Source organism: Populus nigra, chromosome 1 (genome assembly GCF_951802175.1).
Source record: "Populus nigra chromosome 1, ddPopNigr1.1, whole genome shotgun sequence".
In the NCBI taxonomy this organism is placed as follows: Eukaryota; Viridiplantae; Streptophyta; class Magnoliopsida; order Malpighiales; family Salicaceae; genus Populus; species Populus nigra.
The window spans coordinates 37023465-37087625 of NC_084852.1; the positions used below are offsets into that span (position 1 = coordinate 37023465).

A 64161-nucleotide genomic window follows, 5' to 3' on the forward strand; every position below is an offset into this window, starting at 1 on the left:
CGAAGATGTTGGTGGCATAAGAATGCTAGTCTTGGGAAAATCATGTAGCAGAAAACTAATCAACAGCATGAATTTTATCAGACAACATTTGCAGTTAACGAGTTTTGTTTGAATACTCTGTGCTTACTTCTTGTCTCCTTGAAGGAAAAGTCTCAATTTCGGACTTGAACTCCTATGAAATAGAAAAACGAAATTTAATGTGTATTTATGGAAGAAAAATGAGTATGAGAAAAACTATGTTTGGTTTTATATGTTCCAAAATTATTGGGGGAGACTCTGTACCTATATATATATATATATATATATATATATATATATATATATATACATGACGCATTCAAGCATAACCTCTAATGACGTACATAAGTTTGAGAATAGTGCTTCTCTATAATATTATTCAAGTTAGTAAAGAAACAAAATAGCTGCGAAAACGTAACTCATGCTTCTTAATTAACAAGACAAGACAGTGGAGAGTTCCCATTTTCCTTCCGTTCATGAAACTATACATTAATTTGCATGGTTTTTTGTTTGTACCTCAATATTTCTTCCTTCTTTTGATTGATGAAATATACATGCTGCTAGGGACCAAAGCCAATATCCTTACTTTCAAAATTTAATCTTACATTCTTTGAGAAACCACCAGGTAATTTATAAATTTAACTACAACATATTTGATAAAGGGATGTATTTTGACTCTTACGATTAGAGGTAGTTAGGATTACAGGAAGTGTTAGGTAAAAATTTATAAAATCTATCTGTTTTTGTATTTTGAAAGTTTAAAAAAAAATTAAAAAAAGATTTATTTTTCATTTGTTTCAATTTTTTTTTTGTTTTTATATTGCTTTGATGTTTTAATATTAAAAATAAATATAAGAAATAATCAAAAAAAAATTACTTGAAGAGTAAGGAAGGTGTAGAAGATAAAATATTACACAGCAGGTCTTCTGTCCGTGCAATTTTTAATTGCAAGGTAGATGAGAAAGGAAGACGTAGAAGATAAAATATTACACAGCAGGTCTTCTGTCTGTACAACGTTGTTTCATACTTGGTACATCAAATGTCATTTCGATAGATGATGAAGATTTCCATGACAAATTTTTTACACAGTAAATCCATAATTGGACTCCCAGTTGTTGAGTTAAAAGGGAATTAGGGCCGATCTATAAAAAGGAGACAAAAAAAAAAAAATTCTTTCGTTTTGCTGATTAGTTGCTTGTCCGATCATCGGTTAAGAAATAAAAATGAGAATTATTTTAAATTATATATACTATTTTTTTTATTTTAATTCAATTATAAAGTATGATTAATGCTGTCGCTACAAATGTTCCTCGTGTTCTCGTTAATATCATTTTGTTATTAATTATGAATATTGTTTTTTGTTTTCGTGTGTTCTTATAAAGTTGACAGAGAAGATCATGCCTTTTAAGTTTAAATTTTTAAATAAAAATTACTTTTAGAAAATAATAACTACCACGTTTACAAACACTGCCTTCGACCTTCAACGATTCTGACTTTTTGCTTCAAATAATATATTTAACTCAAACGCGTAGCTCTCCTCGTTTATTTATGGGAGATGGGGTCCATAATTTTTTTAACTCTTTTACAATCATACCCCTCAATCTAAGCATAGAGTTCTGATATTATTTGTTGTCAACAATAAGGTTCTGTGATGTAGTTAATTAAATACTAATAGTCGGAGGAGGGGCATTTAGATAGCCATGACTATATATATATGTAGCTAGCTCCATTGATCTCTTCAATACCACTAGGTTCAAGTAGCAGTACATATTCCTAATCGACTCTCTCTCCCCCTCTCCCTACCTCTATCTCTGTCTCTCTATGGCCATGCAGATCAGCTCAACAGTTCCAGCCCAAAATCTCGATCTCTTTCAGGCCAGACGTGCCAGCTTCAAATGCCAGCAATCTACATTAAAATCCGCTTCAACTGTAAGTCATTCTTTAAAATCTGTTGGTACCGAGCTAACTAAAAAACACCTCGCAAATCTTGAAAAACTCCTCCAAAAGCAAGTCCCCGAACCAACTAACCAAACTGTCTCGCAACCGACTCACGGAGTTTCTAATAAGGGGTCGTTGGCCAATAATAGACGAAAGAATTTATTAGAAGATCTTAATTTGGCTAGAATATGGTCTGAAACGAGAGCAGCTGAGGAAATGTCACCTAGACATCTAAACAGGCTACAACGTTTGTTATCCAAGACGGAGGAGTATTCTCCGAGGAACCATCTTGGTTCTCGGTGGCGAGAGTATCACGGAAGCAATGATTGGGACGGGCTTCTTGATCCACTTGATGAGAATCTCCGGCGAGAGGTGGTGAGATATGGAGAGTTTGTTCAGGCAGCTTATCATGCTTTTCATTCTAATCCCGCCATGTCGGCAGGGAAACCCCCGTCACCCCAGCAGGTTTCACTTCCCGATAGGTCCTACAGGGTGACGAAGAGTCTTTACGGGACTTCCTCGGTTGGATTACCAAAGTGGGTGGACGATGTGGCACCGGATCTAGGGTGGATGACCCAACAGTCTAGTTGGATCGGTTATGTTGCGGTGTGCGAGGACCGGAGGGAAATCCAACGGATGGGAAGGAGGGATATTGTTATCGCATTGCGTGGGACTTCTACATGTCTTGAATGGGCTGAGAATATGAGGGCCCAATTAGTTGAAATGCCCGGAGACCATGACCCGACTGAAATCCAACCCAAAGTGGAATGCGGGTTCTTGAGCTTGTATAAAACTTGTGGGGCTAATGTGCCCAGTCTAGCCGAGTCGGTGGTTGAAGAGGTGAAAAGGCTAATAGAGCTCTACAAGGGTGAGGACTTGAGCATTACAGTCACGGGACACAGCCTCGGCGCAGCCTTGGCTCTATTAGTAGGTGATGAGTTAAGTACATGTGCACCACAGGTGCCACCAATCGCAGTCTTCTCCTTCGGCGGACCCCGTGTGGGCAACAAAGGTTTTGCAAACCAAATTAATGCCAAAAAAGTTAAGGTCTTAAGAATTGTGAATAACCAAGATCTTATCACCAGGGTCCCTGGGATACCCATGGTAGAAGAGCTGAACGACAACATGCCACTGGCCTATGCACACGTTGGCACAGAGCTACGTGTGGACACAAAGATGTCACCGTATCTAAAGCCCAATGCCGACGTGGCATGCTGCCATGACCTGGAGGCATACCTGCACTTGGTCGATGGGTTCAGGGCTTCGAACTGTCCGTTCAGAGCAAATGCAAAGAGGAGTTTAGTTAGGTTGCTAAATGAACAGGGATCAAATGTGAAGAGATTGTACACAAGTAAGGCACAAGCCTTGAGTTTGAATTTTGAAAGGCAAGGACTGGCAGCTTCTGGCTGTTTGCCTAGTCCATCTTGACAGACTCACCCACGGCTGCATGTAACCTTGTTCATAAGGAAATGTAAAGTCATTTTTTAAAAAGCAAAATTGGGAAGGCATACACTTTTGGTCCGTATTTAATGTTTGGACAAAATACTTCAAGATATTGTTCTCTGGATTTATTTTTTTTTTTTTCTTTTGAACTGATTTGCCCAGCATGATTGAAAATCTCTTGTGCTTTAGCACCAAAGACAACAATTTCATATGCTTTAACTATTTTCTTTATCCATCACTGTTTCTTTTTTCACCTACTAGTTCTCCCACGTGCTTCTTAATCATTCTAAATCATCTCTCTGTTAGATAACAGCACTTTGTGTTTATAAAAATAGATTTAATTAAGATCAATATTTAGTTTTCATTCAATTGCTTTTTTTTTTATTATTTTTAACTGTAGGTGTCCGGACTAGTCTATATACACCTTGACCAATCCTCTTATGTATGCTTTTAAATTAATAACTAGGACCGGATCAGCCTCCAATAACCCCAAAATTTATGATACTTGAATTAGTGATTCTGGAAAGCAAATCCAGAAGCAAATGAGTTAAACTATACTTTCTAGAATTCATTTAATTGCTTTGTTAATTGGATTTGATATGATGATTAAACAAGTTTCAAATAATAAGAAGATTTAATCCATGCAAAAAAAAAATTAAAAATACCACTGAAATCTTAAAATACTCGAATGTTAATCACCTGGCCAACATACTCATTCTCTTCATACAATATAATGAGACATAGAATGTCTATTCTAAATCTTAAATATTCTTGATGTTTTTCCCAAAACAATTATAAATTAATCTTAGTCAAATCGTGAAACAACTCGAGCTACTTTGGATGTAAGAATAAGATTTACAAGATAGAAAGTGCTATTAAATAAATTTAAAATAATCTAGGCAAATACAAGGAAGGAGCAGATAATATATTTGAGAATACTTTTCGCATGCCCAAATGTGGCAAAAACGTTTTAAACTGCCGGAGCCTTTGAGGGAAGAGTCATCAACGGTAGATGGGAGGATGATGCAACACATCAAACCAAACCGCGGATTTGTTAGATGTGGAGATACCACTTGTCCATTTCGTATTCGACTGTACACACGAGCAGAGGAAAAAGCATAGCCCTTCCTCGTCATGCGGCTTTCGAAGAAAAAACACAATGTCAAAGCCTTCAACACCTATTAAACACAACCGACCGTTTTAACTACTAGTTCGGGGGATCAGTTTATTTTTATCTTCGACGAGAATACAAGAAAGAGAGAGAGAAAATGAGAGTTGGTTTTACATCTGCCGACCAAATTGTCTTCCTTCTGGTTTGACAGGGCAGTGTTGGGTTGTTTTTAAAAATATTATTTTTATTTGAAAATGTATTAGAATAATAATATTTTATTTTTTAAAAATTATTTTTAATATCAACAAATCAAAAGAATTTAAAAAATAAAAAAGTATTATTTTAATACTTTTGAAAATTACACAAAAACCAAAAGGGAACGCTATTTCACAGAAGAAATTACGATTTAGAAATAATATCTGGGATTTTGGCTATTTTGAAAAGGTGATTTGGGAATTACGTATAGAATTTTGGCTATTTTAAATACAGTGGCAATGGCAATTTTATAATTATTATTGTACTATCAACGAAACGTTTTTTTTCTCTCGCTACGGATGACACACTGTGATTTTGAGAGAGATTAGTTGAAAAGGCAAACTATGACTCCAGGGAAGGCTTCAAATGGCATTTTTATCATCGAGTCTATGTTTCGTTTTTTTGTTTTCTTCCTTGGAGTCATAAACATAGACTATATGGTAAAATTATAAAAAATCCATTTGAAGCCTTCCTGGGAGTCATAGAAGATAGACTATATGATAAAATTATAAAAATGCCATTTGAAGTCAATCATAGATTCCCTGCTTCCTAGTCCTTTTGGAAATTATTATTATACATATCCTAAAACAAAACAAAATAAAACCGTGTTTTTCTACAGAAATGACAAAATTATAGATTTTACTAACTTTTTTATTAAATCAATAACAAAACTATAATTTTTGTATTTTGTTTTCATAAAGAAAACAAGTTTCATTGTAACAATTGCAACATTATTTTATTATTATGCTACATTAAAAATTAACTTAAGATCTTACATGTTTTTATTAATCTATATATTTTTTATTATATTTTATTATATGTAAATATTGAATTTTTGATTTATGGTTATACTTATTACTTGATATAAAAAAAAAACATGTTGATAACACCTACACAATTACTCTTTTGCTTTAAAAAAAAACAGTTGTTCAACCTGCAAAGAGGCGAGTTGAATAGACGTGTTAACACTTTATTTTTTGTATTTATTGACACAAATAGTTTCTGATGTATTTAATTAAATGCATGTATATAAGCCTTTTGGTTTATAATTAGATTTAAAAAAAAACATATAAAAAGCTGGCATGTTTATTTATTTATTTATTAAAAAAATTATCCGACCTTTAAAATTCAGATTAAGTAACTACTGAAAATGTAATTAGTGTTGCTTTCTATATGTTATTTATTTTCTACCTCTAAACCGTCTACACCTTTATGCATTCTTGGATTATAAATTTAAAATATATTAAATAATATAACGATAAGATTAATATCCATAAAACCTCGACTTTTAAAATGACAAAAAAAAAAACTAAAAATTACAAAAAAGAAAAGCAATAAAAATAGAATGGGTGAAGTAGTTGAAATGGCCATTAAAACAGGGAATCAGGCTTGAGTTGATAAGCCTAAAAGCTGAAGAGGCTTAACCCAATTTAAGCAGCCAAGATTTTGGGCCACTCTATTTGCTAGATGGACCGGACCTACTTTATGCGAAATTATGGATCAGTTAAACTAAGAACCATGCTAAAATAACGAAGGAAACTCGTTCAACAAATTCTCCACAGAGACGGTGACAGCTTGTTACGAACAAGGACGAAGAACCATGCTAGATACAAACCCATTAATTTTCCTGAATTGCTATCAGAAATTATTTGTTGGGTTTATCTATTCGGGTCCGTGGGCTCTTAGACATACAGTTTGTTTTTTACCGTGGAAAAGTGTTTTTTAAAAAAATTAATTTTTTTTTTAAATAATTTTTTTATACCTTTAAATCGTTTATCATTTTAATGTCTTAGTATCAATTAAATCGTTTATCATTTTAATGTGCTAGTATCAAAAATAAATTTTATAAAATAAATATATAATATTATTTTAATACATTTCTAAGTGAAATGTACTTTGAAAAATAATTACTACCATAATTTCAAATGAACCCTTAATATCTCAGTCCTCCCAATGCTTCAAGTATTTTTAGGTCTTCATGTTCAAAGTTGAAACCATAACTTCAAAAGTTATATTTTCCACTTATATAAAACTGAATAGTTTTATTCTTCTTGTTTTTTCCCCATTATTCTCAAGAAAATAAAAAGAAAAATAATTCTTGGCAATCAAAAAGTGGATCTACTGAACACTCTTTGATATAAATGTTAATTTATTTTATTAACGATAAGGGATAAGACTTTGGGTTCATTATAATATCTATTATATTATATCAGATACTTCTACATGACCTATTAAAAACATTTCTGGACTAGCCATTTGTTCCCTCGTAATGGTCATACCTTGAATTAACCTTACAACCACACATAACGAGATTTAGATGCGCACGTCCCCCTCTTCAATGGACTAGCCACATGTTTCTATTGGATTAACCTCGCAACCTCTCACAATAAGACATGACAGCAGGCGTTGAAAGTTTAGGTAAATCTAAAAGGAGGTGAATTAGGTTGCCAATTAAAAACTTTTTCTTAACTTAAAAGCAAATTATAATACAACCTAATGATCAATCCAAATAACAACTTAAATATCAATAGAGACAAATTTAAATAAGCATCAGTACAATCAACGCTCCAAGACGATCACAAAAAAATATAAGAGATAGTTAAAAGAATATGTACCGAGATTTTTATAGAGGCTTGGAAAATCGCCTACTCCTCTTCTTAAACCATCATTTAAGAGTTTCACTAACACTAACTTGATCTACTTCACGGATAAGATCAAATTTTTACACAATCTTTTTCACATGTCAAGTAATGAAACCTTTCTTAATCCTTTTATAGGCTCAAGATTAAACCAAATCCTTTTACAGGCTAAGGATCGAACCTAACACCTAATCTTTTGATTAGCAACCCATTTCTCACCAATACTTGTAAATTGAAAAGTATCAAACAACTTTAATAGCCTTTATAAAACTTTCTCAAGTGCTTTAGTGTCATTTACACTTTCTAAAATATTACTCTCTTAATAGAGTTGAATGGAATACAAACAAAGCACTAGAAAGAATGTTGCCAATAACAACCCAACCTTTGTTTTATGAAAAATCAAGAGTAAAACTATGGTTGCAAGAGGTTGTTAAGAGTGAGAGTATGATCAAAACTTTGTCTTGGATGTTCTACTTCATTTTGCCGAAGAGTATTTATAGGGCTAAAAATCAAACTAGTCGTTGGTCATAACTTTTAAAATATTTATGTCCATTAGAGAATCAAATATACCCTTATTGGAACCGATTATATCATTTTAAAGTTGCTGGGTAAATTTTGAAATTTTTAGAAAAATAGTTAAACCATTTTACAAACCAATTAGATTGTTTCTTAAAACAGTAACCTATTTCCTAAATTGGCTAGACTAATTTAGGAATTAGGAAAATTCTTTTGTTTTGTGTACTTCGGTATTTTCTTAGTTTTCTTGTGTTCTTTTTGGGTTTGTCTAGGTTTTATATATATGAAAAATGATTCCTAAATAAATTAAAAGTTATTTGACAAAACCTTTTTTACAAGATCTTGATCTTTAAAATTGAAAGTCATTATTATCTAAAGATTCTTGTTTGAAATCAGAAAATGTTATGGCATCACTTTATATATTCATGCCCTGGTTCTTTGATGATTTCCCTAAATGATTACAATCTCTTGAAATTTATCTAAATCATCACAAAGCTTGTGCAATATGCAAATATATATGTGTCATATTAATTAAGTAAAGTTACTTATCCTAGCTCTTACACATGTCTTTACTTTTTATTCAATCATTATTTAACTTAATTATTAATGCATGTTTATATAGGCATTCAAATAAATAAATGGTTATCTCACCATATAGAAACATAAAGATCCAAGCATGATCATAAGCTTTAAGCATATAGGATAAATCAAATTAAATGTTAAGTTTAAAACACCTTAACTTTTAAGTATAAAACAAGTTAAAAGTATAACTCTTCAAGATTATTGTTAAAAAACTTAATTGCAACTCATTAATCATATCAATTTGCACATGAATACTTTCAATCATGACAACATATGTATTTCTCCTCATATTGTATGCAATGATGACATAAATATAATGCTACAAAATATATATCAAGTATGTGTCATTATTAAAAAAACATTTTCGAGATAACAGATCAACCAATTCAAATTATTTATTCCACAAAAGTATAATCAAGATAATCATAAAGAAACATGGAGTCAAATATTATATATCTCTTTTCAATAAGCATATATACAAATAATCAAGAGGATAAGAAATTTATATCATGACTCATTGACAAATGATAAGTCCTTATTTGTTTTTTTAAAATTTTTCTTTTAATCTGATTGTTTCATCGTATTTAAAATAATATATCATTGTTCTTAAATGTTTTTGATCCACGATTTATTAAAATTGAAAATTAATTAGAATTGTTGAAACTCATGTACATTATATTATTTCTTTTATGAACTGAAGCAGTTGTTATCATAAGATGAGGTATGAGGGATATCTAGAACTAATATGTAGGTGTTTGTCGAATAACATGTATACTGAACTGATCCTCATGAGAATTTTATATGGAGAGATTATTTGTGTCTATAGAAAGACTCAAATGATAGTTGTGTACGTGATTCTTATATTTGAGATCACTAAGTTATCTTATATAAGGATTGTTATGTTTTGATTCTGTTACTCGTTATTCAAATCAAGGGTAACAAATAAATAAATATTGAGTACAACATGAATTATATAAAGGTATTTAAGTAATTAAAAGATGATTCACCATCCTAAGTGAATTAGAGAAAATGTTCCATCTTTTCTCAAATAGTATCGATTGTAAATTCTTGTGTATGGTAAAATGAGATTTGAAAAAAGTTTCAAATCTTATTTAAAAAATTAATGACTATAGTGTTGAGAACAAATATGATTTGATAGAGTAAACACACTTCATGCTATAATATCTAAATCGAAACATTATTGATAAAAAAATAATAATTATACTGAGAAACTTAGTAAATCTCTAGTTCCAAAGCTCCTGGGTTGATATTCAATAGATTTTGTTAATCAACATGGATGAAAAGTGGATGGAATGGTAAAATAAAATACCATAGATAATGTTAAGGGTATAATTTATATATGCAAATGGTGAAAAATAAAATTAAAAATAATCAATATTTTTACAACTGATTGTAAATATCCATGTGTAGTTTTTTTGTTCACAGCCCATAACTAACATACATGCTTCCTTCTTAACTTCGAGGACTAGCACCTATAAAAATTTATTAAATAAAAAGTGTATTTGAAACGCAGTGACAATTCATTCTTAAAAATTTTGAATTTTTTTATTTAAAATAATTTTTTAATATTTTTAGATTGTTTTGATGTGCTCATATTAAAAATAATTTTAAAAATTAAAAAAATATTTATTTTAATATATTTTTTAAAAAATACTTTAAACCAGACAATTCCAAACCATTCCAAACAGACTTGTATTGAAGGCTGGCTTTGCGGATTATTCGAGGAGGAACCTGGTTTTAATTAACGATCACTGTTCGATAAAAACCTGAATATTTTTTTTATATATATTTTTAAATTATTTTAATATGTAAATATTAAAAATAAATAAAAAAATATAATTTTAATATATATTCAAATAAAAACAATTTAAAAAACAATTACTACTGTATCATTTATTACAACCTACTTGATAGGAATTCATTTAAAAATCTTCATACCGAACACCTCACAATGCCCCTAACATGCTCTATTAATGTGATTTGACCTATGGTTGTTATCCTAGGGATCATCCTAGTGAGTTATTTTCAAGGCTATTATAACAAATTACGCGGTATTTTTTTTTAAAAAAATTAACATAAAATTTAAACCAAACATCTTATCTATTTTAATCAATCATCAAATATCGAATATTTTTCTTTCTTTATTTAATTTAATAATCTACATTGATTTTTTCAATTAATTTAACTAATCAAATTTGTATAAACGTTATTTATTTTATTTTCTTATACTTCTTATTTTATTCTCTTAATAAAATAATTAAAAAAGTCAAGAAATTACCAAAAACAGTAGAATCTTTTCTAAAAAAATCTTTTACTTATTGTGTGTTTAGTATCATGATATTTTTTTAAGTATTTTTTAATTATAAATATATTAATTTTTTTTAATTTTTTTATATTAACACATAAAAAAACATAATGGAGCTTAAAAAAAGAGATGTCAAATTTACATCAGTGGGGCTTAAAATAAACAAAGACGGCAAGCACACATGATAAACATACACCCTTCCTTACACTAACATTGCGTACTAGGGTTTTTAAGGATTAGGTTTCTCTACTCTAACACTCTCATCTTCTCTCTGCCGCATTGACTAGGGTTCCAACGCAAGTCACTCTTCTCGCTCCCTCGTATTTTCCCTCTTATTTTCTAACCTCCCAAACACTCCTAGCCTTCAACTACTCTCAATAAATAATGGCTTTAATCAATCAATAGGGTCTTTTGCTGTTTGAAGGTAAACAAGCTGAAGGACTATATATTTATCTGTGCTTATCAGAAACTCAAAGAGACAAATGGCAACAGCGAACCCTTTTGATATCCTTTGTGACGATGACAACAATGAGGACCTTTCTCAACTCGTCGCCGCTGCTCAGCTTAAGGCGGCCGAGAAGCCCAAGAAGGCGGATAAGTCCGCTGCTGCTCCTGCTTCTCAGCCTGCTAAGCTTCCCACCAAGCCTGCTCCCCCTGCACAAGCTGGTGAGCTTCGATTTACTAACCGTTGTTTGTGTTGATTAAATTTGTTGCTCTTGATTCATTAACGAAGAAATTTGCTTTGGAGGTGTTTAAAGTACTGAGCCTTTTTTTTTTATTTACGTTGGTTTTTGTTTTGTTTTTATGTTTGAATGCTAGAACATGAAGGGAAAAGTGGTAAATTTATTGAAATTGTTAATTGAATAGTTGTTTTAACTTTATTTTTCTTTGAGTACGCCTAATAGTGTTAAATTGTTCTGGTTGTTGAGGGATGAAGGGAATATAAGAGAAGGGAGGACATGTTTATTGAATCTGTTGGTGTTTCGTTATTTCTTGAATGTTGGTTTGTCAGCTGATCACCTGTTTGCTTACTTATCCCTGTAATGTTTGTTAATGGTGGAGTTCTAGATGATTGTTTAATCTTGTTTTGATTGTTGGAAGATAAAATTGTTGCTTGACTCCACCCAAATACCCCTGTTAGGTAGCTCCTGGCCATTTTTTCTCTCTATTTTTGATAAATATTTAACGGAGTATTTCTTTTGTGTTTTTAAAATTACTTTCTTTTGTCACCTTTTATTGCGTTCTTTGTTATTTCATGGATTGGTAGCACAGGCTGACAGGTGGCACTGATTAATGTTGGAGTTGTATTTCATGTTCTTAATACGGGTCTTTTATCTTCTCAACCAGTGAGGGAGGCAAAGAATGAAGGTGGACGTGGAGGAGGCCGTGGAGAAGGGCGTGGCTATGGGCGTGGTCGCGGTCGCGGTGGCAGATTTAACAGAGAATCAAATAACAATGAAACGACCTTCATTGGCAATGGTTTTTCTGGAGGATCCAGACCATCTGAAGATGGAGAGGCTGGGAGAACGTCTGAGAGGCGTGGCTATGGTGCCCCTCGTGGTGGTTTCCGTGGTGGTCGCCGTGGTGGTTATAGCAATGGGGAAGCTGGAGAAGGTGAACGCCCTAGAAGGCAGTATGATCGCCACAGCGGTACCGGTCGTGGGTTAGTATTTTATCGCTGAAATATTCATTTTTATTATATGCTGTTTTGACCTTGAAATTTCCTTCATTACTTGTTATAATTTGCCATAAAAAATTTCATTGTATTTGCCATGGCAGGAATGAGCTTAAACGCGAAGGGTCTGGCCGTGGTAACTGGGGAACTCCTGCTGATGAAATTGCTCCGTGAGTTTCTGTCTTTGTGCTCCCAGCAGTTTTTTTTTGAAATTTAACTTTATACGTGATGACTTAGCTATGCACACATGTATGTATACTTGTGTAACTGAATTCAGAGAGACTGAGGAACCTGTTGTTGACAACGAGAAGAGTGTCATTACTGAGAAGCAGCCAGAAGAGGAGGATGCTGCAGCTGCCATCAAGGATGCTGCAGATGCCAGCAAGGATGCTGCTGCGAATGAGCCAGAAGAGAAGGAGCCTGAGGACAAGGTGAATTTTCCTTTTTAAACCTGGTCTTATCTTGGGATGTCTTCACAAATAAATGGAATAGTGCTATCATCTAGAACTTCAAATTTTTATTAACTTTTTTACTTTTCAGAGGTATGACTGTTATGCTGGATTATTATGACGAAATTTATTAGCTAATGTGAAGATATAAGGTTCAAAACTGACTTAAATGTTGTTTGCTTGATCACTAATTTCATCCTCTAAATTTTGACAAGATCTTTCTGAAGTGTTCTGTATACAATCGTGAGTTTTTGTAACTGATGAATTTTTTTAACTTGGTTTAATATTGTCAATCAAGGACCGCTTTCATACACATTCAGTAAAATTGATGACGTGTTTCCTATTTAATAAGCAATCTTATGGAAGCTTCATTGTCAAGATTCTGTCATGCTTCCTTGTAAAAGTCACTGATAAAAAACTTATATTTTATTGGTTAAAATTTTCACTAATAAAAAACTTATCTTTTATTGGTTAAAATTTTCTTATATATGTATATTTGGACTCATTTTGCTGGGAAATGACAGATTGAAGGCATTGATTACTTATTATAAGTGCTACTTTTGATCTAGATATTTCTGTTCAAGCAATCCTGTTTTTGTGCTTTGCTTGCGTTTTGTAACAGTTTCAATTGTAGTTATGAACTTAACCTTCACATATTCTGCACGTATGAGTTCTCAATTAAGAGATCAGTCAATTTAAATGTTGGTTATATTGATTAATTATCATTCAGAACAAGTTTAGAATTATAGGGTAATTAGCCTGTTTGAGTTGGATTCCTCTGGAAAGTCAAACTCCCCTGAATCATCATTTATCCTAGATCAAACACTTAAGCTATGTGATGAAATGACATCACTGTAATGATATTATGCAGCTCAATTTCAAAGTCCATTGAACTTATGACCAGCTTCGGTGTGCATTGAAATTGACTTTCTGGTTTTGATGCATAACTATTTTGTGTGTTTTCTTGTGCTGTTGTATTTTTTTCAATAAATCCCTTTCCTTTTGTATTAATAGGAGATGACACTGGAAGAGTATGAGAAGGTTCTTGAAGAGAAGAGGAAGGCTTTGCTTTCTCTGAAGGCTGAGGAGAGGAAAGTTGGCTTGGACAAAGACTTACAGTCCATGCAACAGCTGTCATGTAAGAAGAGCAACGATGAAATTTTTATCAAGCTGGTAAGAATCATTTCTTTCTTTGAATGTGGAATTGTATTTCATATGGTAGATTGCTAAACAAGCATATTAACTTGTAGGGTTCTGAGAAGGACAAACGAAAAGATGCTGCTGACAAAGAAGACAGAGCCAAGAAGGTGTGTTTTTGGTGTCAGAACTTTTTGTTTTTGTTCGTGCGATGTTGATCATGGTTCTCTCTAACTTCAGTTCCTTTTGATATGCTGACATCTTAAGATATGCACCTCAAAGTACTTTGTCAGTTTTATATGTCCTTGGCTCTTTCTTATTATCCATTTTTTATTTGATGAATAACTTTTTGTATGACCTAGAACTTTTTTAATCCATCCATGCAAGTATTGATGATGGGAAAGCCCAACTGGCGTTACTTGAATGCAGGCTGTCAGCATAAATGAATTCCTGAAGCCTGCTGGAGGTGACAGGTACTACAACCCTGGTCGAGGTCGAGGCCGTGGCCGTGGAAGGGGTGGATATGGAGGCAATACTCGTGATGTGGAAGCTCCCTCTATTGAAGACCCTGGGCAGTTCCCCACCTTGGGTGGCAAGTGATACTTGCAGCCTTTCATCATCACATCGATTCTCATGTGGAATTCCTTGTGATCTAATTCTTGATTTCTCTTGTGGAATTCCTTGTGATCTAATTCAAGAGTTCGAGTCAAGGGTTATCAATGGGAATTATGATTTCCTATGTCAAAAACCATCTCAAACATCTAGTATTTTGGGTGTAAATTTTAGATTTATTCCTGTGATTCCTTCCCAACTTTCATGTTGCATGCATAACCCCCTTTTTTTTGTTTAAATTAGGGCATATGGAGCCGTTATTGTGTCTGACTTAGTGGCATCAGTTTTGGTTTTTTTTAGGGTAACAGCATTTTTACTAGTATTTTCAATTTTTCCTGCTGTGTTTCTGATCTATTGTCATTATTTCTTTAAAAGAAATGAATGAGTTGCTTTTAAGGTTCCCAGCTATTCAGGTATTAGCTTCAGCTTAGTATATTGTCGCCAAATGTCTGAGATATATAGGAACTGGAATGAATTAGCATACTGAGTATGTGATATTTAGGCAATTGTTGAAATCCTACTGCCTGTCTGAAACTGTATTATTTACCAACAAAATAGAAAACCCACTTTCCCTCCCTTTCCTCAAAACCATGCTTCTTCTCTTTCTACTTGCACAATCCAAAACCAAAATGCCGACCCAATCAAAAACCCAATGGGGTCGGGCCATTTTCAGCAAATCCACTGCGCAGCTTGACCGCCATGCCAAACCTAGCGGTGTCATTTTATCAAACAAGACAATCACTTGCTATATTAGATCCAGAGACTTGGATTCTGCTCTTAATGTTTTCACTAATATGGCGGTTAAAACAACAGTTACTTGGAATTCAGTTTCGGCCGGTTTCTCAATGAAGCGCTGGAAATTGAGGAAGCCCAGGAACTGTATGTTAAAAATTCCTGAACCATGATAGCTTGTTATGTATGTAGTTCTGACGTGGAAACAGCTCAGCCTTTCTTTGAAGATATACCCATTAAAGATGCAGCTTCTTGGAATGCAATGATATCCGGTTTTGCGTAGAATTAGTTTATGGACACAGCACGCACCTAGTTCTTGATAATGCCAAAGAAAAACGTAGTTACTTGGAATGCTACGATTTCAGGGTCTGTAGAGTGCGGGGAGCTGGATTTGGCGTTAAAGTTGGTTTGAAAAGGCGCCAGTTAAGAGAGTGGTGGCTCGGACCGCGCTATGATCATTGGGTACGTGAAGCTTTGGAGGATTGGATTGGCAGAAAGATTGTTTCGTGAGATGCCCGAGAAGAATTTATTGACTTGGAATGCTATGATTGCAGGTTGTATTGAGAATTGCAGAGCTGAGGATGGTGTAAAGCTTTTTAGAACAATGGTGGGATTTGGTATTCATCCAAATTCGTCAACTTTGAACAGCATTTTGTTAGGGTGTAGTGAGTTGTCTGCTTTGCAGTTGGGCAGGCAAGAGCATCAACTAGTTTGCAAGTCTCCACTGTCTAATGATACAACCGCAGGAACTTCGTTGATTGGCATGTATTGTAAGTGTGGAGTGATGGAGGACGGTTGGAAATTGTTTTTGAGGGTTCCACGGAAGGATGTTGTCACTTGGAATGAAATGATTTCTGGTTATGATCAACACAAGGAAGGTAATAAAGCCAGACTGGATCACTTTGTTGCCATATTATCAGCTTGTAACCATGCTGGATTTACAGTCCTCGGCGTTAAATATTTCCGTTCAATGGTGAGGGATTAAGGACTTGCAGCTAAACCTGATCACATGTATGGTTGATCTTCTTGGTCGGGCAGGTAAGTTCGTGGAGGCTGTAGATTTGATCGAGAAAATGCCTTTCAAATCTCATGCTGCCATATTTGGGACGCTTTTAAGTGCATGTAGAACACACAAGAACACTGAGATAGAAGAAATCTTGATCCAACGGCTGCAGTTGGACGTGTATGATTATTCCCCATAAAGGATCAATTCCAAAGGAGAGGTCGTAACAGGCATACTACTGACTTCTACGAGATCATATCAGCCCTGGTGGAATTGGCAGAGAAACTAAGGTTGCTGTAGCCATATTCTCCCCTATTTGGAACTTATGATGCATTCGATCTTAAAGCTGGACAAATCCATCTGCGGGGACTAGCTTAAGCCTGATATGGCGGCAAATGTAGCTGTTTATTTGCTGAAGTTGATTTGGAAATCAAGAGATAGAGTTGCATTTACTAAGTACGATGGAATAAGGAAGTTTGACAGTGAATTGAGAACAGTACTGAGTTGCAGTGAATAATGCGGATCATAATTCAAATTAAAAATTGGTTTAGTATATGTATAATGAAGTGTAAAACAAGAGAAAATACATGTATAATCTTAAATTCTTAATAATTTTTATATTGGTTTAAATATTAGGTGTGTGCTTCTGCTGCCATATTAAGTAAAAATTATTAAACTTAGTAGATCTCATAATCTGGATCACGAGTTTGATGGGTTAAGCTATAAAATTTAAGTAAATTCAATATATCGTTGTTTTAATATTTAAAAAATATCTTAACTTTTTTTTTTAAAATAAATATATTATATTTTTACTAGTTATTTATGTTGTCTTTTACTTAATAAGTCAAACGAGTCATATATTAATGTAACTCTAACAATACATTTAAAATTAAGATCTGACAAATAAACAGGTTAAAAATCTTGTGATAAACAAATAACAATGAAAAAGAATTCCTCATAGCATAGACATTCTTTCTTTTTTACGTTCAAAATTTTGTTAAGTCCCATCCACAGGCAATAACCTAGTTTTATCTAATTTAACAAGATGAATACATTTTTGAATTATTGAAAATACAATTATTATCAACTGTGCAATGTAATTTATATGAATTTAGCGTTTTATCTACTGAAAAGGGGATTTTGTGGTTTTATTTACTAAAAGGGTTATTATTATATATATTTGTAGCAAATAAAAAAGCACTAACAAAAAACTGTAAGAGCTTAGGCTTTCACTTTGGAGTTTGGAAACGGACTCATCAGCTGTGGTTTTTAATAGTTGTAATTACAATTTGCCCCTTCTTTCTGTTAGACAGCCGAGTTCTTTTTCCCTTTGTAATAGTTACGGGAAGCTCTTACGTCATAACAATGGATTAGCCATAAAGGAGCGAGCTTTGAGATCTTGCGGGTTGTTAGGAGTTTGGGAGGAATAAAGAGTTTTTCGTGCTTTATTTATTTAAATTGAAGGATTAGAGTTTTTTTTTTTAAGAAAATAAAACTGGATTCGTTTCTGATTTTACTTTTTTATTTTATTTTTGGGGGTGAAGTAGATGGTTTATTGTCATGATAACTACTTGATTTGGTTGATGAGTATGGTATTTTGGACGTGATCTCTTTGATCTTAATTTGCCCACTCATTTTCAGAGTAAGTGGTGTCCATTCAGGTTTAACCAATACAAAAAATGGCAAAAAAACCAAAAAAAAAATAAATAGAAATAAGTCATTTTTCATGAAATTGTTTGGATTTAAATATCTTTATAAATTGTTTGGATTTACACAGTCTCGGATAAACATACTAACATTTAGCTTTTACTTGGTTTATGCTTGATTTAACTTAGATATATTTTTGTTATAAATAGCTTTTTTAAAATATATATTTTTTTAAACTCAGCATAGCTCATCATGAATTTAACATGCTAAGTAATGAAACTCCAGTCAGTTTAATATATCTTTATCTGAATACTTCTTAAAAATATTATTAACAAAACCAGTCCATACCTTGATCAAATTATATTAAAGTACCTCTTATAATTTAATTTTAAACCAATATTAGAAAAAGAATTGAATCGACAAGTTTCAAAATTAACCTGGATTTAATATTAATACCAAATAATTTTGTGGCCTAAATATTTTTTTATATGTATATTTTTTTTTTAAAATGATTTTAGCCACAAAGTCCCTATCTATGTAACGAAGAGAAGAAAGTTTCAAAGAAAAGACAAGGCAAATACTGCTATTCACCAGTACTCCTATTTTGTACAGATGTTTTTAAAATCAAATACATTTAAAAGAATGGAAGTTTTAACAAAGGTGTTAACTGGCAAAGAAAACCAAATCATAACAAATAACCTTCATATCAAAGGATTGGGAGTAGACGAACTAGTTTTACATGCCAACATGGTTAAGGTCACAAGCCAACTTCACAACGGCTCTCTTCTAAGATGAGCAGCAGCCAGAATTCTGGTTCACAGGCTGTCCTCGAATCTGCACTGTTGGGGGCCTTGCGTTGTTCATGGCTGGCTGGCTTGCCATCCTGGTAGACAAGAGCAAAAACGTAAGAGGCCAATTGTCTAAAACATGCCCATGTTAAAATACCCCACAATAAAGAAAAAGTCGGTTGAATTTGCAAGGCAAAACGGCCTCTAATTGTGGGAACTGTTCAGCTAGTAAATAATGGATCTCATTTTTCAAAAAACGTATTGGCAATATCTGAATGAAATTAAAAGCACCTGTTCTTGATCTCTGCAGCCATAGCCATGAAAGCCTGCTCAACATTGGTGGAATTTTTTGCGCTTGTCTCAATGAAAGGGATCCCAATTTCATCCGCAAATGCCTGAATAAAGATGCAAATTCCATATTAGAACTTCCAAGACTCGTCAAATTGTAACGTGAACCAATACACTTTAACATGCAAAAGCAAAAAAGAATGTACATTACTAAAATTACCTTTGCTGTCTCATAGGAGACGACTTTGTTGGCTGTGAGATCGCTCTTGTTTCCAACTAGAAGCTTGTTCACATTTTCACTTGCATAACGATCAATTTCACTCAACCATTGTTTAACATTGTTGAAGCTCTCTTGATCTGTAACATCATAAACAACCTAACCAAGATGCCACAGAAATAAGACAAACCTCTCAAGGAGATGAAAAGTAAGGTATTATGTAAACAAGGAGAGAGAGGAAGAGATGAAGAGGCAAACTCACAATGATTCCATGAGCTCCACGATAGTAACTGCTTGTGATTGTCCTAAAACGCTCTTGTCCAGCTGTGTCCCACTGCACAATTGGTTAACCAGGAAGCACAATTAGTAATTGTGTATAGAAGATTGTCATGTCCAAGGAATTTAAACATTGCCATCTATGCACCATATCTTTGTATGATAAATAGAACAAGCAGCTTAAATAAACCATTGTGTATCAAAGATAGTTGCAACTACTGCAAGCTTGAACCACCCTCCCCACCCGCAAAAAAGAAAGATAGAAAATCTCCATACAGCCATTTAAGTTGGATACAATTTCAATCAAAACCAATACAAATTTTGAGACTGAAATCCAGATAAAAAATTCAAAAGGTCATCAATATGATCTTATAACTTACAATTTGGAGTTTCATTGTTTTCCCATCCTGTTCCACAGTACGGATTTTCTACATAATACAGCAGAATTAAAAAAAAAAAATCAATCTCATAATTATATTATTGAAGTAAAAAGGAAAAGCAAAAAAAAAAGAAGAGAAGATAATAGCTTACAAAGTCCACTCCAATGGTACTGATGTAACTATCCAGATATGAACCATCCTGGTAAGAAAACATATAAAAATAATTAAGAACCATCATAAACGGTACACAATGCAGTGGATGCAAAAATATAGACACAGAGGATTGAATGATTTATTGAGAAGAACGCATATGCAAGTACAAATCGCCGAGCTTAAAACTTCACATGTTATTTAGATGAAATTGAAACAAACTAAGAAACCACGAATATAAGAAACTTACAGCAAACCTCAGAAGTAGACATGATTTTCCGACACCAGAATCTCCAATGAGCAAAAGCTTGAACAAATAATCGCTGCAAAAAAATAAATCAAAATCACATAGTTTTTTTTTTCTTTCCACTTAGTAAAATCGTAACACACGCCTTCTCGCAATTACCTATTAAAATCAAAACCATTACTTGTTACAAAAAAAAAAAAAACACCTGTCTTCTAATAATTTCCCAATTAATATGCAAGTTGCAATCAATTCAATAACAAATTAGAAAGAAAAGTCAACGGATCTGAAGTCAAAGTACATGGATCTAACTAATCAAAATCCACCATATCATCAAAACATAATCCAGCCAAAAGAATTTCAAAGACCAAACAAACAAATTTGCATTATTGCAGGTTAACGAATTAATCAATTAACTACATTCAGATCCGGCATAATTGCATCCGTATGTAACATAATTATATATATATATAAAAAAAAAAATTCGAGTTTAACTAAAAGTATTTGATGGTGATAGATTAAAAGCTTACTATTCAGGATTCATGATTTGCGTTGTTAATGGATCGTTTGAATCGCGAGAGTTAGGGTTAGATACCGGAGAAATGAGGGGTCTAGATTGCTGGTTCCGGAGAGAAATCGAACTAAAATACGAGTTGATCGCCGGATAGCGAGAGCGAGAGGTTAGAATCGAGGAGAAACTGGGGTTTCAGGAGAGAGCCCGAGAGGCAAATACGTGTTGTGCTCTGTTGTATCGATTTTTTATTTATTTAAAGCAGGAACTCGATTTTGTCGGAATTTATTTCAAGTGGTTGTGACGTGTCCCTTTGGTTTATTGCTTGCCACGTGCTCTACACTCTCCACCCATATTAGCGTGCTGTTATTGCCCCTTCCCTTGATTAATTGCCCTTTCGCATCAAACATAATAATTAATAATTATAAGAAGTTTTAATAATTATATTAGTGGTAGTTTCATTATAAAAAAAACATCCATTTTTGTTATAAATATTTATTAGTCTGTAATCACTCAAACAATGATTTCTTTACAGCGTAAATAGTTTTTTTTTTAATTATTCTTGATTGTACAAAACGTTTTTTAAGATAAAAATGTATTTTTGAGTTGTAATTCTACAATATTATTAGTAATAATTATAACTACAAGATAATTAATTAAGCTAGCGAGTGATAAATAAAATTTATTATGATATGATAAATAAAAATATTCAATAGTATTAGTGTTACGAGATAATTAATTAAGTTAATGAGTGATAAGATAAATTATTATAATACAATAAATAAAAATATTTAACAATTTATAACTCTGAAGACACCATGGTTATAGAACTTTCAAATAACTATAGAAATGGTCTAGTGACATCGATTAATTTCATTTATAAAAGTACCATAAGTTTTAGGCCTACATTCGTGGAATGAGATTAATTTTGAAGTAAAAAATACCAAAGGAATTTTGAAGTAAAAAAAACCAAAATCCAAAGATGACATAATTTTTTTTAATACTAAGATCATAAATTATTATATTGATCTGGGTTTCATGACCTAACCTACCAAAATCATGAACTTGGGCTAAGATTCTAACATGTTTTATTTTTTAAAATTATTTTTTATTTTATTATATAATACGTGAGTGTAGTGATGAACTTCACATCATGTAATAGCCTTGTTTTTTTTTTGAAACTATTTTTTTGTTTAATTATATCACATAAAAATTAAAAATATATATATAATCAAATCAAAATAAATAAAATATTGAAGGAGAATATTAAAAAGAAAAATAAATAAAGGTGAAAAAAATCAAATGAAAATCAACACAAAACAAAGCCACTTGCAGGTTTAGGATAGCTCTGTTATTTCTTTTTTTTTAGCCCATTAGAGGTGAGCAAAAAAATCGATTAAATAGAAAAAATCAGAAAAAAAATAACTGAAAAAACCGAACTATGAAAAAAAAACCGATTAAAATTTTGAAAAAACCGACCGGTTCGGTTTGGTTTCAATTTTATAAGCTTGAAACCGAAAAAACTGAACCGAACCGAACTCAAACTAGAAAAAAAACCGAGCCAAAACCGGTCGGTTTGAACCAGTTTTGGTTTTTTAAATAAAAAAATTCAGTTTAATTAATTTTTTTTTATAAAAATCAAATCAAACCGAAAATGATTACTCTGAAACCCATCTAATAAAACAAATAACAGGCTACACATTTCCTATTGTCACAATTTCCGCCTACTATTAGTGGCTGGAAAATCAGGCAATTGTCCTTTAGAATTAAAAACCTATTTTTTCTAGCTCAAAACAACTAGGAAACATTTGAAGGACTTGGAAAACTCTATTTTTTGGTATTAAATCACCATTTAATTGCTTAAAAAAAAATCAACACAAATCAAAATAAGTTTGATATATTATTTTGAGTAAGGTAAATTAAAAAGAAAACCAAAATGGAATGTTCCTGAGCAAATTGAACTCACTAATACCAAGAATAACAAGTTTCGTTGCTGAAAAATAATTATTTGTCAATTTTTTTTCTTATTTGTTGTAATTCAGTAACTCTCTTTCATTTCTCAAGTTCAATGACCAAAATAAAAAAAAAATAAAGTTTTGGATCTAAAAATATAATTTTAAAACTAAAAGGATCAAAAATGATTTTTTTACAAAAAAGGCACAAAGGCCCTGTCAATTAATTTGTTTTTAAAGGGACTTCAAATATTTCACCATATATAATGTTAGTCCTCTCATTTTCAATCCTCTTGGACAATAAAATTAGATTATTTTTTTTGTGAAACCAAGTACAAAAAAAAAGGAAAGATGGGATTTTATGATCAATATAATCATATAAAAAATATCAAAACAAATTATCAGCTTCAAATCCTAATCAACCCAACATTAAAAGATCTAATTGAAAAGAAGAAAAAAATTAATTACTAAAGGGCTAAAAATAGAAAAAAAGGGCCACATTTGACCCCTTTTTTACAAGAATAAAAGGCAAGCTATTTTTTACTTCCTTTAATTTTGGTCTCCTCACTTTTAATTCCTTGAAAATAACCAAATATAATCTCTTATTATTAAACCAAGCACTAATATGATAACGAGTTCACTCCTAAATTCTTGGTAATCATATAAAAAACAAATACAAATAAATTATTAATTTTAAATCTCAATCAATACAACATTAAATAATTAAATTAAAAAGAAAAAATTTGATAATGAAAAAAAGACCCAAAAAATACTATTGCAATCTACCATTAATTATCTAACCATCCATAATGGATTATTTAGTTGTTTTAGTTTAGTTTTTTTTTTTTATTTTAATGTTTACATATGTTAATATATATTAATGTGATAATTAATATTTAAATCAGTTAATTATCATATCGATATATTTTTTTAAAAGAACTTTGATACTTTACTTATATCATTTTTTCCATGTATATTTTTAAAATTTTATTTAAAAACAAATTTACATGTTTTTTCTCACATTGAAAATGCTTTTTCTAAAGTCTCAATTTATTTTGTATGTGTTTTGTATTGTGATATAAGATGATTTTTAATTGAAAATATATTAAAATAATTTATATTTTTTATTTTTAAAATCAACTCATTATAATCACTATAAAAACACCTAAAAATCATTATTTTTTTTAAATAAAAGATAATTTAAAAAACATATTATAACGCAAATAGGCGCAAGTAACCCTCTTTTAGAAGCGCAACGTACGTCCAAAAAAACGAAAAGATAAGAAAAGAACAGAAAAGAAAAACTCAATTGCGTGCATCCATCTCCATCTCTCTCTGCTTCCCTACCTCCCTCTCTCCCCCATCCTCTCTCTTACTAATTCACAAGATGCAGAGATCATCGAACAGTTCCAGAGTGACTGAAGAGTTGTTCAAGAACGCAAGCACAGACACAGATCAACAAGAACTTCCCACGTACGATCCACTTTCTCACATTGGAAAGAAGGAAAAGTCTCGTCTCAGATCTGCTGAGTATGCAATCCATGTCATCCCTCTCCTTCTTGTTCTCTGTGCCATCATCCTCTGGTTCTTCTCCAACTCCCCAGGTACTCAAGTCCTCTCTTCTTTCTATTTTGTTACCCTCCCTTTTGTTTATTTTCTCAAACGATACAGTGACTGATTGATTGCTTTATTTACAGCTTTATTCTTTAATCAATCTAAACATTTTTATTCAATTCATGTTCTTACCTGTACAGCGATGCTATCTTGTTAACTAACCAATTAGCTTAAAGGTTGCTGTTAGACTGAGAATGGTTGCAAAATCTATAAAACGAACTGTTTTAGGAATACACTAGTTATTTAACCCATCGCCGCTGCTCGAATATTTTTTTTTAAAATAAATAAGTAAAATTTTCAAATGTGTTTTTTACAATAAAAATTCAAATTATAAATAAAAAATCTATACATACATTTAATTAAATAAATCCCAAATTATTTGTGTTAATACAATTTCATCTTTTTGTTGGTTGATGAGATTTTATGGAAGAAGATTTGTCGAACAATAGTTTCTTTCATCTTTGGGATTGCAGAATTTAACATTTTTTTAAAAAAATTTCTTTCATTTGCCTCTTGTTCTTAGTCAATCCTGGTGTTTATACTAACTTCCCTGTGACCCTTTTGCCTATTTTTATCCTCTGTTCTGACCTGGGCTTTCAAAAATCAGATTTCTCAATGCTACGGAGGTCACACTATCTTGTATCACAGATTTGTATGTGGAAATTGTTTTCCTTCCCTTTCCTTTTGTTTTGTTAGTTAACCCATTTGTTATTTTTTTCCTAATCTTTTATCATACTGAATAATTACGTGACTGCTAGAATCCCATGCATTGAACGGTACATGATTTTCTCTTATCCGAGGATGAGCAGTGCAGTGACTGTAAATTTTTCAACTGATATGGCTTCCACAGAATTATCGTAGTTTAGAGACGGATAGTAAATTTTTAAATTGCTGTATAAAAACCATTATATTGATTAAAGTATGCGCGTATTATTCTTTAATTAGATCGTTTTCTGATCACGCAGTTTAATTAATTTTTTGGCAGAGCCAAGGATTTGAGAATGGATAACGTCGGCAATGGTGTTATTCATGGAACAGGTTGCTGGCTGGCTTTCCTCGTGGCCAAAAGAAGAAAAGAAGCGAAGGGCACCCCAAACAATCTTCCGAAGAGCTCGGATTGGAGCCTGGTGCCGGCTACAATTATGGAGGAAGGTGGTATCAAGGCAGATTACTCTCAAGCAAATCCACCGGACTCCGGCCTACAATCATGATGATTCTTACCAGGACTAGTGCCTCTGATTACCATAATTTGTGCTGCAGAATTCTAGCCAACAGACTTGTATTCTTCTATATTTAGCTCACTGTAATTCCTGCATTAGTGTATACAATCTCTATAAATTAGATACCAAATTACATTAATAAGATGAGGAGAAAAGAACTAAATTACATTATTTTAACAAAAGAAGTGTTTAAGGTTGAAGTAAAAAAAATAAAAATAAAAATAAAATTGCAGGGTATCAATCTCATAATTAAGGAGGCTTAATGGCGCATTTGGTTTCCTTACCTACAATCTTTTCTCAGCTTGGTCCTCTTATAATCTGTTTTGCTATTTTCACCCTCATGCTACCTAATTTTGTCATTGTTAGGTCTTAAATCATGCTGTTAGTTTTCCTAGGTATTACATGTCATTTAAACATTAAAAATAGCTTGAACTGAAAATATTAGTAAACAATTTAGCATGGAAATTTGAAAGTTCTATTAGCAGGGGTCCAAATTCAAGAAAATATTTTTAATTGTGGACAATGGTTAATGTTGAAGTTTGAAAATTTTGGAGTGGCCACAGCGACATTTCTGTTGACGGATACGAGTCAAGACTAATCTTAGCGTTAGGAAGAGCCGAAAGAGCAACTGTCCTGGGTGTTCTTCCTTCTTTTTTTTTTTTCTTTTTTTTTTACGAGATAATTGTTTTTAAAATATTTTTTATTGAAAAATATATTAAAATAATATATATTTTTTATTTTTTTAAAAAATATTTTTAATATTAATATATTAAAATAAACTGAAAATTAAAAATAATTAATTTAAAGTAAAGAAAAAAATAAAAAAAATTATTTTTTTTTAAAAATCCTTTTCATCAAATCTAATTGAGACTTGGAGAAGTCATTTTGTAATGATAACCATCAGATCCTTCAAAATGCCTAAACTGTCCTCATAGGATAATTTCTGTCATTAAATTTTCTGTAGAAGGGGTGATTTAACTTTTACTCGTGTAACTTGTCACATAGCATCTGTGCTACCAAACACTTACTTTTCCTATTCGAAGTAATTTGTCCTTCAAACTTGCGAGGAGTTCTTCTCGAAAATGAGGGAGCTAGACATAAGATGGGCAAACACCATTGCCTTACTAACTTATCAGATAAAAAAGGGAAAAATACACAAGAAAATTCTTTGCATAGCTATATATTAGGATGACACTAAATGCTGTAAACATTATGAACTCAAAGTGACAATTCATCTGTAAAATGAAGTGTAAAAGGGTCTCTATACAATGGAGAGAGAGATTTTGCTGGCAGCTATGATGGTCAATCCTCCCTGTTGTTCTTTATTGCGTCATTGTTGCTTTGGGACTTCAGAAGTTTGTCTTTTTAGCGAAGGTTCACATTCAAAGTTTGTGTGTTCCAAAATTGGACCAAGCCTAACTAGCTTAGGTATGACTACATTGTTCCGAAAAGAACAGACAACCGGGTTCTCCCACTGCAAAAGTGACCCCACAAGATTGGCTCGTACGGTTAAAGGAAAGACACGAGGCCATCTTTCGATTCCATATGACTGCATAGCATCCTCTACAGATGTGGGTCCAGAGTTGATTGCATTTGCAAGTTTTCTTGCTAGAACTACTGCATCCTCCAATGCACAACAAGCACCTTGCCCCAGATTAGGAGTCATTGGGTGCCAAGCATCTCCAACCAACACAGTCGTTCCGGTTGATGGGGGAGGGCTTATGGCTGGCCACAGCCAACGATCCACCAGAGGAGTTTTACTGATTGTTTCATCTGGGGTTAGATCTATTAAGTTTAGCAGCTCAGATGGCCAGTTCTTGACTAATTCTTTAGCCTGTTTCTTCAACACAGATGGGTCGATTGTCTTTGGACCTAAGTATTGTTGAAAAATGTCAAATCATATACGAAATGAAGCTACGTTTCATGGATATGCATTATGCTTTTCTTAAAGTGATATGTAGAACCAGAAACCCCATGAACACATCATCTAAATGACATCAGTGAAGAGTTCAGAAAAAAAAGAACCATTGGTAGAAGGAACTTTGATTGCACTAACCAAAAGCGTGCTTTATTTTCTCGGGCTAAAAATCATGTTTCTATCTCAACTTACCAACTTCCTTAAGTGAAGATTCAGCATTTCAATGAATTAAAAGCAGATCACCAGGATTAGGATCACTGACCTGGAGATGGGCTGTTGAAGCAGATAAACCAGTACACTTTTGTAGGAGAAACTGGAACATATCCAGCACGCAATCCCCTCCCGTAGACATAATTCACTCGTGGTTCAAACGGCTGCCCATTGGCATAAAATCCAAGCCCTCGGAATGCACAGTGCCCTACATACCTGGGCTCGGAGAACCCCATCCACTTTGCAACTGGAGACCGAATGCCATCACAGCCAATAACAATCTGTTGAAGGTATAAAGTAAGCACAGATTAGATAATACATATGGTGTAAACTGGTGTTTATTTATTTTCTATATATAACTTTCTCCTGCATTCATGTCGAAATGATTATAGTTCATGAAACGCTCATCTAAGCACGATAATGGAATTGATCATTCGGTACAGTGCTCATTTCAATTCTGGTGAAATCACAGCTCGTTTCTTATTATTTGTAAATGTAGAGGCAGACAAGAAGCATGACCAATTGACAAGGCCAGTAAGTCTTAGTTAGGCCAGGACTAAGCTCTCAGCTTCGCATACAGTAAATTTAACAAGATATTGAAATTGATTAACCTTTGCAAGTAGCCTAGTGCCGTCCACAAGTTCCAGAAGCATTTTCCCATTTTCTCTTCTCTCCATCCTTGCTAGCCCTGAAGAGAACTGAACTGCTGCTGATGGCAGCTTAATGGCAAGAGTCTCTAGAAGTATTTTCCTCTCTACCGCTCGAACTTCTTGGCTGTGCGATAATGTTATGAAAAAACCCAAAAATTACTTCCTTTTTAAGACTAAAAGAAAAGGGGAAGTCCATGCTTTTGAAAAAACCAATACCTCTCATCTTCATCTTTGAATGTGAAGGAACGCAGTTCCCTTCCATCGTCTGACTTCACCACCATCCTGTAGAGCTAAGAACAAGCTCAGGAGAGAATAACAAAGGCATGGAAGAAGTTTTCAATGTTGGGAAAATTTATTGCCAGGAATTGGCTTATTTCTTCTTTGGTAGAAGAAGGGAGGATATACAGTAAGCTAGAAACCCAGCCCTTCAAGGCAGACCATAAATTACCTGCCTCAAAGTGCAAAAACCATTTCCGCAAAATAGCAAGCATAACAGAACAAACCTAACTATATGTACTTGCGTTTTCATCCAGGAAATTAAACACCAAAATGATCCATTTTGTTATGAAACATGTATCCTGAAGGATCGTCCTCGGCCATCGTGGTATTTGCAAAGGAATGTTTTCATGTATGTGGTTAAGTTTATGGTTTGCTCAGCAACTTAGACAAGTCCAAATTAGAAGTCCGATTTACTACTAACATATATCTAACTGAATACACATTGGAGAATTTACCTATCAGTAAATAACAGAGAATGCAACAATCGAGTCCTTCAAGCAATTTCTAACAGTTTGTGGATTAACAACAGAAGTAATGATGGTCAACTAGCATATATAATTCGAACCAGAAATGGAAGATATACCCTTGAATTTCAAGAAATTGGCTCCTAAGGTCACTTCCAACCCCAATGGCATCCAGTACCCTCCATCCATTCTTGAAAAGGGTAAGTGAGGTCCCACCAGTTCTTAGTGATTCTGCTTGCTCAAGCACCAATGACCGAACTCCGAGCCTATATAGTAGTCTCAAATTAATTAGCTAGTCAATTAGCAGCCATTTAAACCATTCACCTTCTAATTTTTTTTTTTTATAAAAAAGCTAAAATAATAAATTCAATTAGTTCAGAACATCCTCGTGTGTTATTCTACGGTTTGGATGATGATATAACCTTTGTAGAGACACTGCAGTGGCAAGTCCAGCAATCCCAGCACCCACAATGACAATGTCTTCTTCACTAACATCATCGGTACTTATTTTAGCTTCAATGACTGACAAAGAGTTGGTTTTCTTATTTCTTGCTCGGACAAGAAGCCAGGATTTTCTTCGTGAAAACGGTCTAGCTCTGTGAGGGGAACGGTGCAAAGAAGATGCGGATGAGACATGAGAGTCGAGAGAGAGAAGAGAGGCGGAAGCTATAGCCATGGATGGTCGTTTCTAAGAGAAACAAGTGGTGGATGAGAAATAGAGTTTACCCGGGAAAAAAATATATTTTTTATTTGGATTTATAGGCCTTTTTAAGTTATGGCTATAAAGTGAGCCAAGTGGGCTTATATGTAGCCAAGTGGGTCAGGAGAATAAGGAATGTAGATTGGAGATGCGGATACGTTACAAATGAATTAGGATTGTTGCTAGCCAAATTCTGGCTTTAGCTGTACTAGCTAACTTGCTCACAATTTATAGCAGATTGGATAAAAAATTATTTTTAAACAAAAAAAAAGTGTGAGCAATTTCTCTACATTATTTAGATTGAGATTCTTTTTTATTATGAATAAAAATTTGATGCATATATTTAATAAAATAAATAAAAAATCATATACATGATTAAATTTTTTTTATCCAAGTATATGTCAATAGAGGTTAGGCCCAAGGTTGTCAATTTCATTTTGGTAGGTGTTTCGTTTTTTGAATTGAAATGGAATGTTTCAGTTTCGGAGTATTTCGGCGTGCCGTTTCAGGATTGTACTGTTCATATATCTTGAATTTGAATTATGTTTGTTGAATATATATATATATATATATATATATATATATTCAACAAACATAATTCAAATATATATATATATATATATATATATATATATATTCAACAAACATAATTCAAATTCAAGATAAATTAATTATAAATTATGCAATACAAACACAATGTCAAACAAATATAATTTTAAAATTTAAAATATTTCTAAATAGTCAAGATTAAATAGATCTTAAATTTAACTTAAAGTAATTCAACTTAAACAAAATATCAAAATATTATGAAAGTAAAATGTTTTAACACAAATATTTTAAATATAAAGTTAGGTTAATGTTATCAAGGCTAATGGAATCTAAAGCATCCTTTGTTTTGCTCAAATTCCTACAAAGTATAAACATAAAAAAACAACATGAATATAAACCATATATATTAGTGATAAATCTAATTTTAAAAAATTAATATCATTGTTAATGAAAATAGTAATAATAATTTTCAATATTATTATTAATATCATTGTTATTGAAAATTGTAATGAAAATGAACTTTTTATAATTTAGTGGTTTAATTAATTAAATTGAACAAGGTTCAATTTGATTCAATGACTTTTTAAGAGTAGAACGGAACATGTGGAATGAAACAGGAACGTTTCGGGTGGAATTTAGCCGAAAAATCCGGAACGGACCGAGATTTAAAATGAGATGAAATTTGTTTCGTTTTGTTCTATTTTTTGAATTGGTATGGAACGTTTCAGCCATTCCAAACGAAACGGAACGGAATTGACAATCTTTAGGCCTTGGAGATTTTTAAAGAAAAGGTCACATGTGTGGCCTACAAGGACATGTAAAGATTAGAGAACATCAATGAAAAAACACCTAAAAATAAACACAAAATGATAAGAAAAAAAAGTTTGATGATAAAAAAAAAAATTACTCTAATTAACAATGAAATGTGAGAGACTACATGGTAATAATGGTAATAATAGTATAACAAATATGCTACACATTTTTAGTTTTTTTTTTAACTTAAATAATGGTTCGCACGTGAATATTTTTTATAGAATTGTTATTAACCTTAGCTAAGCCCATCAAAAATCTATCATAATCTTAAAAGCAAGGATAAAAAATAAATGTGATAAATAATATAAAAATTACTCAATTTTTTTTTAAAAAGTAATTTTATTCTCATTGAATACTCTTGAGAAATGTTTTACCTTTTATTTTTGCATGTAGATACACATTAATTAAAAAATAATTGTTAATCCTCCCATAAAAACTTATAATATTATTCAAGAACCATGAAAAAATTTAGACAATAACTTTAATATTATGTTAAGCTTGTTTTTTTTTCTTTTTTATATTGCATGTTAATGAAAATCCAAAAATAGAAAAAAACAAATATAGAAAGGGGTAAGGTGCATGGGTCAATGAATTAAGACCCATCTTCAACCCTAATCTACAGTTTCTAATAATATAGAAGTTACAAAAAAAATACCTCAATGACTCTCTTTTTATTAAAAGAAACACTTTGACACCAACTTTATTTTTTTTTGAGTTCATAAAATCTGGGTAACGGATTTTTTTTCCTCTCATTTACTATTTTTCAACGTTTCTCACTTTTCTTTTTCAAATTCAAGAACTAAAAAATAAACAAAATAAAATTTTATATCAAAACATAAAAGTTTAAAACTAAAGGGGTCAAATATGAAATCCCATGAACAATTTTTTTTAAAGGCGTTGGATAATTAATCATGATAAAATATAAAAAGCCCTCCTTTTTTGCTTTATTATCAATTTTGATCTCTTCGTTTTTTATTTTTCTAAAATAGTTAAACCATTTGTTTTTTCAAAATTAAACATCAACCTAGTATTGAGATTTTTTTTGCATTGCAATAACCTTGTAGAAATTAAATCAAAAAAATTATCAAATTCAATCCCTTATCAACCTAATATTTAAGAATAAAATAAAAAAAATTGATATTAGAATAAAAAAAAGAGTTAAACATTGTAGGAACAGTAACAAAAAAGAGAAAACCATCTTTTTTTGCCTCATTGTTAATTATGATCTCCTCATTTTTTATTTTTCACAAACAATTAAAGTGGTTTTCGAATCAAATATCAGTCTAATATTAAGATTTATTTTACACCATTATAATCCATCAAAAAATTAATCATAATAAATTATTAAGTTTAATCTCTAATAAATACAGCGTGTAAGAATGAAATTAAATAATAATAATAATAAAAAAAAATAAAGGACTAGAAAATGGAAAACATGGTAGGAATTAACGATGTTTTGTAAGATAGTAGGATCTCATTTAGTTAACAGCTAATCATCCACCATTTCTTACCAAAAAATAAAAACAACTTGATTGCTATTGTCATCCCTCTTGAACTCAATAATATATTATTATTTTTTGTTTATTTTTATATTTTAAAAATTTAAAAATTTATTTAAAATTAATATTTTCAAATATTTTCAAATCATTTTGATATATCAATATTAAAAATAATTTTTAAAAATAAAAAATATTATTTTAATATATATTTTAAAACACAATTATTATTATATTCCCAAAACAGAGAGGGTGTATCCTCTTCATGTGCTTGTATGTTGATGGTGACATGTAGACATATTGTTCGGCCCCACATATCATGTCCAATGGCGGCATCACAGTTCTTTTTCATTAAAAGTTTTTGTCTTTTTTTCAACTTGATATATATATATATATATATATATATATATATATATATATATATATATATATATATCGATATCGATGTTTTAATTCCCTCCAGACTTTCCTTATACCTACTAACATGTCATGTAACATTCACGAATACTATCTCGCAAAAATTTCAACCACCGCTATTATAATATTAATTACCATTATAATTATAACTATCATTACTGGAGTAACAAAAATTAATAATCAGGATCATCTCTCTCATCACCTTCAGTAACATCACTATTTTATTAATTATCACAATATTAATTAACCACCATTACAACATTAATTATTTCCATTATCACAACAGCCACCAGTCTCACCTTCACCATCATTATTGCTGCTATTATATATGTTGTTGCCCGGTAACAATCATTTCCTTATCACAATTAACACCACCACTTCACCATTGCCACCAGTATCACACATTAATTAGTCCTAATCATGTTACCATCACTTCATAACCATATATATATTCTTAAAACATTATATTTAGGAATATATTTTCTTGCAAATCAAACACTACCCCGGGCACAACATATTCAGCTTGGATTTTGAAGTGTTTGAGAGTATGGTAATTATTATTTTTAAAATATTTTTTACTTAGAAATGCATCAAATAATATATATTTTTTTATTTTTTAAGAATTATTTTTTATATCAACACATCAAAATAATATAAAAATATTTAAAAAATTTATGGAAAAATCTTCATCACCCCCATTCTGGACAACTCCATTTTATAGAAGAAACTAAGCCAAACAAAGCGAGAAAAGTAGGCACAACACCTCTACTTGGATTCCAAGTAGAAGGTATAATTGTTACCACGATGAGCATTTATGGGTCATCAACCATAATCTAGGACCAATTAAATTCTATATTTAGCTTTGTTGGTCCCTGTTTTATAAGGTAATCACTACTTCAGCATCAATATACCTACGAGATGTCAAGAATATAAAACCAAACTCTATTTTATGAAATTTATTTTTAATTTAATTTTAAGATTTTTTCAATATATACTTTACGCACGCGAATTCATATGAGGAGAAAGAAATCCTATGCATAAAATGATATTAACATAAGTACTTGTGAGAGTGAAACTCAAAAGAAATAAAGTTTGATAATAAAAAATAACATGTTATTATTCCCTAAACAGTAAACTATATCTAAAATCTACGCTAAAATTGTATATAGTTTTACTTTTATCGAAATGTAATTGTAATATATATAATGTAATTATTACCCAGTAATATTGTATTGAAATGTAGGTGGTTAATATTTAACTCTCTCTTTTTTTTTTACAATTAATAGGTGTTCGATTTAGAATATAATTGGCAATTTTATAATCTTAATTTTAACAAAATCATATCTCAGTTATTTGAATGAAAGCATGCTTTTTTATTGTAAATATTGTTTATTAAATAAAAATCTATCACAATCTTAAAAGCTTATAATAGTATTTAAAAACCATGAAGAAGAAAATATGGTAGGAATTGATATGGGCCGATCGATAGTTTTCTTGCGTTTTCATCTCATCAAGAAATATTTAATATGCATCTTAAATAAAAGCTTGTGTTATAATTAAGCTTTCGATTAGTTTCATAAAAAACAATCTACAATATATGTTAAAAATTATAATTCAATTTTTTTCATTAAGAGTTTTTGTCTTGTTTTTCAACTTGATATCAATGTTTTAATTTCTCTCTCTCTCTTTTTTTATTCACGTGAAATATTCAGGTTAACTTACGTGCATCTTGAGTAATCCTTACTGGTCTTGAAGTTAACAACCAGGTAAATCTCTAGTGACCATCAATATTAGTAATTACGTGACTCGAACCTGAGATCACAAAAGAAACAAATTCATTGATCTCAAACTCTTACTACTGACCCACCTACTAAATAAATTAATTTTTCTTTTTTTTATTTGCATGACTCGCAGGAGGGACTCGTTTTGTATACTATTTTTTCCCCTTAATTCAAGATAAAATATTGTTAGCTAAATTTAACATACAAGCAAATCATGTTTTTTAACCATAAAAAACACTTAAAATTGCATGAATTATGAAAATATTTTAACTTCACGAGAGAAAGGAAAATATTTTCCTTTACCTGCTAACATGTAACATTCACGATTACTATCTTGTAATAATTTCAAGCATCACTGTCACAATATTAATTACCATTATTATTATTATAATTATGTGTAATTCCAAATAACATATAGTTTAATTCCTATACTATCATTTCTCTCACCATCTTTATTAACATCATTATTTTGTTGTCACATCAACCACCAATACAACAATTCTCATTATCGCAACCACCACCAGTCTCCCCCCCATCTTCACCTTCACCTTCACCTTCACCTTCACCTTCATTAATGTTGCATTGTAACAATAATTTATTTATCACAATTAACACCATTGTCGCTAGCATTGTTGGTATATTTGACACCATTAATCCTAATCATGTTACCATCACTCCATAACCACTATATATATATATATATATTAAAGAAATATGCTTAAAAAAATTATATTTAGGAATCTATTTTCTTGCAAATCAAAGACATACTAAGCACAATAACTTATTTTTACGGTGTTTAAGAGTGTTATGATGATTGCTTTTTGAAATATTTTTACTTGAAAATACATTAAAATAATATTTTTAATATGAGTACATAAATGGAAAAAAAATAAAAAAAATTAATTTTATATAAAAAAATCTCAAATTTTACTCATTTCCTGTTTGGAATGCAATACCAAATAGTGCTTTAAAATCGGACCTCGACTGTAGACACGAAAAGGGTGTTTGAAAATGTGATAGCTATAGTTTTTCAAAGTGTTTTTTTATTTTAAAATACAATAAAATAATATTTTTTTAAAAAAACACATATTTTTAACATCAGCATATCAAAATGATCTAAAAATATCAAAAATATATTAATTTTAAGCAAAAAAAATTTAAAATTTTAAAATTTTTGAAAAGCATTTTTCAACCATATTACAAAACACTCCAAAAGTGTCCTTCTCTTTCAATTTATAAAGAAGAAATTGACAAGGTATGCTCGGAAAGAAGCCAAAACACGAGAATAGAACATATATACGATACCATGCACATTAACAAACTCAGCATAAATACCAGGATTTAACTCGACATGTCCAGCTTCTTCTGCGTACAAAGAAGGCACCGATACAATACAGTTGAAAGAAAATACAAGACACCTGACAGAAATTAAATTTTGAGAGACGTCCACTTGCGTGAACTTATTTATCTTTTATTATTATTTTTTTATTATCGTGGGGTGTCCGGGTCAGCTTGCGCGCACCACGACTATTCTCCACGGTCCACTGAACATCCTGCAAGTCCAGTAAGCAGGTAAGGCATCGCGGGGATGACAGGCGTGCACATAGAGGATCAAACTCGAAACGGGAGCGGAATAAATCACACGGTTGACCACTGAGCTAGACCCTCAAGTGCAACTAAGAGCAAATTGAAACTTAAAAGCATGGGCAAGATTACGTACAATTTTTTTCACAGCTGCACGCAAAATCTTAAGAGCAAATTCAATGATAGGTTGTAGTTGTTGATTGTAGTACTATTTTATTTTGATTACATCTTTCCTTCAATGAACTAGAATTTTGCCACCGATCTTCGCTACCCATTTTTTCCTTCAATTAATCTTAATTTAATTTTAAGATTTTTTTCAATACTTTACACAAGCGAAGGCGAGTCCGTATAAAAAGAAAGAAATCCTTTGCATAAAATGATATCAACATAACTTGTGAGAGTGAAACTAAGAAGAAATAAACTGTATCTAAAATCTACACTAAAGTTGTGTATAGTTTTAGTTTTATTGAAATGTGATTGTAATATATATAATGTAATTATTACCCTGCAATATTGTATTGAAATGCAGGTGGTTAATATTTAACTCTCTCTTTTTTTTGTTACAATTAATAGGTGGTCAATTTAGAATATAATTAACAATTTTATAATCTTAATTTTAACAAAATCATAGAATATTGATAAATAAATTGAAGCATGGTTTCTATTTTTGGTTACCAAATTCTGTGCAAGTAAAGACTGCAAGAAACCTTTTTCTACTTGCAACTCCTGATCAGAGTAGTTAGGTATACCAGCAAACCAGTCCGCTTTAAGCTAAAAAATTCAGCCAATTGAAAGTTGACAGTCTTTTTATTAAATTGAATTACAACGGCCAATCACAATCACTCGTACTTTGTTAATTTATTTTAAATTTCTCAGACATGGAGGATCACGCCTAAAACCAACACACATGAATTAAGATTAAGAGTCATTTTCAGTAATGGGCTGGAAAGAAAACTTTATATATATCCCAGCTCCCTAGAGATATATAGCACACCGATTTTCAGCTTCTCCTCGTGCTACGTACAGAAGATGGCAATGACCCAGGTCGCTCGTGAGTTTGCACCTGAGGTACAAATTGAAGCTGTGCAAACAGTGTCACCCTCCTCGGTGACTGATCCAAGGGAGATATGCCTGGTGTCAGTGAAGGACCCTGTTGGCTCAAATATTTTCCGGGGGTGCCTAAACATAGTCCTTTACTACAATAAGGCCGGGGAGGAGGATTCCGGTTGGCTAGTTGCCGGATGGATTAAGGAGTCCCTAGGGAGGGCATTGAGTGACCAACCGATGCTTAGTGGACGGCTATGGAGAGGTGAAGATGGTAATGGAGAACTAGAGATGGTGTCAAATGATAGCGGAGCTAGACTTGTTGAGGCAAAGATTACAATGACTTTGCGAGAGTTTCTTGGTTTGGAAGAAAGGGAAAAATTAGAAGCTGAACTCGTCATATGGAAGGATATTGATGAAAAGAATCCCCAATTCTCTCCACTGCTCCATGTTCAGGTGAGTCAAGTAGTAATTTGTAGTCAACTATCTTGATTAAACACGTTGATGTCAGAGGATATAAATAATTTCATGCTTATGTAGAAAAATGGTGCGTAGCAGAACATAAGGGTGTTTTTTCCCTTTTCAGGTCACTAACTTCCAGTGTGGTGGGTACTCAATTGGGATTAGCTCTAGTCTTCTTTTGGCAGACCTTTTAATCATGGACAACTTCCTCATGAGGTGGGCAAGTATTCAGAAGAATTTACTGTCCATCAATGATGCTCTCAAGATGCCCATATTCTACCTCCCCAATCTCAAAAACACTAGCCTATCTCCTAATAGCACTATTAGCCCCACGCCTGGCGAACGCAGTGGGCAAACAAAGATATTCAAGATCTCAGGCGATACCGAGATTGAGGGTGCGAAGAACGAATTGTTCAAGAGGGCTGCATCACTTTGCATTGAGAAGGCAGAGCGCGAACTGGGCAGTGAAATGTCAGCAGGGTTTTCTTTGTTTGTGAAAGAATCTTCTAACGTTATAAGGGTCCAAAATTGCAAGAAAAATGAGCTTCTCAAGCCTCATCTAAACCTGAGCACTCAAGTCAACTCTTCGAGTTTGGATGATTCAGGGATCAAAGAACTAGCTTTCCAAGATGGCAACGAACCCGTTCATGTTTCTTGTTGGATTGGATCGGTGGCTGATGGACTTGTAGTAGCAATTCCATCTCCTAATGGGAATACTTCCTCTGATATCAACGTTATAGTTACAATCCCTGAAGGAAAGGAGTTTTAAGTAAGCTTTGGTTTAACCCAGTGTGGATGTCTTTTTTTCTTTCTGCTTCATTCAAATTCGGAAGCGTGCATCTGTAATGACATTGCATATATTGTTGTGTCACAGTTAATCTCTATTTTTAGATTGATATGAATTAATTACATAATGTTTGTATAATTTAATCCTTAATTCTTCCCTTGTTCTGGAGATTAATGTTTGATCAAGAGTGCGGGAGCTGTTCATGTTGTTTGCCTTCCTTTGAAAATATGATGCCTTGAAAACAACAGGTTTGAACATTCATCCAGAATGAGATTTTCTTGATTCTAGGCCAAATTAACTCAACTGTTTTTTTTAACTCGTGCACTATCTTGGTTATTTTTCTTAACTTCCCTTAACTTTTTAACGTTTTCCTGTTTATGAATAACTTCAATGTACAGCTTAATAAAAATAGACATAATTCTTAATTCATTTGTTGTATCAAGATGAAATTTTGCTAGATTGTCTAATGAAAACTAGGATTTTTGTTTTCGGACCCAAATTAGGACCTACGATTACTGTTTTGTAATTTCTTTTTCCTAGTTAAATTATGACTTTCAATATAATTAAGATTTTACTATTTCAAACGTTTTCCTTGTATTTAAATAGCTTGTAGGTTACTTCTCATAAAGGAATTTGTGAAATATAGACTTTTATTTTTTAGAGTTTTCTATATAAATAAAGACTATAACCTTAGTGCATGATAACTGTAGTGTCTTTCTCTACAATTTAGGACTGTAAAGCTTTAGAGTTTGAGGCCTAACACTGTACATTGTGTTAATTGGTATCTTAGAATGTAAGTAACGTTCAGCAAAGCAGGTACAACAATTTCAAGCTTGAATTCGACCTTGATACAACTAGTATATCTCAGAACCTGAAAATGAAAGTTGTGGAGCTTTTTTATAGCCTTGCATAACATCTTGAATCATATCTATCAAAGCTCGAATCAGAGAGTTATTCCCATATTACAAGGTAATGCCGAAACTATCCAAAATTGTTCAATTAACTTCATTTTTCACTTAATGCCTTCAATTGCATTCTAAATCAAAATATAAAAATAATGAATACATTTAAAAAACAAATAAGTATAAAAAACTAAAACATTAAGGGAGAAAAATATTACATTTTGCATTCTCATCAAATTCCCCCACATTTTTTACTCGTCTTTAAACAAAACTCAAATTCACTTTTCCAAAATCACCAAGGTTGCAACGCCGTCAATAAAGAACAACTAAGCTCTTCAAAACTCATTACATATTATGAAAACTTCTTGCTCTAACGAATCGATCACATTAATAGAATAAACAAGATTATCATCACTGGGATATTTCATGAAATCATAACTATAAAACTTAACAATTTCACCATCAAATTCCATGATAAATGTGCCGCTATGAACATTTATCTTAGTCTTGAATGTTTTTAAGAATAGTCTTTTTATCAAAATAAGAGCATTTTGATCATCCTTCTCCATATTAATCACACAGAACTCAGTAGGAAAAACCAATTCATTAACTTGCACGAGAACATCCTTAACTACACTCTTAGGATCATATACAATAAATCTATCAACCAATTGAATGACAACACCATTTTTATTCAAAGGTTCAAGTTTTAAAAAAACATATATAAAGTATGGCAGGACATTGATAGAAGCCTATAAATCTATCATGGCCTTCTCAAAGCTAGCATCACCTATTGTACAAAGGATAGTAAACATACCTGGATCTTTGCACGTCACATGGAGTTCTCTTTGAATAACTGCAGAAATATTCTCCCCTACTCTCACTTTTTTACATCTTTTAAGTTTCTATTTCCTCTTAATTGTACACAATTCTTTTAAAAAATTAGCATAACGAGGTACTTGTTTAATAACATCTAAAAGTGGAATATTTACATCGTATTTATAAAAAGTTTCATATAGATCTTTATCTTACTCATCTTTTCTAGATTATACTAGAACATGAGGAAAAATGTACTAATTTATAATTAGAAAGAGGCGGAAACTTATGCTTAGGTATGGCATTGTCATTGGAAATATTCCTGTATGCAAAGATATTTTTCTTCTTTTCTTACTTCGACGAGGAAAGGGCTACCTTTACTAGAATCTCAAAACGATTACACTTGCATTTTCTCTTGGATTTACTACCATTTTAAAGGGTAATTTTCCTGAACTTTGCACCTTTAGCCGACTAATTGCAGTTGTTATCTAGCCTATCTAATTGTCAAACTTTAAATATTGTCCCTTACCCCTTGTTGAAAGTGTTTCGTCTCTTGCGAAAACTACAAAGTATTAGTAGCAAGAGACTTAACAATATCTTTTAAAAACATACCAGAATCAGAAGTTTGGCCTAGTTGTTGCTTATGGGGCTATGACTACTTATATTCCTGGCAACTTGGGTAATTTTTAGTTGCGGGTTGATTTATTTGTGGATTCTGATAGTTAAGATTGGAGTGACCCCTTCATCCTAGGTTATACATTTTTAAATAGGGATCATACTTCCTTTGTTGTTGTTCAGGAAAACCACATGTCATATTCACTTGCTCAATAGGATCCTCTTAAAGAGTTGGGCACAAAACTCTAGACATTTAAAACATTAAAACGTTTAATGTTTCTAATATTTCCTCCCCTAAACTGAAATTGCCAAAAGCAAACAGTTTACCTCAACCAGAAACTTCATTCCTAGTAGCTCTCAAAGCTTCACAAAACTCTCCAGCTTCAAAGGCTTGGTTATAATGTCTGCAAGCTGCTCATTGGTACCACAATACTTCAACTCAACCACTCCATCCATTGTGAGATTACGCAAAAAATGAAACTTCAAATCTATATGTTTGTTCCTTCCATGTAAAAATGGGTTTTTAGACAACTTAATAGCAAACGAGTTATCACAAAACACAATAATACACTTACTTTGAGAAGGGCTGAAATGATTGAATACTTTCTTTGTCTAAATACTGGTATATTTCTTCTAACACAAATGAATACCATTCAAACTTTGCAGAACTTCAACACTTAAGAAATATCTCATCTTTCCTAAATCCGTCATCTCAAACTCAGACTTCATTGAACACTTAAACTCCTCAATCAAGCATGCATCATTACTAGTAAAGATTAAGTCATCTACATAGGGACTTATAATTAAAATATTACCTCCCGTTTTTGTTTTGACAAACAAAATAGACTCATGACTGCATCTTTCAAAACCTTCATTGAAAAAATATTTCTCAATCTTATTGTTTCAGACTCGAGGGGCCTGTTTTAGACTATATAAAGCCCTTTTGAGCTTGAAAACCTTATCTTCTTTGCCTTTTGGTCATATCCTTGCGGCTACTCAATGAAAACAACTTCCTTCAATTCTTCGTGCAAGAATGCACTTTTTACATCCTGCTGAAATGCCAACCAACTTTTCTGCACAACCAAAGCCAAATGTGAATTGTATCCCACCATGCCACTAGAGCAAACACCTCATTATAGTCTATTTTATGTTCATGAGCATAACCTTTTGCCACTAAATGAGCTTTGAATTTATCAACCTCCTTATTTTCATTAATCTTAGTTTTATATAACCACTCAACATCAATCATCTTTGCTCCAACTGGTAGATTTACCAATTCAAAAGTTTTATTTTTCACAGTAGCTTCAATCTCTAAATCCATCATATTCCTCTACTTCTCACTCTTCGCAGCCTCTTCATAGCAAGTTGGGTCTTCTTGTGAAGTGAACAAAGCAAGATTCTGTAAATCTTCCTCTTTTGATAAACCCTCTCTCCTTTTATAATCTTGCATCCAACTGGGTGCTTTTCTAACTCTTAGACTAGATGGATTAGATGAAAATAAACTTTCTCCATTACCTCCATATGAATTAGTTTGAGTAGATGATTCATCTTGGTTACTTTCTGCACCTTGAGGAGATGATTCATCTTGGTTAGCTTCTGTACTTTCTTCATCCTCATCCAAGTCACTAAGATCATGATCATCATCTCCCCAGTCAAGTACATCAAGCTTCACCTCTTCTTCACTCCTTCCCCAGTTCCAGCTTTCACCTTCATCGAACATAACATCTCTGCTAATTACAATCTTCTTGGCAATGAGATCAAACAACCTATAAGCTTTGGACTCGTCACTATACCCGAGAAGCACATATTTGTAACTTTTATCATCCAACTTTGATCTCTTAGTATCCGGTACATAAACATTGTCAATGCATCCCTAAACCCGAAAGTAATCCATAGTTGGCTTGATTCCACTCTAGCACTCTTTTAGGGTCTTGCTTTTTATCATTACTGTAGGACTTCTGTTTAACACATGTATTGTCCATCGAGCCATTTCTGGCCAGAACACCTTGGGCATTTGCATCTCTGTCAGTAAGCATCAAACCATATTCATGATTGTTTTGTTCTTACACTCTGCAACCTCATTCTACTAAGGTGTGTACGCTGTTGTAAGCTGTCTTCTAATGCCATGAGATTTATAAAAATTGTTAAATTCATACGAAGTGAATTCACCACCTCGATTAGTTCTTAAATAATGTATATCACTTCTTACTTCCTCCTAACAAGACATTTAAAATCTTTAAAATATATAAAAGCTTCACTCTTTTCAGACATAAAGTAAACTCAATTCTTCCTACTATAGTCATCAATAAAACTCAAAATGTACTTCTTGTTGCTATTTGAGCTTGGTGTGATGGGACCGCAAATGCCATCATGTATTAACTACAGTTTTTGCAAAGCTCTCCACCGACTTTTCTTTGGTATAGTTTCACGATGTTGCTTTCCGATGTTGCAAATAGTACACACCCTTTTCACAACTTTGAGTTTTGACAACCCTTTCACAAGTTGCTTGTAATGCAAGATTCTAAGGTTATTGTTGTTTAGATGACCATACTTCAATGCTAGAGATCAGTGGTATCTTCGGTTGTGACTTGAAGATAGTTTAAGCTTTACATTTTTGTATTGATGAGCAAGACGAACATACTATTCGTTGTCATCTAAATATGTGCTATGAGATCTCTCATGGGATGATAAATTATGCACGCTCCATCTTGAATCAGAATGGTTAGCCCCTTCTCTAGTAACTAACCAACACTCGGCAAATTATTTGTAAGCTCAGGAATATAAAACACATTGGTCACTACCTTAATTATTCCTCTAATCTTTAGATGTTTCCCCTTCCCATTAGTAGCATCCTTGAATTATTCCCTAGCTTTACTGAATGCCGAAATTGTTCATTAAAGTCCACAAACCACTGTTTATTTCCTTACATGTGGTTTAAGTAGCCTGAGGCAAGAAACCAAACTCTTTCCCTCATTGCATCGTTGGGTTCAACATGAGCCATCAAAAGAACCTCCTTTGTTTTTATCTGCCTCTGCATAGTTTGCAGCCTTCTCCCAGCTAGGACATTCATATTGAAAATGCCCTAGCTTGTGGCATTTATTGCACTCAACCAGTGCTTTGTTGAACTTCTACCTCCCTCGACCTCTTCCTCTACCTCTGAACATTCCACGTCCTCTTCCTCTACCACCAGCTTTATCCTAATAGGTAACATTCAATGCTTGCTCTTCACTGCTTTGTTCATGCCCCTTCATTCTTTGTTCATGAACTAACAGACTGCTCTGTAGTTCATCGATTGTTAAAGTTTCCAAATTGTTGGATTCTTCTATTGAATATACAACATAATCAAACTTTGAGGTCATAAATCTCAAAATCTTCTCAATGATGACCACTTGATCCATTTTTTCACCATGTATCTTCATCTTATTGATAATCATAAGGGTTCGAGCAAAATACTCATCTACCCCTTCCCCTTCCTTCATCTGCAAGAATTCAAAAGTTCTCCTTAAGGCTTGCAATTGAGCTCGCTTTACTCGAGTTGACCCCTGATACTTCAGTTTCATGGCATCCCAAATTTGTTTCGCTGTGTCTTTGATGAGGATTGTCTCTAAAATGTTTCGATTGATGGCCTGATATAGGTAGTTCTTGACTTTTAAGTCCTTTAGCTTCTGATCCTCCATCGTCTTCCTTTGAGCTATTGTTAACCCCGAGCCATCATTTTCTGGTACTATAATTCCTTCTTCGATAAGACTCTAAAATTCCTTCGAGCAGAGGAAATTTTCCATCAACATTGACCAATGGTCATAATGACCATCAAACTTGGGAATGGCTGGCTGAATGAAACTTCCTAATTCTGCAGCCATATCTCACTCTTTCACTCCCTTGTTTCTCTCTTCTCTCTAATACTCACAATTAGGCCCGATTAAGAGCTCTTGTTGGAACAAATAGACTTTAAAGCAAAGATCTTTGAAGTTTACAAAAGTTTATCTGTTCAGGTATTGAATGAAAATGAATTGACTTATAAAGACATTACAAATAATTGAATAGTAAAGTAACATTCCATGTATTGAATAACAAAGTAACAACTCATTTTTTAAAAACGTTTCTACCTTTAAAGTGTCTTAAAACATCTTAAACTCTAGACATTTAAAACATTAAAATGTTTAATGTTTCTAACAATATTGTTGCTTGACTAGAGACGACAGTTTATCTGAACTTGAAGTTGATAGTTGTCTGTATAATTTTTTCCTTCAAACTTTGAGCTTGCTTGAGGTGCTTTGGCATGGCTGGACAGATTTAAATTAGAAAGATGTTTCTTTGCTGAAAAAAAAATCTAAAAAGCTTGATTGAATCATCAAATCAAAAACATAAATACTGAAAAGGATAAGCATAATTAAAAAATAAGGTAAGCTGAAGTTGATCAATGCTTTCAGAATGACCAACATCAATTTACAAAGCTGTTACAGAACAATAATTATGATTTACCTTTGAACCTAAAAATAACGACAATGCAATAAATACAAACAACCAAAGCAGATAACACTGAAGCTAAAAAAGATGACGAAAAAGAACTAAACTTTGCATGAAGTGAGAAAAATTGCGGAACACGTTTTACAGCTAGTGGGCAGCGCTAAGAAGGGGCAGACATTCTTATTATAACATCGTTTTAACTACAACCCTCTGATTTTCGCAAAAAAACTGTTTCACATTTTCTGCTCTCATCTTCGAAAAGGCCACCAATCTTGCTCAAGCAACTATTCCTAAAGTAAGAAGCATATTGTTGAATGTGAACGACCTTCAGGGAGGGCTCTAATGCCTAGGATGGTAGATCTACTGCCCAATTGCCTATGATATGAGAGCAACCGAGACTGGAACTTCGACTTTCTCTTTAGAAAAAACAACGGTTGGAACTTCTCGTGTAAGGGCTGAGCTCGTTGGCTACTTTTCCTCTTCTGGTTCTTTTCTCCTCTGGGAAGAGAATGTTCCTCTGCTTCGATTCGATTCTGGGAATTAGGCCAAAGGCCTTCTCCCTCATCTGTTTTATCTGAGGCGGATGTTGAAAGAACAACTTCCGATTCGAATGCTTTTTAAAGTGCTACTTCAGCATATTATTCTAAAACAGTTGATTAAGCGGATTCGTATGCTTCGGGTGCTTCTGTTATAGCTTCCTTATTCTTTGGATTAGGTAGTGAGAAAAATTGCAGAACATGTTTTACAGCCAGTGGGCACCTAAACATGCCAGTGCAAAACAATGAAAAATCTTCTTTCAATGTTCATTCCTGACATTGTATCATCTAAACTGAAGAAACAAAAGGGAATAATGAAAACAAAGATAGCAACAAAACACGACAGAAAACGGAAAAAATAGATGTACTTAAGAAGGTAAAAATACTGCCTTTATTTTCTTGCCTTGGCCTCATATTAAAACCATGATGAACGTTACGTATGAACCTTTTCATCCATCTATGTTGGGTAGAATTGATCCAAATTCTATGTTTTGTTAAATGGTTCTTTCATGGTTGAAGTGTTATGTGCTAATATTAATGTAACATTTTCCTCTGCTGCAGAGGAGGAAGATACATAGAGGAAGATGTAAAAGCTATAACATAGATCATCTCCACCTTCCACATCAACCTTTTCAATTATGCTAAAATCGTGAAGCAATCTCTTCTGCTCACATGTAAGAAATACTCACAAGCAGCTAGCTCAATCTGAGGGCGACAAATAAAATCAAGGGCTGCAGAAATCTCCTGTTCAAAATCCACCCTTTTCAGCTTGCACAGTCCCTCTCCCAACTCCATCATTGTTTCTTTATGATTCTACACACACCATTAATTTGCAGCCACTAAAGATGAAATATTGATGGATGGTTTATAGTGGATCGATGAAAGGACATAGGAACAGGTGAAGTGGATAATGTTGGACATGGTATTGGTGGAATTTCAAACACAAACTGAATTAGAAACCATAATTTGCGGAAGACAAGTCAACACTACCTTCATTACAAGTCAACGAACTGGATCATTTGATCCTATTAACTCTGTCAGGACTCGGTACCACACATACACCCACATAACCTTAATGTCGACTTCAAATGATTTTTGTGTTCTATATTATCTTAAATAATCGATCAACATAATCTGGGTGTGTTCTGGGTTATCCCTTCTTTCTTTCATTTTTTCTTCTTCATTCTTATCACATCATTGTATCTCTTCTTTTTTCATTAGCTATTAAAAGGATGCTTCGTAGTATAATAATGATTATTTTTTAAATAATTTTTTATATTAAAATAGATGTTAATGATATTAAAAATTATTTTTAAAAATATATTATTGTTTTATTTTCCAAAAACTTTTATGATAAAATACCCGCATATAGAGGCTGAAGCTTGTCTCGCTCATAATTATTAATCACACTAGCCAATTGTCAGTCTGCCTGAATTGACAACAGCTGCAACCCACTGTTAATAGAACCATCTAGAGAAATTTCAGAGCTAATTTCTCGCACGTGCAAAAATATTTACCAAATTTTAATTTATCATTTGAGACTTTCTTTCTTATTATACTATTTAGCATCACTATCCTTTTTATGGGCTATAATTCTTCTATATTGACTCATAATTAATTATACAAACGAACTTAGATAAAAGCGAAAATTGAATGAAATAGCCTACAAAAGAAATAAGAAACAATGACATAATAATTGTTTTATAGCGTAATTGATCATGGCTTTAAAGTTTATAGCTTCACTTCATTGTGTTTCTTCTCCAGTGAAGAAAAAAAAAAGAGGGAGATTTATTGAATTTTTTTTTCTGAACCCAGTAAGACACATCTGATGAGATAAATGCAAGATGGGATTATTTATAATTCCAAGACTCGTGATTCAGGTTGATGGATATGTCTCAGTTGGTGCTTTCAAAAAAGACGTGCTTGCAAGTATGTCTTGCTAGCTATTGCAGGTATTGTCTTGCTCTCGTATTTCACAGGAATGCACCTTAACATATATGTTCAACGTTACGATAATTAACAGGATGCTCTGTATAAATGGCGACAATTTACAAACAGTGGATTCCATCTTTTGTCAGTTTACACTCAGGGTCCTTCAAACCAAAATAGACATACCAGGCATGCACTTCATTAATAGTATTCATCTTGCAGAAAAAAGAGCACTACGAAACATATCCATATCTATCAAGATTTTACAGAAACATATCTTCGAGCCCATTATTTAAGACAAATAATTGAGTATTCTAATAAGCCTGTCTTCTAACTTTGTTCTTGATTAACTCGTGTTGTAAGAGCTTCATGAGGCTATACCTGATTTTCATCTTTGATCACTTAGAAGTGGTTGAGATGGAGGAGCTGCAAAACAAATGGAGAGCACAGATTATTTAGACTTGATGTACTTGTATAGAAGAAACCATTATACCATGACATATTCAGAACCTCAGTTGACCTTCTTCATTTTTGGCCGATTTATCACATGAGCAATTTCCTCAAGAATGAGTTTTCTATTATTATTTTTTTTCTTGTTTTTGTCATTCTCATGTAACTTGGGTTCTGCTAGGTAAGTAGTATTTAACTCAAATAAACCTTACGGACTCAGATAAAAAGTAATATAACTGTACTCTGTCTGTGCCAGTGTGTGTTGTGAGGGGGATTATCTCAGTCAGTTCATTGCATTACCTTCAGAACTTTGCTGTCCACTGGATGAACGCATCGATTTACAAGTTTTCTCATTAATTTCAACCACAACCTGACGTGATAAAAGAAGCCCCGCAATAAGAGCACCGAGCATCAGCATCACAAAAACTGTATCCCATCCTTTTGTTGAAAGGAACCCAGTGAGAAGAGGACCAAGAGCTGCACCAATTGATCCAGTACCATCAATTATAGCAGTCACTGTTGCCAGGGCTCGAGAATCCCCTCTAAGAGAACTGTGCGTGCCAAGGTCAGCAGATACTGCAGTTGTGATAAGTGCATATGGCCCATTTATGAATAAGCCAGCAATCATCATGAGTACAATGTTCACAGTCCGTGATAGATTCCCGTATAAGCGGTATAAAAGCATAGAAGGAATTGCAGCATACATGAAACTGGCTGCTGTGATAGCCCGAGCTCTAAGTTTATCAGATATATGGCCAGCAAGAATTCCACCAACAATGCCCCCCACATCAAACAGGGTTGAGAGATTTCCAGCTGACTTCACAGACATATATTCTCCACCAATTTCTGCAGTTAAAAAAACTTGGACTATTAAGTCTACAAAACAGGATAATCTTGTAAAGATTTCCGACAGCTTGCAAAAACTTATTTTGAAAAATGTATGTGTTCACAAGTAAACATCGCCAATTACTGTGAATGCTCTGTTCCAGTGACAATATCCTTATGCGGATTATATGCTTGATCTTATTTGATATATAAGGATTTCAGTGATGAGTTTCATCTACGTCCCTCAAGCCTAGCTAACCTCATGTTCTACTTCTCATTATTAGTAACAAGTGGCAAAGCAGCTCTATAGTGAGCCTACATGACCATTCTCAAAACCCCTGCATGACTGAACTAGGAATTTTTATTAGTCAAACAATTGTACCACAATCTATTACTATTTCAAACTTGCAACTGGAAGTTTGAAACTACTTTTTATAATGGTCCCCTAAAGCCAACGCCTAGCCCCCCAAAAAGCTATGTGCATCATGATGTAACAAGATTTAACTGTTTGCGACAAGTCCTCAAAATTAACTGATAAACATGTCAACAGATATAGTAAAGTGAAACTGGTACGAAAGCAGATGACAAGTTAGAATTTAAAATGTCAACAAGAAATTGCAGAATACAGCACATTTTTAATTTAAACTTTAAAGTCAAAATTTTAGTTAAATGAAGATAAAATGATGACCATAACTCTTACATAATGCTCCAATAAGAATTGATCAAGGACTAATCAAAACTTTGTTTTCAACATATGATAAGTGTGATGTCACAGTTGCAGAGAACGAATTAAACAGATGAGTCACAAATTGTTCACGTGATCCATCAAACAGCATTGTTTCAAACAGGCCACACAACTGCCCAACCTACTGTCAAAAACATGTTCCAGGCTTCCGGAATTGTTCTGACAGCCTCCATTAGTTAAATAAACCCCACCCCCTTCCCCCCTTTTTTTTTGCTTTCTTTGGTAAATCATTTCAAGTGAAAGCTGCAGAGTGAGGAAATCTCATTTGAGCAAAAAGGAGATAATCAAACACTCAACAGATTGAGTGATGAAATAGGTGCTCCCTACTGAGTAAAATCATTAAGTTCACCGACGAGATCTTAGCCCCTAAGAGCCCTTCATGCTAGCTTGATGCTTGATTAATTGCAGCGAATTAGTGAATCCCTGCAACTTGCAATCCTTTCTGTATTGCTAGTCAAAATCCAAGAACAATATAGCACAAACCAGCAAACAAAATCTTATTCAAGAAACAAGGTTAGCAACCAATGAAATACAAAATTCTAATAGCAGAAATTGGATGCCAGATAATACCTGTCTGACTCAAATAAAACGGCAACCAATACAAAAACGTGTAAGCCACGAGCTTGGAGAAGAACAGGCAAAATGAAAATGGTATCACTCCTGGTATCAAGCAAGCTTCAAGAAGCCCAACACTTCTCCTAGCCCCAGATCTGTCCCGGATGGGAGCACTCTTCCCCTCCACGGTACCTTCATTCTGTGTCTGAGCTTCTACATCGCAAGGCACTGCCTCTGCCCTTGTTGCTGGGCCATTTGGGCAAGGAAATCCAATATCCTCAGGATAAGCAGCTAAAAACAAGAAAACCAATATCCCTGATATTGCAATAAATGTGCCAGGAGCAATAAAAGACCATCCCCAACCGTACTCCAAAACACTTGCAGCAATAAGAGAGCCAGTAATATTCCCAATTGAAGTATGTGCATTCCAAATACCCATTATTAACCCTCTCTTCCTTTTCCCAAACCAATTACCAATCACAGCCACAACAGAAGGCCAACCTGTGGCTTGAAACAACCCAGCAACCATTTGCATAACCAAATAAAACCCGAAAACATGAATGTTCCAAAAGTATCCCATACCAAATAACCCCACAAAAATTCCACTACCAATCATCCCAGAAGTCAAAAACAACCTCAAATCCAATGTATCACCTAAATGGCCAGCACCAAACATTCCCAAAGAATAACAAGCAAGAAATGCAACATCAATCAAACCCAATTTCTCTGTCCCATCTTTCCCATTAAATGGTTCCCAGCCTTTATATCCAAACTTATCCTTGTTTTCACCCAAGAATTCATCTTTAACAAAGACACTTCCAATTGGCCAAGGGTAGACATTTGTGGTCTTGTTGGGTTCAGGATCCAATGCACTCTTGACTATGCTACTGGGCTTTCGTGATGCATGGTAACTAGTATATGCAATGAAAGTAACCAACAAAACCATGTATCTATGTGTCTTAAGACTACAGTCTTTGCCTCTTATTTTCCTTATAAGCCAAATCCCAGGTGGGATTTTCCTCATTGCGTCAAAATTATTAGCCATCTCTAAATTCACAAGCAGGATTATCCAATCACTAAATCAAGACAGAACATACTAGATACTACCACATTCTTCGAGAAAGAAAACAGATATTGCCATGAATAAAAGCAATAGCAAGTATATTACGAGAAACAGAATCAAATTCTCAAGAAAATCACCTACTAGCAAGAAACAAATAAGATTTTGTTTTGATAGCAACGAATGGTCGAGAGGGAAGAGCCAAAACAAATTCAAGAAATTTCAGCTTCCAGCGTATATCAATCTGTAGTTGTTGAATTCATTAAGTTCGAGAGTCAGGAGAGTGTGTGAGGATGAGGGTTTCCTCAAGTTCTGGTGTTGGAGCGAGAGAGGGGTTATGTTATGTGAGAGATGAGAGGAAGGGAGAGAATGGCGGGAGAGGAAAGAGAGAGCAAGGAGGGCGGGAGGGCAGGACAGGGCAGAAGGAAACGGAGGGCACGTGGCGAGAGGTGGGAATTCGAAACTGGAATTATACGCTTTTTAGTGCCACGCAGATGCAGTCAACCGTGATGACATAACTCCTAGAAAGCAGTTAATCTGCTTACGCGGGACCTTTCTTATTTCCGCGTGGCATGTGGCTCTCCCCTAAAATAGGATTTGTCATTTTATAGCCGCAATCCTGACGCAATGCACACCACCTTGGCATTGATGTTTCTTCTCTCCAAAAATTATTATTAGATACGATAAAAATAATACGTACATGAATATCATTATAAAAAAAATTAGTATCAATTTTATTTTTATACAAGATTTAAGAGTATTTATTTCAATATATTAAATAATTTCTCTCCCTTTTTTTTAATAATGTATTGTTAGTTTTGTTACTCGACTCCACTGCTTATCATTGGAGGCTTACATAATCGTTAATTTCGGAGTCTATAAAATTAGTCGAGGTCCGCACAAACTGACCAAACATCCATATTAATAAAAAAATAACATTAACCTAAAAAATCCTTAAAAATAAACTTAAAAAAATCTTATAAAAAAAAACCTAAAAACTACTAAAAAGATGGATTTGAGCATGGTAGCCCAAACTCAACTCCCAAAAAGCATAAGCTTAGGTAAAGAGCTTGAGCCCATGCTCCTTACATGGGCATATGGATGCCTAGTGCATCCTAGTAGGCAAACACTCATGCAGGGCATGTTGGTGCTAGACATGCACCTCAGCATCCTCATGTGTTTAGGCTATCATATCCCATCATAGTATGTTTGAATCTAGGTTCGAATTTATTTTTATCTGTAATGGACTCAGAAACCTTACTTGAACTCAACACTCGTTAAAAAAAATTTCTTGCACCCCAAGATATTAAATAATATTATAGATTTGTATGGGAATGTTAATATTTTTTTCAATTATTATATATCCAACATGCATAAATAAGAAATAAAATATCGCATATGAATATTCAATAAAAATAAAATTTATGTTCTTTATATATTTTGATGGGTCTTTGACATGGTTTTAGCACTTGTTTTTCCTTTGGTTACATGCAAAATGTTTAGACGATATTTGGATTTTTTTTAATTTATTTTTTAGATCATAATAGGTTTTTATTAAAAAATAATGTTCACAGTTAAAAAAAAAAACATGTTTGCATTAAAATAATAAAGATATGCATTAGTTTTAATTAAAGAAATACATCTTATTGATAATTTTATTATTTATCTTTCTTGCAAATGTCTCTCAATATAATTATTCAATAAATAAAAATAGAATCCTAAAGGCAAGGATAGCAAACTCGATTAAGAGTACGATATAAATTAATATTAAAAATGTTAAACTAGTTTGATTCGAATATATTTAAAATCTTATCATTTTAATATTAAATCAATATCATTTTAATATTTTTAAAAATAAATCAAGTTTTGAATAAGATAATTGAGTAAAAAATATACTTATCAAGTTAACTGAAATATACTAAATCATTTTTTATATGATTTATTTTAAAACTGGGTTGTCTGGACATTTGTTATCTTCTTTACATGGAAACAATCAAAGCTTTTTTATATATCAACTTTTGCTATGAGAGAGAGAAATTATCAGGTAATTATAATGTACTTTTTTCTTGCTCATAAAAAAAAATATTTATAAATAATTTTCATGATAGATTGTGCATTTAATGTAAGTGAAAATACTATATATTTGGGGTTCAGTAAATTTGAAAAATATCAAATACTTTTCATGCTGCTGGAGCCAAGGCCACCAGCATTTCAATTTACGAGGAAGCTACTAGATGCTTCAATAACATTACTCCTTCATCCACTCGCATGAAAATGGAACTCATAAATCTAATTTTTATTGGCCCAAAGGAGCTTTAGATTCGGCCCATATATGAAATCTGGAGCCCGATCGGGCTCTCACCATGGACGTAATATAAAGCCCAATAAACCAAATAAATAAAACACGTCACACGTGTGCAAGGGATAGAACAACCTGACACATCCTCCCTCCCTCCCTTCCTCTTCCTCTTCTTATTCAACGGATAAGGCATTCCTCCTCCCACCTAAAACCGCAGAAGGCAAGAACATGCCCTCTCTTTAATTTTCCTCTCCCTTCCATATTATTATATTTTTTCCTATCAAAACATGGGCTCTAAAATTCTCCCTCAGGTACTCCCTCTCCTTAACCTACGCACACGAACATTTCGATATGTATACAATTTTCTTTTACTTTTTTTTTTGTATCTGTTTGCAGGCACTTGCTGTTATACCCAGGAGTCCTACTCAATTTCCTGTCCCGAAGAAATTAGGTTTTTCTTCAACAATCAATCGCAGCTCTTATCTTTCCAACTCAGCTTCTTCTAGTAGATTTTCAGTCTCTAGGGTTTCTTCAACCTCATTAAGTTCGAATCTTGAAGCATTTTTTAAGGAATTTGCGAGGAATAGTTTTGTAACGAGAGCCGAGTCGGAGTCTGGAGGCGGAGAAGTTGTGGAAGAAACTGAGAATGTTGAGGAAGAAGTAGTTGTAGAAGGGAGTGAGGAAGAGGAAGTTCAAGCTGAAGCTGAAGCTGAAGCTGAAGTTGAAGGAGCTGTGAAAGAACCCAGAAAGCCTCGAGTTAAGCTTGGAGATATAATTGGGGTACTTACTTTTATCTGTTCTGGGTTTGCTTCTAGAGTAATTATGTTAAGAACAATCACCTTTTAAGTTTTTAATTTTTTGTTCATTGATTTATTTGAGTAGATTTTGAATAAGAGAGCCGTGGAGGCTTCGGAGATGGAAAGGCCGATTCCCGATATAAGGACAGGGGATATAGTGGAGATCAAATTGGTAATTGCTTTCTATTGTTGTTCTTATTCGCATTAGCTTGTTGATGTTTGGTTTGTGGTGAAATGAAATTCTTTTGAGGTGTGATTTTATGTGGTTGATTTACAGGAAGTTCCTGAAAATAGGCGTAGACTGTCCATTTACAAAGGCATTGTCATATCTAAGCAGAATGCTGGTATCCACACAACTATTAGAATTCGGAGGATTATTGCTGGTATAGGAGTTGAGATCGTATTCCCACTGTGAGTACTCCTTTTGACTTGTCTTACAGTTCTATGTTGGCTATTCATTTGGTTTGCGTAGATGATCTTATTAGTTGAATAACTTCTGTGTAACTCCTAGATGAAACCTGTGATTACACTACTACTGTCTTTCATTTGGATGAGAGCACTGATTTTTACAATGTCTGCTGACTATTATTCAGTATTCTGTGTATAAAACCATTTATTTTTGTTTGAAATGCTATATGAATCTAAGAATATTTGACACTGTAAAAGTTGGAAGGTATTTTTTTTAATCTTTTTTTCATAGTTAAGGTTTTAATGAGCTTGTTATGTGATCTGCAATAAAATAAACATTACTGAAAGATTTAGTACATATTCACTTGGGATTTCTATTCATAAAATCGCAATCATTGAGCTTTTAAAACAGTAGTGGCACTAAGTTAGAAGCTCCCCTGCTTTTGTTTTGTGGCACATTCCACATCCAGCCTGTTGATGCCAAGAGATAAGCCAATGCCAAGCATGTAGATTCATGATCATGATCAAGATGCTTCTAACAAATTTCCTTGTCCTCATAACACCAAAATCTTGAAGTTTTCTTTTGACTGTGTTTATCTAATGTTACTTCATAATTTTCCTGGTTCAATAATTAGCGGTTGTGACATGATTAATGGGTTCTTTTACTACCACAGCTACTCGCCAAATATCAAGGAGATAAAAGTAATTAAGCACAGGAAGGTTAGGAGGGCAAGATTGTATTATCTGAGGGACAAGCTTCCCAGACTCTCCACTTTTAAATGAGAAAACATGGATACTGTCATTCTCTGGTCCTTTTCTTCTCCAAATGAGTACCATGACTGCAGAGAATTGTAAGAACTGAATTTCTCTCACTTTGTGAAAATTTGTGTATCACATTTGATATGCTAAAATGAGACTACAATGTTTCAGTTTTTGTACCAATTATTTCAGGCTATAGCATTTTCTGATGCCCTCGCTGCAATTTTGTCCTGCCAGGGCATGGGATTACAGAATGTGCTTTGATCTATATTTTTGCATCCTTAATTGGTATGATGAATTTTATTTTCAAATATACGCACATCAACATTAGCTGCTGCTGCTGTTTTTTTTTTTTTTTAAGCGTTGAAAGAGAGTGATAATATAAGATGCTATATGCTATTAGGATTGTGGGTAAACTCTTTATGTGGGATCAACCTCCAGTGTTCCTCGTTATTGTCCGCTATTCTTTAGAGAGATTGCTGTAATCCAGCCGTTTGGATTGTTCCTTTTAGGCTGACTAGGTGCTACTTTCAATTTTTATCCTTTATTTTATTTGTTTGATTATAGAAGGTCACCTTGGAGGTTGAAAGAATTTTGATCCTTCTAATTGATTGATATCTATTTTATCATCCATAAAGCCGATTGGTCTTTGGTTTTTACTACCTTATGGACGAAATATTATTGGCGATAAGAACATGTTTTTTATGGTACTGAAATATCTATGATCAATTAAATGCTTAGACATGACACCTCCGAATAGACATAACAAAAATTTATTCCACAACGGTATGTTACTTATCTGATGCATAAACAAGTATTTGTTCGATGATTCGAGTTTTCCTTTCCCAAATGAGGATCGACTAAAGAATTAAAAGGTTAAACTAGAGGCATCAAGCAAAAGAAGTGATGAAAGAAGCTTGAGTGAGAGGTTCAGACAAAGCATTGTGGAGCTGCTGCACCTGGTGAAGTAGTTTGCATGAGCTCTTTGAAACTGTCCTGCTAATGGTGGTGCTTATCCTAACACCCATCTGATCATGCCTGTTATAGCTGTATGGTTTTGAAGAATAGGTTTACTTGATCTCAAAACTTTCGTACCAAAAGCAAGGTTAGGTGTCTCTAGATAGATTATATCCCCACTTGAAGAGAAAAAACAGGGTACTGGTTTAAGCATATTGTCTCAAAACTGTGTTTTTTCATCCTTTTTCGTTATAACCATAAGTTTTTTCTTTTCATTCCAGTCCTTTCACATTTATTGTTTTTGAGAATTGACTTTTAGTTTGCTTTAGTTAGCTTATTATCAGGTTTTCGTTGAGTCGGAAAACATCTTGAGTTGAGTTGATGTTTAATTTGTAAAAACTATTTCAGATTTTTCGTTTAACAAATAATTGGAAATAAAAGGGCTAGAATTGAGCGTGAGTCAAGGAAAAAATCATTTTTTTTGTAATAAAAAGGAAACCAAATGCAAGATGCAAAAGTCGAGAAAAAGAAACGAGATAAAGAACAGAGAAAAAAAGGAGAAGAGAGGAGAAATTAGTTGTCGGAGGAGATACACCGGAGGTGTGCCGCTTACACACACCACCTTCCAAGAAAGCTTAGACCACAGTGATTCCAATAACATGAAGTAAGGTGATTTTCTAAGGTTGGAGGAGCTTTTACGCACCACCACAATGCAGTGGCTCCTCTAATGTGTGGGTGTGTGTGGTGCACGGGCTAGATCCTTCTCTCCTTTTCTTCAATTTAATCTATAATTATTTATTAACTTTTCAGTCGAGTCTCGATTTTGATTCTTTATATACCAAATTCTTTTCTTTCAATTTAATTCTTATTTTTCTAATAATTTTTCAATTTAATTTTAGATTTTATTTAACACAGTCCAATAAAAACCATGTCATTAGAGAGAGAAATAATGACATAAAAATGGAAAGAAAGGGACCATTAAAAATGGAACACCATGTATATCAAAATAACAACCATTGTCTCGTTAACATCGTCGTTGTCACCATTAACACTTGTAATCAATGAAATTATTCAAGCCTCGTAATCATTATTACAACTATTTAACTGTTGTCCCCAAGACTTTTATCATTGCTAACACCAGTTTTTTTACCAATATAATTATTATTAGAACAACATTCGCTAAAATTGCATTTGTCATCATCATTAATAACATATCTCACCTTAAAGCATTTATTTTTACATTTTTACTAATGAAAGGCGTGAATGAAATATTATAAGGTTGTAAATAAACATCTAATCCGATTCATATGTTATAATAAAATTTTCAACAATTTAAAAGAATTGGAGATTGGTTGAACTAGTACTTGATACATTTTCGTTGTTTTTTTCATGTAATATTATATCTTAATCTAAAGCTTACAATATGATATTTAATTTGGCTTAAACAAAGATAATTATCATAATTATCAGCATATATATTTTGAGAAATAAGGTTTTGGTTGAAAAATAAATACACTAATTTCTTCAAAAATTAAAATTAAATACAATATCTTTATATTTAGATATAAAAACTAGACTTAGTGTTCACGCTTTGCTGAGGGGTGAAACTATTTTTTTTACGGTAAGTCGGGTTGACCCTTCTAACTAGTGACCTGAACCTTACATCAAGTTGACTCCCAAGTCGGATTTTAAAATCATAATAATAACTATTTTTATTCATATACTGACTCAAGTCAACTCGTGCTGAACCTCTCAACCCAAGACCCGGGACTTACCCCTATCGACCTCTAAGTTAGGTTTTAGAATTATGATAATAACAACTTTTATTATTACATTGACTCGAGTCAACCTAGATTGACCATCCTCTATGACTCGGGCTTTCTCCCAGGCTAACCCCCAAATCATGTTTTAAAACTTTAATAATAATTACTTTTTATTTTATGCTGACTCGGATCAACCCTTAAGTCAGATTTTAAAACTATGATAATAATTATTCTTATCTTTACATTGACCCGAGTCAATGCTCAACCCCACTCGTGACCCGGGACATGCCTCAAGTTGACTCCCGAATCATGTTTAAAATTATAATAATAATCATTTTTATTCTTACGTTAACTTGGGTCAACCTGACTCGTGATCCAGGTTTTGCCCTGGATCGGTCCTCGAGTTAGGTTTTAAAAATATGATAATAACTATATTTATCATTATATGTCTTAGTTGAACAATTTTGAAATTAAGAGTTTTTTACGATGATACTTTAAAAATAAAAATAATAAATATTTTCTCTGAATACTTGTTTTTTTTGCACCTATTACTTTAAAAATATAAAAATTCACTCTAAAATTATTTCAGTAACAGTTTATTTTTATCTCTTCAAGCAAAAATATTTTCATCTCTATTATATTTATTCTTTCTATCTCAGGATTGTAACCGAATGCGTTGAAGGTTCAAAGTCTTTCCAATGGTTGCTATAATCATAAATAGGGAAACAAATATGCCACGAGATTTGAAATCTCAATTTTATGAATGGGCGATGAAAAAATCACTTACCATAATATGAACTCACTATTGACAACTAAATAGCTTTTGATATTGTAATTTTGTTCCCATTTTAAACCTCAAATCTGCAATGGAAGATAATTTTGAGCATAAAAAAAAAGTGATTCGGTTTGGTTTTTTTAAAAAAGAAATAACTAAACTTAAATTTTTTATTTTTTAAATTAAAAATCGAAACCAAACCAAAAAATTGAAATAATTTTTTGATTTTTTTCTCACAATTAATAAAAACTCTTGAATTTGATAATATGATGGATATTAAAAGATATTTGGGAGTATGGTAGAAGTTATTTTTCAAAATGTTTTTCACTTTAAAATATATTAAAATATTTTTTTATTTTTAATACTAGCTTATCAAAATGATTAAAAAATACTAAATAAAATTAATTTTAAATAAAAAGATTTAAATTTAAATAAAAAACAAGTTGGATCGTAACCCTAAACAGGATTTTAATATTGGATTGCAAACCTGAGCTACAAAATTGAACGTGAGAATTTGAACACAACCTGCAAAACAAACCCCTTCCAAATCTATGAGAATCTGCAGTCTGCAATGCCTAAATTAGTCCAAAAGAATTGATACCGTTAAATTGCATAAAGAGGATAATTCAGATAATATTTCTTTGGAAATGAGTGTTCAAGTTGATTGCAGCTACGAGGTGAAAATCATGTCATTTAATGAGAAGTTTTAGAGTAGTAGATAATTTATTGCAGCTACTGAGGTGAAAATCATGCCTTTTTTTTAATTTAATGTGAATATTTGAACTAATTTGCGTGCATTTTAATTATTTTTTTATTAACTCAAAAAATAGGATGGCTAAAAGAAAGGTAATTTTATATGTTTCAATGTTTTCTCTGGTTGTAGGCTAGAAAAATAAGCTGTTATTTACGCATACAGACCACAGTACACACAAATAATGGAAGGCTAAAAAAATAGGTCCCCAATTAATAATTACTAACTATTTGACTGGCCATTTGCTACTAGTCTAATAATTTTTTTCAGCAAAAAATTATAAATATATAGTTTTTTTTAACATGTTTTTAAATATAAAAAAATTCTCATTCATAAATTAAAAAGCTTATAAAATAAATTGAGAATTATTCATGCTTATAAAAATAAAAAAATACAATCTTTAGCGATAATTAAAAACTAAACTAAAAAATAAAGAGATGGATATAGATTAAGAAATTTGATCTCACAAAATGAGTCATAACCTAGTTATGTTTAATAATTTTGTTTTTTTAATAAATTTTTTATTTAATCAAATAATTATATGTGCCAATAAAACATAAAAAAACAAAGTTGTTAACGACAACTAAATATTCAATTGGAAAAATCAAGAGATAGATGTAAGTTAAAATATAAAGTGTGTGTTTGGAAGTATAATAATTGTTGCTTTTTAAAAGTGTTTTTTATTTAAATATACATCAAAATGATCTGAAAACATAAAAAAAAATTAAGACAAAAAAAAATTCAAAATTTTGTGGAACGCGGTTTGCACCGCGTTCCAAAATAGGATTTTAATATTGCAACGTGGGTCATGTACTCAAATGTGTTCATTCAAATAATTTTCTATTCAATCAAACAATGATAGAAAAGAAACACGCATGAAAGAAATTGAATAAAACCAAATAAACAAATATTATGTAAGGTTGCACATATTCTAAAAATATTTTATAATTTTATGTGAAAATCAAATAAAAACTAAATGATATGTGTTCATTCAAATAATTTTCTATTCAATCAAACAATGATAGAAAAGAAACACGCATGAAAGAAATTGAATAAAACCAAATAAACAAATATTATGTAAGGTTGCACATATTCTAAAAATATTTTATAATTTTATGTGAAAATCAAATAAAAACTAAATGATATTTAACCAAAGATTAAATTGGAAAGCAAACTAAGTAAACATTAAATCATGTTCTATTAAAAAACATCATAGAAAAATGTTAAGAATCTATTAAAATTGAAAAAGAAAATAACTAAATGATGAGATTCCAAGGGAAAAATTAAAAAAACAAATGGCAAAAAAAAAGACTCCGACATTCAGGCTTAGGCTGGGTTGCCCAACGTTTCTAGGCTTTTAAAAAAACTCAAGCATGTGGCCTTTCAATATAGCTCTGCTCTTTATAAAAAAAAAATTAAAAAATATACAGATGACGCGTTGTTTTTTGTGGTAGATAACGCATCGCCTGGTCACTAGAAAATCAAACCACGAGTTTTTTTTGACTAAAAAACTTGATTTTTAACCCTTTTGACCTAAAACACCTAGAAAATACCCTACATGTCTTGTTAAACATATTCATGATCTCAAATAAACCCAAAATAGGCCAAAAAAACCAAAATTGACCCGAAATCATGAAATTTTCCAAACTCGTATCTACAATAACTGGCAAGGTGAAGGGCAAAGAACACCTAGGATAAACTCTCCTCGTTGAATGGAATTTGTTGACATCAAAATCGATATTTTTCATGGCCGATATTGTTGTCAATTGAGATTTTCTCTCTACTATTAGAATCCAACCACTTTCTCTCTCATCTCTCAAACTAACTAAAAAAACAAGGAAAATAAAGTCTTGAACTAAAATTAAATTTCCAAAAATATAGGGGTCGAAAGTTTATAATTTTAAAAGTTGGAGGATAAAGTGAATGTTTTGATCCCATTTTAAAATGAGTTATGCTTTTCACATTCTAGTTGATATTGTAAGTTGTCGGAGTAAAAATGATAATTACGATTAGTTAAGCCACCATTAAACTTATATATCATGGTGGGATGGATGAACAAACGAGATATTTATCAGATGCAACATATAATTATAGTGGAGGAGAATATGATTTGATATACGAGTATAATTTATCGGGTCATCAAACCAAACCTCGAGTAGGTTTCCCTACCGAAAGACTTACAATATGAGTAATATACACAATGAATTCAAAATACCATAAGTAATCATAACATTTTGGAATATATATAATGAATATTATATTGGCTTATTAATATGGGAGGGTCAAGAGGTTGTCTTTATACTTTATAATCTTGATGAAAATAACATATGATACATTTATGTCTTGTTGATTCACTATTTGCTAACTATACTTGTGAACTTTGAAGAGATGTTAACTCTTGATAGTGTCATGGTCGAGGATAAGATCATTCAATTAGGAGACAGTCATACTCATCTAGTAGATGACATAGATATAGATAAATCGACTTGCTTATATGCTATCAATGTATTATGTTATGTTGCTTTATTAATTATGAGTTTTATATTGTGTTATTTTGTTAATTATGAATTTGCAATTAATTTTAGTGTTTTTAATATATTTGTAATATTTGTTTTGTATTATTTAGGGTTGGTTGAGTTTAAGATTCATTATATATATATATATATATATATATATATATATATATATAATACTAGAATATTTGGAGTACTAAAATTAGAAATCAAAATCTTAAAGGTCACCATATATATGAAGATAACATGATTGTTTGTTGAGTTTAGTTTTAATTTGAATATTGTTAAGTTCTTGGTTTTATAGGTCTTGTGAACCAAATAATTGTAAGATTAACAAACCAAATAACCATTAAACATGTGTTATGAACTAAAAAAATCATAGTTGTTCTACAATTTATCCTAAATTCAAATGGATTTTTGGTTATAAAATGCTTGGTAGAAAATTAATTACAAGAAATGAAAACTGGACAAAAATTGTAGTTTTATGCGTTTCACTAAAAATTCTAATTTTTTTTAATTAAAAGCTACTTTAAAATTACACAAACTATAAAAAAAGAAACATTGCAAAAAATATAGCTTTTATGCCATGTTTAATTTTATAAGAAAAAAGCCTAATCTAAACAGTGTGGAGTTAATAGTATCTAATTTCACATGAAGAACTAATTTAACAATTTAGCCTTAAAGTTTTGGGGTTAGTGTTTGATGTTTAGTGTTCCGATTATGTTAGGATTAGTTAATGTTAGATTTTTTTTTTGTTAGGGCTTAGGGTTATATGTTTGGATTAAGATTATTTTTTGTTGTTAAGATATGAGGTTAGTGATTAATTAGGATTAGGGTTTGGTATTTAGTTTATTGTTTATGCTTCATGTTTAAATTAGGGTTAGTGTTTAATGATTAGATTAATATTAGTTTTTAATATTTAAGTAACTTGGATGTTAAGAATGGTTTTAGGATTTGAGTTTAAAGTTTGGATTATGGTTAATGCATATTTAGGGTCTGGATTCGAGTTAAGTTATTTTTTTTATTATTTATAGGCTAGTGGTTATTAAGGTTTAGGCATTATTCAGGGTTAGGAATTAGATAGAGTTTGACAAATAATTTAAATATTGTTTAGGATATAATATTTAGAGGTAAGTTATAGTTTGGTAGATATTGTGGTTTAAAAATGCATGTGTCAAATGCCATGTTTGGTAATTGAAACATTTACTAAACATTATATTTTTCAATCATGATTTTTTTATATGTTATGTTTTGGAACCATGACGAGTATAACCTATGATGTTTCGCTAGCATTTTGTGCACTTATGTTATTTTACTAAATTTAAAAGTTTTTTATATTAATAAACAAAATTAGTCTATTAA

The 64161-nt window shown here is 32.4% G+C and overlaps 9 protein-coding genes across 10 annotated transcripts; 6 read left to right on the forward strand and 3 right to left on the reverse strand.

Annotated features, from left to right (window-relative positions):
- Window positions 1–1737: 1737 nt before the first annotated feature.
- Window positions 1738–3481, forward strand: LOC133703834 (phospholipase A1-Ibeta2, chloroplastic-like). The gene has a single exon (XM_062128535.1). The coding sequence runs from the start codon at window positions 1840–1842 to the stop codon at window positions 3382–3384; it is 1545 nt and encodes a 514-aa protein (XP_061984519.1). The 5' UTR covers window positions 1738–1839; the 3' UTR covers window positions 3385–3481.
- A 7590-nt stretch (window positions 3482–11071) lies between these two features.
- Window positions 11072–15109, forward strand: LOC133673759 (RGG repeats nuclear RNA binding protein A-like). The gene is made up of 7 exons (XM_062094652.1): window positions 11072–11494; window positions 12176–12491; window positions 12608–12673; window positions 12781–12934; window positions 13967–14125; window positions 14203–14259; window positions 14519–15109. The coding sequence occupies exons 1-7, from the start codon at window positions 11311–11313 to the stop codon at window positions 14687–14689; spliced, it is 1107 nt and encodes a 368-aa protein (XP_061950636.1). The 5' UTR covers window positions 11072–11310; the 3' UTR covers window positions 14690–15109.
- Window positions 15110–15330: 221 nt separating this feature from the next.
- On the forward strand, window positions 15331–16635 carry LOC133681676 (pentatricopeptide repeat-containing protein At4g16835, mitochondrial-like). The gene is made up of 3 exons (XM_062104789.1): window positions 15331–15580; window positions 15988–16311; window positions 16412–16635. The coding sequence occupies exons 1-3, from the start codon at window positions 15331–15333 to the stop codon at window positions 16633–16635; spliced, it is 798 nt and encodes a 265-aa protein (XP_061960773.1).
- A 2003-nt stretch (window positions 16636–18638) lies between these two features.
- Window positions 18639–21196, reverse strand: LOC133689808 (GTP-binding protein YPTM2-like). Its single transcript, XM_062109866.1, has 8 exons — window positions 20957–21196; window positions 20433–20505; window positions 20184–20231; window positions 20033–20080; window positions 19639–19710; window positions 19380–19535; window positions 19163–19266; window positions 18639–18966 (listed from the first exon to the last, which is right to left on the reverse strand). Exons 1-8 carry the CDS (start codon window positions 20968–20970, stop codon window positions 18870–18872), a joined length of 612 nt encoding a protein of 203 aa, XP_061965850.1. The 5' UTR covers window positions 20971–21196; the 3' UTR covers window positions 18639–18869.
- Window positions 21197–24140: 2944 nt separating this feature from the next.
- Window positions 24141–25908, forward strand: LOC133680983 (uncharacterized). Its single transcript, XM_062104056.1, has 2 exons — window positions 24141–24493; window positions 25542–25908. The coding sequence occupies exons 1-2, from the start codon at window positions 24277–24279 to the stop codon at window positions 25712–25714; spliced, it is 390 nt and encodes a 129-aa protein (XP_061960040.1). The 5' UTR covers window positions 24141–24276; the 3' UTR covers window positions 25715–25908.
- A 967-nt stretch (window positions 25909–26875) lies between these two features.
- Window positions 26876–29982, reverse strand: LOC133680982 (monooxygenase 2-like). Its single transcript, XM_062104055.1, has 6 exons — window positions 29667–29982; window positions 29364–29510; window positions 28718–28783; window positions 28463–28625; window positions 27904–28132; window positions 26876–27595 (listed from the first exon to the last, which is right to left on the reverse strand). Exons 1-6 carry the CDS (start codon window positions 29918–29920, stop codon window positions 27054–27056), a joined length of 1401 nt encoding a protein of 466 aa, XP_061960039.1. The 5' UTR covers window positions 29921–29982; the 3' UTR covers window positions 26876–27053.
- Window positions 29983–37476: 7494 nt separating this feature from the next.
- On the forward strand, window positions 37477–39015 carry LOC133696413 (anthranilate N-benzoyltransferase protein 3-like). Its single transcript, XM_062118606.1, has 2 exons — window positions 37477–38084; window positions 38215–39015. The coding sequence occupies exons 1-2, from the start codon at window positions 37614–37616 to the stop codon at window positions 38857–38859; spliced, it is 1116 nt and encodes a 371-aa protein (XP_061974590.1). The 5' UTR covers window positions 37477–37613; the 3' UTR covers window positions 38860–39015.
- A 9292-nt stretch (window positions 39016–48307) lies between these two features.
- LOC133703618 (putative glycerol-3-phosphate transporter 4) lies at window positions 48308–52197 on the reverse strand. The gene is made up of 3 exons (XM_062128241.1): window positions 50733–52197; window positions 48893–49438; window positions 48308–48568 (listed from the first exon to the last, which is right to left on the reverse strand). Exons 1-3 carry the CDS (start codon window positions 51760–51762, stop codon window positions 48531–48533), a joined length of 1614 nt encoding a protein of 537 aa, XP_061984225.1. The 5' UTR covers window positions 51763–52197; the 3' UTR covers window positions 48308–48530.
- A 2006-nt stretch (window positions 52198–54203) lies between these two features.
- LOC133681033 (large ribosomal subunit protein bL19c) lies at window positions 54204–56351 on the forward strand. 2 transcript variants are annotated; one of them, XR_009836412.1, is made up of 6 exons: window positions 54204–54387; window positions 54473–54856; window positions 54959–55045; window positions 55151–55284; window positions 55956–56132; window positions 56278–56351. XR_009836412.1 is itself a non-coding variant. In XM_062104119.1 (5 exons), exons 1-5 carry the CDS (start codon window positions 54364–54366, stop codon window positions 56062–56064), a joined length of 738 nt encoding a protein of 245 aa, XP_061960103.1. In that variant the 5' UTR covers window positions 54204–54363; the 3' UTR covers window positions 56065–56351. The 2 variants fall into 2 exon arrangements, 1 of the variants encoding a protein (XP_061960103.1); XM_062104119.1 differs by having other exon boundaries at window positions 55956–56351.
- Window positions 56352–64161: the final 7810 nt, after the last annotated feature.

Excerpts from the sequence above, each read along its gene's own strand:
- LOC133673759 (XM_062094652.1), top strand. The coding sequence starts at position 11,311 with ATGGCAACAGCGAACCCTTTTGATATCCTTTGTGACGATGACAACAAT. Across the intron at positions 11,495-12,175 it reads TGCTCCCCCTGCACAAGCTG|TGAGGGAGGCAAAGAATGAA; the intron begins GTGAGCTTCGAT and ends CTTCTCAACCAG. Across the intron at positions 12,674-12,780 it reads CCTGCTGATGAAATTGCTCC|AGAGACTGAGGAACCTGTTG; the intron begins GTGAGTTTCTGT and ends AACTGAATTCAG.
- LOC133703618 (XM_062128241.1), bottom strand. The coding sequence starts at position 51,762 with ATGGCTAATAATTTTGACGCAATGAGGAAAATCCCACCTGGGATTTGG. Across the intron at positions 49,439-50,732 it reads GTTTTATTTGAGTCAGACAG|AAATTGGTGGAGAATATATG; the intron begins GTATTATCTGGC and ends TTTTAACTGCAG. Across the intron at positions 48,569-48,892 it reads TGGACAGCAAAGTTCTGAAG|CTCCTCCATCTCAACCACTT; the intron begins GTAATGCAATGA and ends TTTGTTTTGCAG.
- LOC133689808 (XM_062109866.1), bottom strand. Across the intron at positions 20,081-20,183 it reads GTACCATTGGAGTGGACTTT|AAAATCCGTACTGTGGAACA; the intron begins GTAAGCTATTAT and ends TGTATTATGTAG. Across the intron at positions 19,267-19,379 it reads TCTCCTATGAGACAGCAAAG|GCATTTGCGGATGAAATTGG; the intron begins GTAATTTTAGTA and ends ATCTTTATTCAG.
- LOC133681676 (XM_062104789.1), top strand. The coding sequence starts at position 15,331 with ATGCCGACCCAATCAAAAACCCAATGGGGTCGGGCCATTTTCAGCAAA. Across the intron at positions 15,581-15,987 it reads ATTGAGGAAGCCCAGGAACT|GTTGTATTGAGAATTGCAGA; the intron begins GTATGTTAAAAA and ends CTATGATTGCAG. Across the intron at positions 16,312-16,411 it reads TTATGATCAACACAAGGAAG|GGATTAAGGACTTGCAGCTA; the intron begins GTAATAAAGCCA and ends TTCAATGGTGAG.
- LOC133680982 (XM_062104055.1), bottom strand. The coding sequence starts at position 29,920 with ATGGCTATAGCTTCCGCCTCTCTTCTCTCTCTCGACTCTCATGTCTCA. Across the intron at positions 28,784-29,363 it reads CAATTTCTTGAAATTCAAGG|GATGGTGGTGAAGTCAGACG; the intron begins GTATATCTTCCA and ends TTAGCTCTACAG. Across the intron at positions 28,626-28,717 it reads TTCAAAGATGAAGATGAGAG|CCAAGAAGTTCGAGCGGTAG; the intron begins GTATTGGTTTTT and ends ATTATCGCACAG.
- LOC133680983 (XM_062104056.1), top strand. The coding sequence starts at position 24,277 with ATGCAGAGATCATCGAACAGTTCCAGAGTGACTGAAGAGTTGTTCAAG. Across the intron at positions 24,494-25,541 it reads GTTCTTCTCCAACTCCCCAG|GTTGCTGGCTGGCTTTCCTC; the intron begins GTACTCAAGTCC and ends TTCATGGAACAG.
- LOC133681033 (XM_062104119.1), top strand. The coding sequence starts at position 54,364 with ATGGGCTCTAAAATTCTCCCTCAG. Across the intron at positions 54,388-54,472 it reads GCTCTAAAATTCTCCCTCAG|GCACTTGCTGTTATACCCAG; the intron begins GTACTCCCTCTC and ends ATCTGTTTGCAG. Across the intron at positions 55,046-55,150 it reads ATATAGTGGAGATCAAATTG|GAAGTTCCTGAAAATAGGCG; the intron begins GTAATTGCTTTC and ends GTTGATTTACAG.
- LOC133696413 (XM_062118606.1), top strand. The coding sequence starts at position 37,614 with ATGGCAATGACCCAGGTCGCTCGTGAGTTTGCACCTGAGGTACAAATT. Across the intron at positions 38,085-38,214 it reads CTCCACTGCTCCATGTTCAG|GTCACTAACTTCCAGTGTGG; the intron begins GTGAGTCAAGTA and ends TTCCCTTTTCAG.
- LOC133703834 (XM_062128535.1), top strand. The coding sequence starts at position 1,840 with ATGGCCATGCAGATCAGCTCAACAGTTCCAGCCCAAAATCTCGATCTC.